The sequence below is a fragment of the Macaca mulatta genome, chromosome 1 (genome assembly GCF_049350105.2).
Source record: "Macaca mulatta isolate MMU2019108-1 chromosome 1, T2T-MMU8v2.0, whole genome shotgun sequence".
NCBI classification, from domain to species: domain Eukaryota; kingdom Metazoa; phylum Chordata; class Mammalia; order Primates; family Cercopithecidae; genus Macaca; species Macaca mulatta.
This window is the reverse complement of record NC_133406.1, coordinates 107,943,320-108,015,408: the sequence shown is the minus strand read 5'-3', so window position 1 is coordinate 108,015,408 and position 72,089 is coordinate 107,943,320. Positions and strand designations below refer to the sequence as shown.

General features: G+C 37.7%; 1 protein-coding gene across 5 annotated transcripts; it reads left to right on the top strand.

The window, feature by feature from the left end:
- Nucleotides 1–30,312: 30,312 nt before the first annotated feature.
- Nucleotides 30,313–69,345, top strand: PYHIN1 (pyrin and HIN domain family member 1). Of its 5 annotated transcripts, none has more exons than XM_015112717.3 (10): nt 30,313–30,523; nt 31,225–31,363; nt 35,699–35,983; nt 37,230–37,375; nt 37,920–38,087; nt 40,817–41,239; nt 42,642–42,830; nt 43,727–43,894; nt 65,926–66,050; nt 68,991–69,127. In XM_015112717.3, the coding sequence occupies exons 3-9, from the start codon at nt 35,719–35,721 to the stop codon at nt 66,043–66,045; spliced, it is 1,479 nt and encodes a 492-aa protein (XP_014968203.3). In that variant the 5' UTR covers nt 30,313–30,523; nt 31,225–31,363; nt 35,699–35,718; the 3' UTR covers nt 66,046–66,050; nt 68,991–69,127. The 5 variants fall into 5 exon arrangements, with proteins under 5 accessions (XP_014968203.3, XP_028683079.2, XP_014968205.3 ...); XM_028827246.2 differs by having other exon boundaries at nt 30,314–30,523; nt 37,257–37,375; XM_015112719.3 differs by lacking the exon at nt 30,313–30,523 and having other exon boundaries at nt 31,134–31,363; nt 37,257–37,375; nt 68,991–69,345.
- The last annotated feature ends 2,744 nt before the right edge of the window (nt 69,346–72,089 follow it).

Below are 72,089 nucleotides of genomic sequence, written 5' to 3'. Positions count from 1 at the left end.
GTTAAGTGACGACTATATATATATATATATATATACACACACATATATATATATATATGACTCAGTTAAGTTGGCATGAATTAATTTTGCCAACTTAGTATCCCATAATGAAGGATTCTATTCTAGCACTTAGGCATAGGAGATGTAGAAAAGTTTTTAATTTTACTATGCTTAAGACACTACTATTTCCTTCTCGAAGAATACAGGCCTTACTCACATATTTTTATTTTTAAATTTTGGGGCCTAATAGAGACATGAAAGGTCCTAAATGCTGTTTCTTGGAGAAATGTCTCTTTTACTTGCTCACATTCTTCTCCGAAAGAGACTCTGTCACTTTCCAGACTGATTTTATTAGGTTATCAACCTGGTGAGGACACTTCTCATGCGAAGTTCAATGACTCTGTGCATTAATACTTGGGATGATAGGAATTCATGTAGGTTATGAAGATACCTTTTCCCCATGAGGAACTCTTTCATTTCCCATCAGCTTTCTGTGTAATGTTTTGTTTTTGTTTTTGTTTTGTTTTTGGCCTTTATTTGGTTCATTTACTAAATATCCATCTGAGTGGTTTGGATTATTGAGCATTGATCTGAATTGCTGTTTTTTTAGGATAGTAATTTGTGTGTTATCTCTCAGAGTATCAAGAGAATACATCCTTCCTTATGAACTGATTACAGGAAAAAGAGACAGGACAACTTCCTGAATCATGTTTATTCCTACTGTGTATCCTCTACCTCCAATCTCTAGATTGTGGCTCTTTATGAACTTTCCTTATGTTGCTCTCTACCCTTCACCTAAAGACCAGCTCCATGAGTTCACATAAGCAGCAACCTAAAGCATATAAGTAATCCATGGACACCCATATCATCCTTGCTTTTCCCTAACTTACTTCTGCTTTGGTGGAACCACTCAGAGAGCTTCCAAATCCAGACTTCCACTATCTTCTCTATTGCCCAAGCTTGAATTAAAACTATTAGCATTCTTTCCTTTAAACAGCCTTTGATCATCCAGCAAAATTGGCTGTTTTGAAGGACCCGTTTTTCAGTCATAACCTCATCCTATTTGCAGATCACTTAATTACCACAATAATGTTATCACAATATTGAGTTGCCACAATAATATCTGCTGATTGGTTCAATTTATTTAATATCACAGGATTTACAATACTCTGAAGTATATCCACAATCCTTAACAAAAACAAAACAAAACAAAAAACAAGAAAACAAAGAATTATTCACAACTTCTTCCCCACCAGAAGTTCAGCGCTCTTCCAAATATTGCAAGCCTTCATTCAACACTCTCATGATACGAAACCAGAAACCACTTACATTTAATCTATGAGCAATGTGAAAATGCTTATGCAATCATGACTTCAGTCACCAAGATAACACAACTTAGTCATAGTTAAGAGGGCAGTTGATGACAAATTCCTTTCTCTACATTTGAGAAGGATCTCCATATTTGTAATGATGTTCTATCTCTGATAAGCTACGAGTTTATCAACTCTTAATAATTGGATGAATGATTCATATAGTATGTAAACGAAAGTTGATTTCATAGCAGACCCTCCCCCATCCAGGAGATGCAGTCAAATACCGGCAGTGATAGACACTTCTGCCACTGCCACTCTGTGAATAGTAGACAATGGACAAATGGCTAGGCATGTCACATCTTTCTCCTTTGATATTTTGGCTTTATTCAAGGGACATTTACATCTCCTGGATAATAAAGTGTTAATATCAAAATTTAAGTCCCCTGGAGAATAACCTTCTAATATCAGAATTTATTTCAGGTATGAATATATTACCAGAGAATTTAAAAAGAAAATTCTGCAGTCATTTTTATTTCATTTTGATAAATTATTTACAGGAAAGGAATAGTTTAGTATCTCTTGCTAAGGGTATAAAAATCTAAGAACATTGAAGGGAGGAGTTACACAATTGTTCCATAACTTTGCTGTCTTCCTGGGGCACAGTATGATGAAGCCAACACTAGTGAAGTTTTAAGTGACTCAAACCAATGCCATTTTTTATTGTTACCTTTCAAAATTCACTGTCTTAGCCTTTCACAAGATTATAATATCTTTCAGTTTGATTTTTTGGATAGTTTCAATGATTTATTATTCTATTAGTACAAAACAGTTATTTCTACATTTCTGGGGGGAAAAAAAATCAAAGTCTAGAATACTGCAAAAGAAGTTCCAGAGAGGTGACACCTGTGGAGATTTGAATAAAAATTTGGGAACTCCTTTGTTAACCACAAGATTACAGAGGAATTTTTTTTTTCTTTGAGACAGAGCCTTCACTCTGTTGCCCAGGACTCTACCTCCTGGGTTCATACCATTCTCTTGCCTCAGCCTCCCAAGTAGCTGGGACTACAGGCACCTGCCGCCACGCCCAGCTAATTTTTTTTTTTTTTTTAAGTAGAGATGGGGTTTCACTGTGTTAGCCAGGATGGTCTTGATCTCTTGACCTCGTGATCCACCCACCTCGGCCTCCCCAAGTGCTGGGATTACAGGCGTGAGCCACCACGTCTGGCCAGGTACTTTCTTTTTCTTCCTTTTTTCTTACATTTTTCTTTAATATAGCTTGTCGTGCTTAAACCCAAACAAAACACTTTATCTGTTCTACCTAAAAGTAACTCCACTAATTACTTAAATGAATATATTGAGAATTCACAAAAATTAAGCTTTTGGTTCCACAAGGGATACTTTATCAGTGTAACATTGTCATTGACCACTAAAATTTTCCTCGTGTTGTTCTGTGGAAGAGAGAAAGAATGTATTGGACGTAACAACAAGTGATTGGGTTCATTGTTTGCTGATCAAGACTCCTTTATATTTTTTACCCTAGTTCACTAAACTATTAACATTTCTTCCACATGTCATGCTCCTTTCTTAAAGATTTCTATCGTGATTCTTCCACCTGCTAACTTCCTATTGGTTAAAACTATCCTTGAATGCCAGTATTAATGTCTTTTCCTTCAGAAATACTTCCTTAGATCTCCTCCCAGGCTAGGAAAAAAATATTACCTAGTGTTTACATGTATATGATCTTATATTTTTTTCTGCCACTTATCACTGTAGTTAAGGATATCTGTCTTTTCGAGACAACAAGTCTCAACAGTAAGAGTTCCCTGACTGCTTTTTAAACCACTTTATCCCAGTGGCTATTTCAGTACTTGCTTCAGAGTAGCCTCTGAGTAAGTGTAATTACACCATGGCATAATGAATAATAAGGAACAAAATCAAGTACCAGTAATTGTTTCAATGAAAAAGAGGCCAGGCACAGTGGATAACACCTGTAATCCCAGCACTTTGGAGGCCAAGGTGGGTGGATCACCTGAGGTCAGGTGTTCGAGACCAGTCTAACCAACATGAAGAAACCCTGTCTCTACTAAAAATACAAAATTAGCTGGGCATAGTGGCACATGCCTGTAATCCCAGCGACTCGGGAGGCTGAGTCAGGATAATTGCTTGAACCTGGGAAGTGGAGGTTGCGGTGAGCCAAGATCACACCATTGCAGTGCAGCCTAGGCAACAAGAGCAAAAATTCCATCAAAAAAAAAAAAAAAGAGAGAGAGAGAGAGAAAGAGAGAGAGAGACAGATTCATAAGCTGCCTGACAAAAATTTCCAAATAACTGTTTAAAGACACACAGCATATTTCCAGGAATACAGAGAAAAAATTGAATGAAATAAGAAAAACAATAAACTACCAAGACCAAAAGAAGTAATATAGCACAGATACACAATCTCTGGAGCTGAGAAATATAATGAATGAATTGAAGAAAATGTAGTAGAAAATATCAACAGCAGTACTGATGAAGGAGGAGGAAGAAAGTGTGAAATTGAGCACAAGTTATTTGAAAATATATAAAAGAACTAAAAGAAAAAGTGGATTCAAAGGAATAAAGAATGCTTAAAGGATTCATGGAACAGCATCAATAGAGCAAATATCTAAATGATAATATAAGAAGAACAATGAGAAAAAAATGGAAAGGTTATTTTTTAAAATAATAGCAGAAAACTTTCTAAATCTGGAGAAAGTCGTAAAAACCCAAGTAGAAGGTCAAAGACTCCAATTAAATTAATTTCAATCAAGATGACACCAAGATAATTTATAATCAAACTTACAAAAGTTTGATGTGCCCATGTGTTCTCATTTAGCTCCCACTTATAAGAGAACATGTGGTATCTGGTTTTCTGTTCCTGCATTAGTTTGCTAAGGATAATGACCTCCAGTTCCATCCATGTCCCTGCAAAGAACATGATCTCATTCATTTTCATGACTGCGTAGTATTTCAAAGTGAATATGTACCACATTTTCTTTATCCATTCTATCACTGATGGGCATTTAACATGATTCCATATCTTTGGTATTGTGAATAATGCTGCAATGAACATACACATTCATTCTTCATTTTCAATAAGATATTTACACAAGGAAAACTGCAGTTTCCCTACCTAACAAAGTAGAAAACTATGAACATTTATGGAAGGAGTCTCAAAATTGCTTCTCTTCCCTGGGAGGAGACAGCAAATGGGTTTGAGAGTTATTTCATAGCACAGCATGAAATAGTTGGCACTAACCAACTTAAGTGACCCAAACTAGTGTTGTTGTTGTTGTTGTTGTTTATCTTTCAATATATTTTATTTTCTTAGCCTTTCACAAGTTTATAACATCCTGCAGTTTAGTCTCTGGAGAGTTTTATCAATTTATTTGTCTATTCTTATAAGACAAATAGTGATTCCTGTACTTCTGAAGAAAATATCAAGATATAGACTACTATGGAAGAAGTTCTAATGAGCTAAAAGCAGTGGGGATTTCTGTAGAGAAAGATCTGGGTACCTATTTAATAATCACAAAATCACAGAGGCATTTTGTTTTAACTAACATACTTTTCTCTTGTTCCTCTGTTGCTGTATTTTCTATAACGCATATTATGACTTAAACTTCAAAATAGCATCTCATTTCATCTTCTACCAAAAATAATTCTGATGATTATTTACTCACATGCATATATTGATAATTAACTATATTTTAATATTCTGTTTCTATATGAGATACATAGTGAATTGATATATTTTGGACCTCAAGAAGTTCTCTCTCACTTTTCATGGGGAAAATCAAAGACATGTAGCATCCTTAGTAACACATGTGAGTACAGCGGTGGGTTCATTGTCTACTACTGGAGTTTCTTTCACACTTTTCCCTTCACTTACTTATCCATTAAAGTTTCTTCAACATTCTTCTTCTACTTAGGATTTTTATAAACCATGTTTCTCTACTTGGAAATCTCCTAAATTGGTCAAATCATTTCTTCCTCAGGCTAGGAGAAGTCTTCCTGATGTTCATATGTGTAGGACCTTGGGATTTTTTCTACTATAATACTTATGACAACTGTAATTAGTGAATTAATGTCATTTCACTGTCACTATAAGTTTCAAGAGTAGGAGTACACTGTCAGCCTTTTAAAAACCCACTTCATCCAAGTGACTAGGACAATATCTACATCATATTATACTCTAAATAAACACAATGACCCATTAAAGCAATGAATACCAAGTACCAAAATAAGAACCTACAGGGTCTGTTGAGGCATATGTGAAGGTCATCTAATTCAGGAAAGGAAATAATGTATAAATTGAGGTCAAAAGAATGTCCAACTACAAACATAGAAGTGGAAGAAAAGGGAAGAGAGTTGAAAGGTTTGGGAAAATCCTGGAAGAAGGAAAAGAACATATTAACATCTAGAGATAATATAAAATGAGTTGCATTTGATAATTGAATTATTTTTATTAGTTTTTATTGAATTTTTCTGCTCTGAAATATGAATCTTCTAGTCTCTTATTGTGTCCCCCAGATATCAGAGATAGTCTAACAACTCAGTTAAATATCTCTGACCATCTGAAAAAGAAAATACTTTCTTTTTCTTTATACTTAAGAAAGGATTAAAATTTTGATGGGCTAGAGTAACAAAAAGTAGGCACTGAGATCCTGCAGAACAATTGGCAGCTATTCCAGGAGAACATATAGGGTTCCATTCAGGGTGGCCATATTCACTCTACCTATTTTGAGCCTAACTGAAATAGTGTTGCCACATACCCATCCCAACCAGGGCCACCAGCCCCAGCATCCCCTACAAATATTTGTTGGGAGCAATGAGTGGGTAGTGTGGGACACAATGGTGGAATCCCTTGCCTTGGTCTTGCCTCTGCCCCTTGCCCCTTGCCACTAGTTATTTAACCACCACTGATGAAGGTTGGCCTGACTCTCCCAACCTTCTAAGCCGTGGGAAATAAATTGGCATGTCTAGCCCTACCATTGCCTCACCTCAATCCCCTGTTGGGTGCTGTTCAGCCCCTCATACTGAGCAGCCCACAACGGCACTACCAGAGGTCCTACCAGGCTATTAAAGGGGAATGTTGTGCAATAAAAGCAATAATAATAAAGACTTACAAAGAAAGATCAAGCAGGAAGAAGTGAGCCTTCCATACCAGACTACAGAGCAAGCAATTTTTCCTAAAGAAAATGAGGAATTATTGAAGATTGTCAAGCATGGTAGAATCATGGATTTACAGAAAGATAATTGGTTTAAAGAACTGATTAGAGTAATTAAGCCTGGAAGGAGAAAAGCCAAACAAGTGTTAAAATAATCTCAGTCATTAAAGACTGTAATTCTGTACTAGGGAGCAGGTAGAAGTCCAGCAAGAGGACAGGAATATGGACATTTAGGACACAAATAACATGGTGCGGTGCCAAGTATGCACCCATCACAAGCAACAGTCTCACATTTGAAAGAGCAGAGGAGACTCCTAAATCTCAGGTAAAGTTGAAGAGGAGGAGCAGACTTCAAGTTTCACAGAAGAAATTGCTATGGCTCATCCATTCAATCTCTCCATCAGGCAGCTATTTCTTCATTAGTTTCCATCATGTTTTAGATTGACAAAATTGCCTAATAATTGATCATCTTCTTTCTGCAAGGCAATGAACTAAAAAAAATTAGGCAGGCATGGTGGCAGGTGCCTGCAATCCCAGCTACTCGGGAGGTTGAGGCAGGAGAACTGCTTGAACCCAGGAGGCAGAGGTTGCAGTGAGCAGAGATTGTGCCATTGCACTCCAGCCTGGGCAGCAAGAGTGAAACTCCATTTCAAAAATAAATAAATAAATAAATAAATAAGCACAGACGAAAATTAGTATAAAAAGGAAATAATATAGATCAGAGCAGAAATGAGTAAAATGGAGGCTAGAAAAATAATGCAAATGGTTAATAAAACTAAGAGTAGGTTTTTGGAAAAGAGAAAAAAAAGTTTACAAACCTTTAGGTACACTAAGAAAAAGACAGAGAAGACATATCAAATAAATCAAGATTTAAAAAGAAGTTACAATTGATACCATGAAAATAAAAAGGATCATGAAACCAATATAAACAATTAAACACCAATGAATTGGATAACTTAGAAGAAATCACTAATTTCCTGGATACACACAACTTGCCAAGATTGAATTGCAAAGAAACAGAAAATCTGAATAAAGCAATAACTACTAAAGAGATTGAATCAGTAAAAAAAAATTCCTAGTCAAAAGTGATGTTTACTAGGATGACCTGATGGCTTTATGACTTAATTCTACCAAACATTTAAAGAAAATCTAATACTAATTTGTCTGAAACTGTTCCAAAAATCTGGGAGGAGAAAATCCTTCCAACACATTTTATGAAGTCAGCATCCCCTTGATATTATTAACAAACCCAGACAAGGCATTACAAAACAGAAAACTACAGGCCAATATCCCTAATAGATGCAAAACTCCCTAAGAAAATGTTAGCAAACCAAGTTCAACAACACATTAAAAAGATTATTCACCATGATCAAGCAGGATTAATCCCAAGGATGCAAGGATGACCCAACAAATACATATCAATAAATGTGATAAATTACATGAACAAAATGAAAGACAAAATCCTTATGATCATTTCAAAAGACACAGAAAAAAATTTTGATGATACTTAACATTCTTTCATGATCAAAAATCTCAACAAATTAGGTATGGAAGTAACATATCAAATATAACAAAATCACAGCTAACATCATACTGAAAGTCAAAAGGTTAAAATCTTTTCCTTCTAGATATGGAACAAGAAAATGATGCCCCCTTTCTCCACTTTTATTCAACATAGTTTCATAGCCAGAATAATTAGGCAAGAGAAAAAATAATAGGCACCAAAAGTGGAAAGAAAGAAATTAAATTGCCTTTTATTTGCAGACAACACAATTTATATGCAAAAAGGGTATAAAGACTACACCAAAAAACTGTTTGATTTAAACAAATTCAGTAATGTTACAGAATACAAAATTAATGTACAAAAATCAATAGCGTTTTATACATTAATAGTCAACTACATGAAAAAGAAGTTGAGAAACAATAGCATTTACAATAGCTACAAAAACAAAATACTTAGGAATGAATTTAACCAACAAAGTGAAAGAGCTCTACACTGAAAACTATAAAACATTAACTAAGGAAAATGAAACAAACACAGTTAAAGGGAACGATATCCTGTGTTAATGGATTGGAAGAATTAATATTGTTCAAATGATCAGACTGCTCAAAATGATCTATAGATTAAATGCAACCGCCATCAAAATACTAATGATATTCTTCACAGAAATTAAAAAACAGTCCTAAAATTTATGTGGAACAATGAAAGACCATGAATAGCTAAAGCAATTTTGAGCAAAATGAATATGGCAGGAGGCATCACACTATCTGACTTCAAAATATACTATAAACCTATAGTAGCCAAAACAGAATTGTACAAGCATAAAAGAAAACACATAGACCAATGGAGCAGAATAAAAAGCTCACGAATGAATTCACACATTCACAGCCAACTGGTTTTTGAAAAAGATGCCAACAACATACGATGGGAGGAAAATGGTCTCTTCAATAAATGACTTTTGGAAAACCGGATATCTACATATAGAAGAATGAAATTAGACATTTATCTCTTGCCACATTAAAAAAAAAATCAAAGAAGTCTGACCAAGATGACTGAATAGCATCCTTACAGGAACACCAAATTGAATAACTATCTACATAAGAAAGTACCTTCAAAAAAAATAAATAAAACTCAGTGTGGACACCAGCTTGGCCACAGTGGAATAGAGCACCAAGCAGGCTCCTAGGATCCCTGATTCCATGCCTTGGCTCCTAGATGGCATTTCTTAACCTGCCCTGGGCCAGAGGGGAACCCACTGCTATGAAGGGAGAGACCCAGGCCTGGAAGCATTCACCACACGTTGACTGAAGAGCCCTTGGTCCTTGAGTGAACATCAGCAGTAGCCAAGCAGTAATTCCTGTGGACTGGGGTAGTGCTAGCCAAAGAAATACCTCTGCTTGTGGAAAGAGGAGGGAAGAGTGGGAAAGACTTTGTCTTATGACTTGGTTGTCAATTGAGCTACAGTAGAATAAAGCCCCAGATAAATTTCTAAGGTTCCTGACTCCAGGCCTGAATCCAGGCATTCTGGGACCTGTCCCTGGAAGAGGGAGAGTGAACCATGCTGAAGGGTAGGACACAAGTCTGGCTGGATTTGGTACCCTCTAAATGAAGAGCCCTTGGGCCTTGAGTGAACACTGGCAAAAGCTATGTAGGGGTTACCATGACCCTTGAGTGAGAACCAGTGCTGTGCTGGCTTTTGGTCTGACCCAGGGCTGTTCCAGTGGTTATAGTCACAGGGGTGCTTGTGTCACATCTCTCACATCTCCAGGTAGCTCAGCATGGAGAGAGAGACTCTGTTTGGAGAAAAAGAAAGGGAAGAGGAAAAGAGCCTCTTCCTGGAAATCCAGGGAATTCTCTTTGATATTACCCAAGACCACCAAGGTGGCACTTCTACGGGTTTGCAAGATTTACAGTATTACTGGGCTTGGGGTACCCCCTAATGCTAATATGGCTGCAGTGACTTAGAGCACAACATTCAATTTCCTTTGAATACTTGGAAAACCTTCCCAAGAAGAATGGGTATAAACAATCCCAGACTGCAAACATCACAATAAATATTTCGCTTTTCAATGTCCAGACATCAACAAACATTCATAAGCATAAAGACCATTCAGGAAAACACGGTCTCATGAAACAAACTAAATAAGTCACCAAGGACCAATCTTGGAGTGACAGAGATATGTAACCTTTCAGACAGAGAATTTAAAGTAGCTGTCTTAAAGAAGCTCAATAAAATTCAAGATAACACAGAGAAGGAATTCAAAATCCTATCAAATAAATTTAACAAAGAAATTGAAACAATTAAAAAGAACCAAGAGGAAATTCTGGAGCTGAAAAATTCAGTTAACATACTAAAAAATACATCAGAGACTCTCAACAGCAGATTTGATCAAGCAGAAGAAAGAGTTAGTGAGCTGGAAGATAAGCTATTGGAAAAAGCACAGTCAGAGGAGACAAAAGAAAAAAGAAAAAGAAAAAGAAGGAAGTATACCTACAAGATACAGGAAATAGCCAAAAAACGGAAAATCCAAGAGTTACTGGCATTAAAGAGAAGATAGAGACATCAGAGTAGAAAGTGATAAAAAACTAGAAATTCCACTACTGAGTGTATACTCTAAGAAATACAAATTGTCTTAGTATAAAGACACATGCGCATGTATGTTCATTGCAACACTATTCACAATTTCAAAGATTGGAATCAACCTAAATGCCAATCAATGATATGCTGGATAAAGAAAATGTGGTACATATACACCATAGAATACTATGCAGCCTTAAAAAGGAATGAGATCATGTCCCTTGCAGGTACATGGATGGAGCTGGAGGCCATTACCCTTCACAAACTAATGCAGGAACAGAAAACCAAATGCTGCATGTTTTCACTTATAAGTGAAAGCTAAATGATGAGAACACATGGACACACAGAGGGGATACACACATTGGTGGCTATCAGAGGGTGGAAAGTGGAGAGTAGAAGGAGGGCAGGGATCAGAAAAAATAACCAGAAGGTACTACGCTTAATACATGGTTGACAATATCTGTACAACAAACCCCAATGGGCACAAGTTTATCTATATAACAAACCTGCCCGTGTACTCCTGAAATTCAAATAAAAGTTAAATTTTAAAAAATAACATATAATGGAGCTCCAATATGTCTGGCAGCATATTTCTCAGTGAAACCTTACACACCAGGGGAGAATGGTATGACATATTCAAAGTACTGAAGGACAAACCTCCAAATTTTTTATCCTGGAATAATATGTCCAGTGAAAATACCCTTCAAACATGAAGGAGAAATAGCTTCCCAGACAATTAAAAGCTGAGGGATTTCACGAAAACCGGACCTGTCCTACAAGAAATGCTATAGGGAATTCTTCAGTGTGAGAAAAAGTGATGTTAGCAAGCAACAAAATATCATCTGAATGTATAAAATTCACTGGTAATGCTAAGTACACAGGCAAACACAGAATATTATAATTTACACTGTAATTATGGTGTGTAAACTACCCATATCTTAAGTAGAAAGACTAAAAGACAAACTTGTCAAAAATAATAACTACAATAACTTTTCAAGACATAGTATAATGAGATATAAATAGAAACACACAAAAAAGTAAAAACTCAGAGGGGATGAAGTTAAAGTGTAGAGTTTTTATTAGTTTTCTTGTTGCTTGTTTGTCTATGCAAACAGTGTTAAGCTGTTACCAGCTTAAAATAATGGGTTATGGTAACCTCGAACCAGGAAACATACAACAGATATGCAAAAAATAAAAAGCAAGAAACTAAATTATAATACCAGAGAAAATCACCTTCACTAGAGGAAGATAGGAAGGAAAGGAAGAAGGAAGAGAAGACCACTGAACGACCAATAAACAAATAACACAATGGCAGGAGTAAGTCCTTATTATCAATAATAACATTGCATGTAAATGAACTAAATTATCCAATCAAAAGACATAGAATGGCTGAATGGATAGCAAAACAAGACCCAATGATCTGTTGCTTACAAGAAACATACTTCAACTCTAAAGATTCAAACTGAAAATGAAGAGATGGAAAAAGATATTCCATTACAATGGAAACAAAAACAAGAGCAGAAGTCACTATACTCCTATCAGAGAAAAAAACAGATTTCAATTAAAAAAACATAAAAAGAGACAAGTTCTGCGGATAATATAGACCTTATATAAGGTCATATAATGATAAAGGGGTCAATTCAGCAAGAGGTTATAAAAATTGTAAATGTATATGTTTCCAACTTTGGAGCACCCAAGTATATAAAGCAAACTTTATTAGAAGTAAAGAGAGAGATAGACCTCAATGCAATAATAGCTGAAGACCTCAACACCCCACCTTCAGCATTGGACAGATCATCCATACAGAAAATTAACAAAGAAACATTGGACTTAATCTGCATTGTAGACAGAATGGACCTAATAGATATTGACAGAATGTTTCATCCAACTATTGCAGAATATATATCCTTCTCCTCAGATGTATTATCCTCATGAATAGATCATACGTCAGGCCACAAAAGAAGTCTTAAAAATTTCAAAAAAATGAAATCATATGAATTATTTTTTGACCATAATGGAATAAAACTAGAAATCAATAACAAAAGGAACTTTGACAACTATACAAACATATGGAAATTAAACAATATGTTCCTGAATGACCAGTGGGTCAATGAAGAAATTAAGAAGAAAATTTAAAATGTTCTTGAAGTAAATGAAAACGGAAGGAAACAAAACATACCAAAACTATGCGACATGGTAAAAACAACATTAAGTCCAAAGTTTATAGTGATAAGCACCTACTCCAAAAAAGTAGAAAATCTTCAAATAAACAACATAACTATGCATCTTAAAACCTAGAAAAGCAAGAGCAAACTAAACCCAAAATTAGCAGAGAAAATAAAGATCAGAGCAGAAATAAATGAAATTGAAATAAAAAAATTGAAAAGATCAACAAAACAAAAAGTTGTATTTTTGGAAAGTTAAGCAAAATCAACAAACCTTTAGCCAGACTAAGAATAAACAGAGAAAACTCAAATAAATAAAATCAGAGATGAAAAAGGGGACATTACAACTGATATTGTAAAAATTCAAAGGATCATTAGAGGCAACTATGAACAACTATATGCCAATAAATTGGAAAACATAGAAGAAATGGATACATTCCTGGATGCATACAAACTACCATGATTGAACCATAAAGAAACCCAAAACCTGAATGGAACAATAACAAGTAATGAGATCAAAGTCATAATATTAAAGTCTCTAGAGGTTCCTCAGAAAATGAAAAATAGAACTACCATGTGATCAAGGAATCCCACTACTAGATATGTATATCCAAGGGAAATAAAATCTATATGTCAAAGAAATATCTCCACTTCCATGTTTATTGCAGACTATTCACTATAGCCAAGCTATGGAATCAATCTAAGTGTTTATCAACAGATGAATGGATAAAGAAAATGTTTTATATATATATATATATGTATATATATATAAAATTTGTGTGTGTGTATATATAACATTTGTGTGCGTATATATATATATATGCAATTAAATGCAATTTAGCCTCAAAAAAGAGGGAAATCTTTTGATTTGTAACAACTTGGATGAACTTGGAGAAAATGATGTTAAGTCTTCCGAGATGAATGCCTCATGATTATACTTATATGTAGAATATAAAAAATTGATCATATAGAAGTCAAGAGTAGAATGGTGGTTACTAGATGATAGGGTGCCTAGGAGGGAGGTGGGAAGGGAACAGGATATACAATTACAGTTCAATAGAAGGAATAAGTACAAGACATCTATTGTATAGCATATTGACTATGCTATATGATGATATATTATAGCCCAATAAATACAGAAAGAATGGATCTTAAGTGTTCCCATCCCAAAAATAATACCTATGTGATGTAATTCATTTGTTAATTAGGTAGATTAAAACATTCCACAATATATACATGCTTCAAAACATCATACTGTACAGAAGAAGTATATACAATTTTATCTATCAATTTAAAAAAATAGCACTAATAATTAACTACTTAATCAAAAGTATATATTGAGAATTCACTACATTTTAATCTTTGGCTTCCCCAGAAACACTTGATGAACTTAACATAATCTCTGACTGCAGAAAGCCTTCTGTTCTGTGTTCCAGGGGAGGGCGAGAGAGGTATAGAGTCCAGAATACTATAAGTGAATATAGCTGTGGGCTTACTGTCTATTCCTCCAATCTCTTTAACACCTCTTTTCTTTGCTCACTAATCTGTTCAAGTTTCTTTGACACACAGCATGCTCCTTTCTTCTTCAGGATTTTCCCATGCCATATTTCTTTCACCTTGAAACTCTTACTTTGCCAACCCTATCCACTCTCGGAATACCAATATTGACATATCGTACTCAGGAAATCCTCACTTAGACCTCTGTAGTCTAGGTGAAATCTTCATGGCGCTCTCTTTGTGAGGAACTTCTTTGCTTTCTACTATTTATGACAATTGAAGTTAATATTTATTTTATTTCCCTCCTTCCTCTGAGTTCCAGTGTTAGGTCTACTTTCTCAGTCTGCGGACCACTGTATCCTAAAGGCTATTTCAGTGTCTGCCTCATCGGAAGTTCCCGATAAATATACTTACTCAATTAAAAAAAAATGAAAACTAAGTCCTAAGTTACGACTCAGTCCAACTAAGGAAAGGACAAATGAATATCATCTGACACAGCCAAGAAGTTGATACCTATTATGAGATCAACTCTAATGTATGCATGCATCTGGGACTAACAACTAATTGAAATTCCAATGAACTTTATTCCGAAAATAAGTGTTCTATATTTATTTGATAGATAAAGAAAGGGGATAGACTAACAGGCCACAAGCGATGAAAGCACAACACGAGCCACAATTTAAACATGCTCTGTTCCTCTTTTTCTTATATCAGATTTTGTCTCTTTCAGAAAGAGTAGGAAATGCAAAGAACCAATCAATCAAACTGAAAGTAATTAAATAATTAAATTTAAATTATCTGAAACTCCAGCATCCATATTATGCCCCTCTCAGATTTATTTTTAGGAAAATATATACTTTTTTTTCTGAAAATGATATTAAACAATATATTGTCCTATTATATATCTGTGAATAGTTGCATAATTTGCTTTATTTTCTGTATTCATCTTTTGGTTGCTTGTGAGGCTGAATATCACTGTTATTATTAATATTCTCATGGATGAATCTACTGTTACTGATTAACTTGCATTGGGAAAGGTATTAGGCTGAATGGGTCACATAGATGAGAAGTCAGATCCAGCTAAGTCCAATCAACTCCAGGTGATCACTGTGTATAGTATCCAAGGTCAGACCACTCCAGGAGCTGCCGGTTTGTGGGTGAGGCAAACCCATACCTCCAGCACTTTTTCTTATAAACAACCTTCCCTTCATTAATGTATAATGCTGCAGTTCACAGAGACCTAGATGTTACCGAAAAAGGATTTTAAAGATAATCCACTCTGACACTTGGTTTTCTGTCAACATGCTACCTCCTAGAGCCCTGACATTAGGAAATACTGCATTGCTGGCAAAAGGGATAGTGAGGGAGGGCTCTCTGAGAAGGTCTAGCCTAAGGTATATGTATATCTGTACAGTACTAGGAGTTGCTATCCTGCAGCTTGTTCATTTGCTCATTTTAGAGAGGAAGTCTCACTAAGTTCACTGGTTAGAGTGCAGTGGCTATCCACAGGCGTGATCATACTGCACTGCAGCCTGAAATTCCTGGGCTCAAAGGATTTTCCCACCCCACTGCTGAGAGTAGAGTCATGTGCCATCATGCCTGGCTACATCTTGTTTTTAATCTGTCACAGTCATTTTCTCATAGGTATGGTAGTTACTATGTTATCAGGACCTGAATATTTAGTTTTCATTAAATGATAATTCTATCTATAAAATTCAGGATACAGGAAATAACAATATCCTACGGAAAGGAAAATGTCACAATATCCCCTGCAAGAAAGGAGATAAATTTCAACCCTCCTTCCTTCGACTGAAAAAAAAAAAGAACCAGAGGTCAAAACTGACTTTTTAAATGCATAGTTTATCCAAGCGAGTCAGATGTGGTTATCCCTATATTGTGAATACATACCTTGTATTAGTTATATACATTACAGACATTTTCTTACAATGTTTGTTGTATATTTTCACTGTGTTTACATTGCCTTTCATCACCTTTCATGGCCTCTTTACAAAGAGGAAATTGATTTGCTTTAAGCTTTAGGAAAACCAGATTTTTGTTGTTTTATATTTAGATTATAGCAGAAGTCATAAGAAACCAAATGATGCCCTTGTACTCACATTTAAACAGAGAAACTTATTAAAATATATTAGTAGAATGACATTGATTATAGGTTTCTGAAAGATATAAAACTTGTACTAACTAATAAAATTCTTGAGGAAATTAAGAGGGCAGGAAACTAATTTAACGTCGTGCTCAAAAGCAAGGTCTCTGAGGTAAGATAGACTTCCTCTACCTGTGGCTCATTAGTTACATGAGATGGGAGAAATAGCTTAAATATTCCTCATGAGATTGGTTTAAAAGCCAGGAAGAAAAACTTGATTAAATTTGATTGCATGCAAATTCTAATTTGTTTATTTTAAAAAAAGGCAAAGTAAACACAGTGAAAATACACAGCAAACACTGTAAGAAAATGTCTGTAATGCATATAACTAACACAGGGTATGTATTCACAATATAGGGATAACTACATAGTAATTTATTTGAACAGCTCATTTGCAAAATGGGCAAAAGATATGAATAATCACTTTATTCAAATGTCAAATACACATGATCAGATGCTCAACATTACCAGCAATTAATGACTTCCAGAGCATCAATCTATATGGTACAAGATACAAGTCAAGAACAAGATAGGTGTTTATGAGCTAAAAATAATTTATTGTGACTTTTACAGGAGCTTGAATACCCTCATTGGTAGAGTCAACATTAATAAAATCTGAATTATTACCATTAATATGGCCATGCCATTTTTATAGGTAAGTGCTAGAAAAATGCTACTTATACATGTAGCATTTACAAGTAAAAATTTAAACAATTATCAGGAACATTTTGTCTATAAAAATGTAATCTTCCTTCAACCCTATTATCCACTTACATTTATATATTAAAACACATTATATATGACAAAATTAATACTCAGCTATTTCCTTGAAGTTTTGCTTTAATTATATAAATGTAATATTTGCCTTTCAGTCCCTAATATCTTATTACTTAAAAATGTCTTATAGTATTTGCTATAGGGTAAAATGTATACACAGAGAAAATTCATGCAAATGTATTTGGTGGCTTCATGACCTCAGGAGTGCACACCCTGTAGTTTGAGAAGTGTGTTGTTGTACCATGCATAATAGCTAACTACTAAATAGTATCTTACTGTTTACAAAATGCTTTCACATGGAGTCTCAAAAATGAAAAGAAAAAGCAAAACATTCAGGGACAGCTATTTATCTCTGGAATTAGATGATAATTACTTTAACTACTCAGTATGGAATGCCTGATACACTACACTTGCTATTTATTGTGATCTTCCAATGATCACATTTTAAATTAGGTAAATGACTTACCTGAGGCCACACAGCTAGTAAAAGGACTGAACTCAAGTTTTCTGAATGCAGGTGCTCTGTTCTTTCTTTTGCCAACTGCCTTCTTATAATACAGAGTGCAATGGTATATTGGTTTTTTTTATTTTAAAAAAAGAAATAAAGAAAAACAAGCTTGGTGTTATTGGCTGTGATTTGAAAGGCACCAACCCAAATATCAAATCCTATTATAATTGAAGTATTAGCAATTATTTTATTTTCCTAAGTCATTTATCTCTCTTCAGCTAGAATATCTGCACAGCTTGATCCCTCACTTTGTTTAGATTTCTGCTTAATTGACGCCTCCTAAGCTCGACCTTCAGTGAACAAAAGCTGCAAAATGGCACATGACACCATAACTCTCTATTACCTACATGACTTGCATTTCTTCATAGCAGTTATCTACTTGACATTACGGTATATATGCTATTTCCATTCATTTATTTTTTAATTGGCAGCCCGCTGAAATAGAACAGTTTGTGGGCAAGGACTTTGCTGTTCATTTCTGTACTCCTACCACCTAAAACAGTATTGCACATACTGTAGGTATTATATAAACATTTTAAAAAGAAATTCATGTTAAATCAACTGTCTAGACATGCCTGCCTAAGAATTCAACCCTGAGAATCTCCACTTTCTAGCCTTTATTGATACATTTGGCGTTAGTAATCTAGGACCAGAGTTAGTTGAACATGGATATACAAGTGTCTTCGTTGTACATTCTCCAAGAGGGATTTCCAAGCCAGAAATAGCATAGATGAAAAACAGAACAAACCACTGAAATCAAACCACATCTACTTCTGGAATAATTTCAAAAAGGGAAAGGTTGAGAAGGCTTTTCAAAATCTAAGATATTATGCCAAATACATAGCACTACACAGAATCAAGGCAGGAAGCTTAGAAACTTCTGTCTCCAGAAGGAGTAATACAACTTCCTATGGTTCCACTGTGCAAGCTACTCTAGATTCTAAGAAGGAAGTAAAACATGGTGTACTGCAGGGAAACTCAAAGTAATTGAGTTTGTTTGAATTTTCAGACTAAGCTGATAGAAAAGCGTGTGGTTTATTATAAAGGTTCTACTATCAGTTATTTTTTCATCATAATTTAACTGGTGAATCTGATATTTATTTAGGCTATGAGTATATTTGTATTCGGTATATGTGATATGATTTGACTGCGTCCTTACCTAAATCTCATCTTGAATTGTAGTTCCCATAGTCCCCACATGTCACGGGAGGGACAGGATAGGAGGTAATTGAATCGTAAGGGCTGTTGCCCCACACCATTCTTGTGATAGTAAGTTCTCATGAGATCTGATTGTTTTATAAGGGGCTTCCCTTTTCATCCACTCTCATTTCTCTCTCCAGCTGCCATGTGAAGAAGGATGTGTTTGCTTCCCTTTCCACCATGATTGTAAGTTGCCTGAGGCTTTCCCAGCCCTGTGGAACTATGAGTCAATCAAACCTCTTTCCTTTATAAATTGCCCAGTCTTGGGTATGTCCTTATAGCAGCATGAAAATGAACTAATACAGTACATTTGTACAGCAGAGAGTGGGGTGCTTCTATAAGGATATCTGAAAATGTGGAAGCAACTTTGGAACTGGATAACAGGCAGATGTTGGAACAGTTTGGAGGGCTCAGAAGTGGAAAATGTGGGAAAGTTTGGAAATTTCTAGAGACTTGTTGAATGCCTTTGACCAAACTGCTGATATAAACAATAAAGTCCAGGCTGAGGTGGTATCAGATGGAGATGAGGAATATTTTGGGAACTGGAATAAAAGTAATTCTTGCTATGCTTTACAAACACACTGGTGGCATTTGGCCTCTGCCCTAGAGATCTGTGGAGGTTTGAAATGGAGAGAGATGATTTAGGGAATCTGGTGGAAGAAATTTCTAAACAGCAAAGTTCAAAAGAAAGCAAGTTTAAAAAATCTGCAGCCTGACAATACGATACAAAAGAAAAACTCAATTTCTAGGAAGAAATTCAAGCCTGCTGCAAAAATTTGCATAATTAACGAGGAGCCAAATGTTAATTACCAAGACAATGGGAAAAATGTCTCCAGCGCCTGTCAGAGGCCTGCATGGAAGCCCATCCCATCACAGGCCCAGAAGCCTAGTAGTGAAAAATGGTTTTCTGGGGCCCCACGTCCCACTGCTCTATGCAGCCTTGGGACATGGTGTCCTGCATCCCAGCTGCTTCAGCTCTAGCCATGGCTGAAAGGGGCCAATGTACAGCTCAGACCATTGCTTCAGAAGGGGCAAGCCCCAAGCCTTGGCAGCTTCCACGTGGTGTTGGGCGTCTGGGTGCACAGAAGTCAATAATTGAGGTTTGGGAACTTCTGCCTACATTTCAGAGGATGTATGGCAAGGCCTGGATATCCAGGCAAAAGTCTGCTGCAGGGGCAGAGCCCTCATGAAGAACCTCTGCCAGGGCAGTGCAGAAGGGAAATGTGAGGTCAGAGCACCCACACATGGTCCCCACTGAGGTACTGACTAGTGGAGCTGTGAAAAGAGGGCTACTGTTCTCCAGACCCTGGAATGGTAGATCCACTGACAGCTTGCATTGTGGGCCTGGAAAAGCCACACTCAGTGCCAGCCCATTAAAGCAGCCGGGATTGGGGCCATACCCTTCAAAGCCACAGGAGCAGAGCTGCTCAAAACCATGGGAGCCCACTTCTTGCATCTGCATGACCTGAATGTGAGACATGTAGTCAAAAGAGATCATTTTGGAAATTTAAGGTTTGATGACTGCCCTATTAGATTTTGGACTTGCATGGGGCCTGTAGCCCCTTTGTTTTGGCCAGTTTTTCCCATTTGGAATGGGTTATTTACCCAATACCTGTATCCATATTGTATCCGGAAAGTAACTAAATTACGCCTGTAATCCCAGCACTTTGGGAGGCCGAGGCAGGCAGATCACGAGGTCAGGAGATCAAGACTGTCCTGGCTAACATGGTGAAACCCGTCTCTACTAAAAATACAAAAAATTAGCCAGGCGTGGTGGTGGGTGCCTACAGTCCCAGCTACTCAGGAGGCTGAGGCAGGAGAATGGCGTGAACCCAGGAGGCAGAGCTTGCAGTGAGCCGAGATAGCACCACTGCACTCCAGCCTGGGCAACAGAGCGAGACTCCATCTCAAAAAAAAAAAAAAAAGTAACTAAATTGATTTTGATTTTACAGGCTCATAGATGAAAGGGACTTGCTTTGTCTCAGATGAGACTTTGGACTTGGACTTTTGACTTAGTGCTGGAGTGAGTTAAAACTTTGGGCGACTGTTGGGAGGGCATGATTGTGTTTTGAAATGTAAGGACATGAGATTTAGGAAGGGCCAGGGCAGAAGGAGATGGTTTGGCTGTGTCCCCACCCAAATCTCATCTTGGATTGTAGTAACCATAATTTCCATGTGTCGTGGGACGGATCCAGTGGGATGTAATTGAATCATTGGTGCAGTTTGCCCCATTCTATTCTTGTGATAGTGACAGAGTTCTCACAAGATCTGATAGTTTTATAAAAGTCTTCCTTCTTCCCTCAGCTCTCATTTCTCTCTCTTGCTACCATGTGCAAAAGAACATATTTGCTTCCCCTTCTGCCATGATTGTAAGTTTTCTGAGGCCTCCCTAGACCTGCAGAACTATGAGCCAATTAAATCTTTCCTTTATACCCAGGCTCGAGTATTTCTTCAGAGCAGCATGAGAACAGACTAATACACTTCGTCATAATATTCTGCAATTACAAAGTCATAAACATTTAAATTACTGTCATAAAGCCAAGAAGAAATAACTTGCCATATTCAAAACTCCTGGAGGAGCTCAAGCTCCACTTTCTAAGTAATCCCTTCTCTGCTTTACTACTTGGTGATCACTAGACTAGAATCCCTAAGTGAGATGACTCAGTCACATTTTGGCTCTATCAGCAGCCACCTGGCACTGGCTAAGGGAAAAGGAAAGATCAAAAAAGTAGGCATTTGCACCGCTAATTTTCTGCCATCTTGTATTTTCATAATTTATTGTTTATTTCCCTTTCTGACACTCTTAAGCTAATATAGTAAACACTGAAGAATACAGGAACATTAACTGGGCACACAGGAGTCTTTTTCCTTGTACCAAATATTCTCAAGCACTAAATCCAAAACTTAAAATGCAATAAAATCCTTATACCACTTACCCATCACTCATAAATTATTTTTCTCATCTTCACATGTTAACACCCAAAATCAAGCAAAAGCTATTAATAAATCTCAGTTCTGATGAAATTTGCTCCTGTTGCTGAATAAATCTAAGTAAATTATAGATAGATATTAGTAACTTGAGGCAAGAATTCCCAAAACTATATGTATGGGGTGAGGAGTTAACTACTGACAACAGTAGAGAATCTCATTTCCAATTTAGGGGATAAATAATATCAGGGGAAATCCTGAGAGCCAAAAGTGGAAGTACAAAAGTAAAGATGAGAAAATAAATTATTAACTAATAAGATTCTGCAATGACTGCTTCCTAGAGTATGGTCAATTATAGATAAATTGAGCAAATAGAGGGTGGAGATAACAGAAATTAAAGGCACAGAGTGTGGTGCTATGGTTTAAATGCTTTTGTCCCCTTCAAAACCAATGCTTAAACTTAGCACGCAAAGCAACAGTGTTGGCAGGTGGGGCCTAATGGGAAGTGTTTAAATGATGAGGGCTCTGCTCTTATAAACATATTAATGCCACTATAAAAAGAGCTTGTGGGGGTGAATTAGCTTTTTTTGGCTCTCCTATCATGTGAGGACACAGCAAGAAAACCTTATCAGATACTGATACCTTGACCTTGGACTTCCAATCTTAAGAATTATGAGAAACAAATATCTGCACTGTATAATTACCCAGTCTATGGTATTCCACTACAACAGCACTAAGCAGAATAAGACAGTGGGAAAATATGCCTTGCTCATTGCAGAAAGCGTCAGAGAACAATGGTTTTCATGAACCAGAAATGTCATTCTCTCATATACTCTCCATGTACTACGCAATGAACATGAGATGAACGGTGCCAGTTCTGGCTATGTACAGTATATTAGAACTCATCCACATCATCTCTGAAGTTTCCATATAAATTCACTCTCCTCTCTGGCCCCAACACTAAATCTCTCCTTTATTCCACTACTTTCCGAACTAGAGAGATCAACCCTAGAACTACAGAAGCCCTTTCTGCCAACAGAATTTTCTGCAGTTTATGGTATTTGTTTGGGGCAAAAGGAAAAGCAGGCAAAACTACAATATAGACTACAAAATTGCAGAGAAGAACTAGGTCTGAGAAGCATTCAAGTTGGAGAGGAAGGAATGCCACAGCTGTGAAAATGTGTTCTGGGTAGGTGACTGCAAAGTGAATGGTAGAAATGTCTGATCCAACTGGAGAAAGCTTACTGATGCCAGGATAACTGCTGCTTCCCAGAACACCCACCCTCCCCTAGGAATGTGGAACAGACTGCAGAGAATCCAAACAATACCTTTGCGCAGGAAGTAAATAGACTACAGAGTGCAACCAGATGGCTTAATAGGCCATCAGTGACTGTTTTTCCCCTCTTTTCCCATTCCCTTTTCTTCTTACGGCTTAAAAGACCAGTCATGCATGTATTGCGAAGGCAGAGATCTTCCTCTTCTTGCTATTACCCAAGATGGCCTCACATGTATCCCCTGAATAAATCTTTGACTACCTACCAATTTGGCGTGGTCTGCTTTCTTTGGTCTGAGCTTGCCCTGTTCTTATGAAGGGTAGGTATTGGTCCAGCAAGGAGTTTTCCCAACAGTCACCTTGCTAGTTAACTGTATTCACTCAGTGTGCAAGTATCCCACCTCCATTATTCCAACTTGTGTACAGAATTCAACTCTCTTTAAAACCTGTTATATACATAAATTGCAACGTCTATGCATTAAGTAGAACACACTCTATGGAATACAGAATAACATGGAAAAATTGATAAAATGGGGAAAATAAAGCATAATAACAAGATTGAGGAAGGAGATAAGCTTCTACTACTAGTTTCAACAGTTCAATGAAACAAAGATCAAAGCTGATATCTGACTTTCACAGTTTCACTCAGATGGGAGTCGGATAGACAAGTATTAGCTTTTCAAAGGATAAAATAATTTACTTTAAGCTTTGGGAAAATCAGATTCCTGTGTTTTAACACAATTTTTTCAGTCCAAGCAGGAAGCATGAGAAACCAATCAATGCCCCTGTGCTAATATTGTAAGTGGCAAAGCTTTGGATAAGATAGACCTGATTTGAATCTGGCTCCAACCCTAACTAGTCACATAATTTTAGGAAAATAGCTTAAATGGTTGCTACAGACTGAATTGTGTCACTCAGATTCATATGATGAAGCCCTAACTCTCAGTGTGATGATATTTGAAAATATGAGGCCTTTGGGAGGTAATTCGTTTATGATGTCAGGGTCTTCATGATGTGATTGACTCCCTTTAAAGAAAAGGCATCAGATCTCTCTCTCTCTCTCTCTCTCTCTCTCTCTCTCTCTCTCTCTCAACCCCCACCAGGTAATGACCCAGTATGAATATGGCTATCTACAAGCCAGAAAGAGGGCCCACACCAGAAACTAAGTTGGCTGGCACCTTGATCTTGGAACCCCAGCCTCCAGAACTGGGGGAAATGCCTGTCATTTAAGCCACTCAGTCTATGTCATTTTGTTATAGTGTCCTGAGACTCAAGTCAACTAAGACAATAGTCTTCTCTAAGATGGGGAAACTCTGCCTCATAGGGTTGATTTGAAAATCTAGTGACATAAAGCATATACATTACTTTTTACAGTCTAGTGCATCATGAGAAATCAATATGCAGTAGGAATCATTGCTCTTAGCAAGGTAAAGACACTTAAAATATTGATACTATTGAGCATCAATAGTATCAATAGTATTGAGAACTATTTCACACTATTGAGTATTTAGGGTGTCAAGGTCTTCATGATGTGATTGGTCTCTTTTAAAGAAAAGGCATCAGATCTCTCTCTGTCTCTCAAAAGCGTGAAGTCACTTTTCACACTTCTCAAAATACTCAAAAGTGTGAAATAACACAATGGTTCCACACAACTGAAACTTTGGTATATGCATAAGCGTATGGAAAATGAGGTCAGAATGGTAAAATAGTAAGCTACCTTTTTTCATAAAGGGAGGAATGGAAGTTTCATTGTGAAAAAATAGGTACATAATTGGGAGATTTTATGCAGTGAGAGGATGAATTGAAGGCAGCATACTCATTTCTCAGCTAGAAATCAGAAAAAAGATGATGATGATGATGATATGACGATGATGATGATTATTATTATTATTTTGAGATGGAGTTTTGCTCTGTCACCCAGGCTGCAATGCAATCTTGACTCATTGCAAACTCCACCTCCCGGATTCAAGTGATTCTCTTGCCTCAGCCTCCTGAGTAGCTGGGACTATGGGCACCCGCTACCACACCCAGCTAATTTTTGCATTTTTAGTGGAGACGGGGTTTCACCATGTTGGCCAGGCTGATGTTGAACTCCTGACCTCATGATCCACCCACCTCAGCCTCCCAAAGTAGAAAAAACAGATTATTCACTATTGAGGAATTTTTCTGCTGGTTGTCAAGTATTTTGCATTATAAAGGCAGCAGAGGAGGTGATATTTATACCACAGGAAATGGCAATTACTACAAATCAGAGCTCTTCTGTAGTTGTTATAGTTAGATTAATATCTAGTTTTGCGACTGCATTCTATTTGTTGCATTTGTTCTTTGTTGTTTGCCCCTGTTTTTCTGCCTTTTTTGGTTTTAATTGAGCAATAATTTTTTTCTTTTCTTCTCTTAACATATGAATTATTCTTTTAAAAAATTTTTTTATTGTTTGGCTTGGAGTTTCAAAAATATAGCTTTAACTAACCTAAATCTATCTTTAAATATTACTGTATTGCTTTATGTATACAACAGATACCATATAACAGAAAATCCCCTATTCCTCCATTTTTTTCCCTGGCTCATTTCTTGTATTTATATACTATAATGACTGAATACATTATTACTATTATTACTTTTAAAAAAGTTATCTTTTAAATAAATTAAGAATCAAAATTTTCAAAATTTAATTGACTTGCATTTATGCCTTCTCTGATGGTCTTCTTTTCTTCATGTACATCTGATCTCCTTCACTTTTGAACAATAATTTTGCCAGATATAGAATTCTAGATTGCCATGTTTTTTCTTTCAATACATTTAAGCATTTCATTTTATATTCTTCTTTCTCTTGTTGCCTCCAATGTTCCTGACAAAAAACTCTACAGTGATTCTTGGAATTGCTTCGCTATATATAATACAATATTTTACTTTCCTCTGACTTTGATCAAGATTTTTCTTTGACTTTTCTGCAGTTGGAATATAAAATGCCCAGATATGATTTGTTTTTCAGCATTTATTGCAGTGGAAAATATCTGACCTTCCTGCATCTGAGGTTTTGGCTCTGGTTAGTTTTAAATATTTCTTGGCAATTATTTCTCCAAATACTGATACAGGAGATGGAAATAAATTATCTTAGGCAGATAGTGAGGGCAAAAGAGTCCTCGGCAGAATTGCCTTCTAACAAAAAGCAGCCCAAAAATCACTTATTTTCTAATAAAGAGCAGCCTGAAAGATCAAACTGCAAACATAGAGAAGGTAGCTAGGAGCTTCCACAGGGGGATGCTGGCAGTGCCAATAGAAAGGGCTACCTGGTGCGAGGCATATTCACCACGGGGCTCCACCTTCCCTTTTTTGTTAGCATGTGTACGGTAAGAAAGAAATAAGCAACGTGGAGTAGCTATCCACCTGCATAATAAAAGACTGGAGTAAGGGCAGCCAGAGATTCAGGCCCTATGCAGATGGCACAGCTGGTCCTCACCAGTTTTACACAACCTATGTAGGTCAGACACCATCTCCCCTATCTCATCTATAAAAATCTCTGCATTTCACAGCAGATCTGCAACCCATTTTTCCAGGATGCTTCTCTGTAGCAGAGAACTATTCTCTTTCTTTTGCCTGTTAAAATTCAGCTCTAAACCTCACCCTTTGTGTGTGTCTGCATCCTTGATCTCTGTGGCCATGAGACCAAGAACCTCAGGTGTCATGCCAGACAAAGAGACCAGTTCAGTACTTTTTATGCTTCCTTCTTTCTTTCCTTCTGGCTTTTCAATCCCACCACAGTTATTAGATATTCTGAGGGCTGGAGGGCTTAATACTTTTTTCCTTTGCATTTAGTTTGGGAAATTTCTATTGATCTATCTTCAAGGTAACATTCTTTTCTAGATTGTGTCTGGCCTATTGATTATTTTCTATTTCTATTGCGATTATTTCACTTCATACATTTTTGTTTGATTTGTCTCTTAGTGTTTTCTTCTCTCTGCTTATCTTACTCATCTGTTATTGCATGCAGTCTACTTTTTCCATCAGAGCTCTTAATACATTAATCACAGTAACTTTAGATTCCCTGTCAGCAAATTTCCACATCACAGTCATATCTGAGTCTGCTTCTAATGCTTCTTTTGACTCTTCAGACTCTATTTTTCCTTGTCTTTAGCATACCTGGCTTTTTCTTTTTGTTGTTGTTGTTGTTGTCAAAAGGAAGATATATATGATCAGGTAATAGGAACTGAAATAAATAGACCTTTAGTATGAGATTTTTTGTTAGTCTGGCTAGGTGCTAAAATGTTATTTACCTTTTGTCCTAGATGTAGGTTCCAAACACTTCAGAATCCTTTACTGTCCTTTTTGTCACTCCTCTTGCCTTTACTGTCCTTTTTGTCACTCCTCTTGACTTTGAACTTCCCTGAGCATCCTCCTCAGAGAGTCAGTCTACCAGGAATAAGCAAGAAAAATAGTGGAGGATAATATAAATGACCAGTATCAGGAAAGTAAAGGGATAACACTGCAGATATTAAAATGGTAATAAAATAATATTATGAACAATATTATGCAAATAAGTTTGTTTACTTACTTGTGTAATTCCTGTAAAACACAAATTTGTTACAGAAAAAATTCCCATGAAACACAACTTACCAAAACTGTCTTGTAAGGAAATAAAACAACTAAATATTTTTATATCTATTAGAGAAAGAGAAGTTGTAACAAAAATCTTTCCATAGTGAAAGTTTTAGGAATAGACACTTTATGAATTCTATCAGACATTTGAGGATAAAAGTTTACCATGTCTATACAATCTGTTTTAGAAATGCCAGTTTGCTGTCACACCCAATTAAAGATATTACACAGAAACTAAAACAAAAACCAATTCTCACATGAAAATAAATGTAAAAACACTTTTGAAATATTGAAAAATTATACTTACCAATATACTTATCAATATGATAAATTATAATGCATCATTAAAAGTGTTTTATCTCGGGGATGTAAGATTGATTCAACATTTAAAACTCAATCACCCTTCCCTCTTCCCTGAGAAACAGAAAACTATTTACTTGAGAGACAAAAGGAGAAGGCACCTGTTTCAGGTGGCCGATGGTCATGAATGCATAAAGCAATCTTGCTAACGGAGGCTCCCATACAAATGGGTTTTGTTCTGACTCTTAGGGATAGAGAAAGGCTTTAACACTCTGCATTTCCATTTTCCTCTCTGAGATCACAAAAATTTTCACAAGCCTTTATCCTTGGGTTTACAATGGACTTTAAAAGTCCCAAATGTGGTTTGTTGGTGTGATTGCTGTTAAGAGAAAAGCTTCAGCTGAATTAAATTTAAAAGAGTTTAATTGAGCAACGAACGATTTGTTATTCAGGCAGCCTCCCAAGCCAGAGTAGGCTCAGAGACTCCAGCACAGCCACATAGTGAAAGATTTATGAAGAGAAAAAGAAAAGTGAGATACAGAAAATGGACATGAGATAGAGAGCTGGATTGCTTATAGCTCGGAGTTTGCCTTATTTGAATGCGGTTTGAACAAGTGGGCCACATTTGATTGGCCAGAACTTGGTGATTGACCCAAGAGTATACTACAGTCCATTTACACTTCCATTTAGGCCATCATTCGCGCTGCATGAAAAACCTTTAGGCTGAACTTAGAATATGTAAGAAGCCAGCTTTAGGCTAACCTTGATTTAACATTGCTCTTCTACTTACTTTTGCTTTTCTCTTTAGAGGCTTTCTGCTGTCTCCTAGACTGATGACTGGGTACAGACTGACAAACATTTTCTGTAATAAGCCATGCAGCAAAATCTTTACACTCTGCAGCCAGATGTACTCTGTTGCTTGTCAACTCTTCATTGCACCATGAAGTAGACATTGACAATGCATAAGTGAATAATCACAGCTGTGTTTCAATAAAATTTTACTTACAAAAGTGGATGGTGTGTTAGTATTGTCCCATAGGCAGTAATTTACTAACATCTTGGTTAGCATATTAATCTGGTGGGAACTTTTCCTGAGGACTTTGAATGAGCATGGGAATTAGTACTTCAGATGATAAAGTCATGCAGGTTCATCCAGACTTTTTCTCCCTTATCAGGATCTCTTGTATGTTCTATTAATGTGCTTTCTGTGTGATGGCACAAATAGCAAATTATTGCCCACTGCTTCAGAATCAGTACAAATGCACATTTTTAAAGCATTTCTTTGCTTCATCTATTACAATTTTATCTGCACAGTATGGATTACGGAGCAATGTTCTGAATTGTCTTTGGTGACAGTAATTTGTGTGTTGTATGCTGGAGTCCTAACCAAAGGCATTACTCTGCATGAAATTATTACCACAAAGGGGAGAGAAAAATGTCCTGAAACACGATAATTTCTACCAAGTTTCCTCTACTCTCTGACCTTTGAATTGGGGTAACCTGACCTTCCTAATATCCTTCTCTACCTATTATCTTAAAACCAACTCAGTGTCTCCACATTAACAGCACGTAAACCTATAAAACCATGAACACTCAAAGGTATTTTTATGGCCACCCTTCCAGATCCTCCTTGCTTTTTCTTAACTTACTTTTGCTTTGATAAAGTTATCATATGTTTCCAAATCCAGACTTCAACTATCCTCTCCGTGACCCCAGTTTGTACTAAGATGATCAGCTTTCTTCTGCTCCAAGATGGCCTCAGATCATTTGCATTATTTGTGAAGGAAACCAAAAATACTTCTCAAAATACTTAGGACTATTAAGTTAAACACACAGAAAATGCAGGGGAATATGCTGCCTCAGGCACTATTTGCCTGATGGCAGGACATAAATCCTTATTTACTGGAGAAAGCACTTGCTTTTCAGCCCAGAGAAGGCACCACCAGAAACCTGAGGAATCTGGGAACATCCCACATTTTTCCACCTTTAAATGACTGGGACTGCTTTCTCCTTTGCTTTTCACTGTAAAGGATTTATGGCTCTTTATTGAAACACTATTTAAACAAGGTTTCTAAGCCACAGCCTGGAGAGAGAAATACTTTTGAACTGAGGCCTATCCCTTATGATAGGTAGAGCACACATTAATAAACTGCTTGTTTTTCTCGTTAATTTGGCGTTTTCAGGAGAGTGTCAGCTAAGAACCTAAAAAGGGAAATTTAAAAAATATATGTTTTCTCCCCTACAGCTATATTTGGGGCCCCACTTTCCACTCACAGCCACATCCTGCTTGCAGATCTGCTGCTGGGTTAACACAACATCATCTGCCAGTTGGTGTCATTTATTTGACATCTTGGGGCTACAGTACTCTGAAGGACACCCACTGCCCTTAACAGAAAAAATACTGCTGAGAAAATGGTTTAACAGGACTCTCACCCTACCAGAAGTTCAGTGCATTTTCCAGGATTTTCAAGGCTTCGATGTTGTCATGTTGCAAGCCCACTATCCACTTGTGTTTTTCCATGAATAATGAAGAAAACGTGAGTAGTCATGAATCTAATCATTGAGGTTAAGTAACCTAGTCATAGTCAAGAGGACAGCTAGTGTTAAACTCCTTCATATATATTTGAGAAAGGATTTATATATTGGTAATAACTTTCTGATATGGAAAGCCCTAGGTTTGTCAACTATTAATAACTGGGTGAATGCTTCAGGTAGTATTTAAACCAATTGCCATTTCATAGCAGACATTCTCCCATGTGGGAGATGCAGTAAAGTACTGGTAGCAATAGATGCTCCTACCAAGATCTCCTCCTGCAACTGCCACTCTGTGCACAGGAAAGGAGGGAGAAGAAGCCACCTTGCTTCCTCTTATATTTGACAATCATTCATCGGAATAGAGGTCCCTAATGACCCACATGTAAATCTGCTGGCTAAGAAAGTTTTAAGGTTGGAACTCCATTCAGATATCAACATTTGTAAGAAAAAAAAAATTTTAAATATAACTTTGATATAAATTTTACTTTGATAAGATACCTACAGGAAAGAAACTGTTCATTTTCTCTAACAGGATGGAAAGCAAAAAACACTGGTGGGAGGTGGGAGGAGTCTGCACATTGTTTCACAACTCCTCTCTCCCTAGGGCAAAGCAGAGTGTGAGGAAGCCAGTACTAGTCAAGTGAAGCGACTCTAAGGACGGCCATTTTCCCTTACTGTCTTTGAAAATACTTCATTTTCTTAGCATTTCAGGAGATTATAACATCTGGTATTTCAGTTTCTGAGAGCTTTACTGATTGATTTTCCTACTCAAAACAATCCTCATTTCCTACATTTCTGAAGATCTCAAGATCTGGACTACTGTTGAAGAAATTTCCAGTAAGGTGAGTACTGTGGGTATTTTTGTAGAAAAGATCTAGATGTTTCCTTGAAATCCACAAAATCACAAGGGAAAAATTAATATTGGCTCTTCAGAGCAGTGGGGTGAAGGGAGTAGAGCTGGTATCAACTATATTCAGAAAAGTGAAAACTGCAGTTACTACTTCCAATTCTTTACTTACTTCAGAGATAGTAGATATCCTTTATTCTACAACTGGGGCACAAATGAAGGAATATGCATTTTGATCATTGCAGATTTTAAAACAAATTCTCTGAGTATATATTCTCTGAGGTTAGAAAGCTTGGTGGCCTCAGGGGTCTAGGCAAAAGACAAGAAAATGATTTCATTCTTTTTTATGGTTGCATAGTATTCCACACTGTATATGCACAACATGGATATAGCTGGAGAATATTATCTTAAGTGAACTAACACAGGAATACCAAATACTGCATATTCTCACAAGTGGAAGCTAAACATTGAATCCATATGGACACAAGATGGGGACATTAGACACTGGGGACTACTTGAGAGGGAAAGGTGGGAGCAGTATGTGTATTAGAAGGCTATCTATCCGGTACTATGCTCACTACCTTGGTGATGGGATCTTTGTACAACAAGCCTCGGCGACACACAGTTTACTCATTTAACAAGCCTGCACATGTACTCCCTGAACCTAAAATGAAAGTAGAAGATAAAATAAGACAAGATAATGTGGTGCACAAAGTATCAGGAAATAATATTAAGTAAAAAAGACATCTAGATGTAGAGCTGTGTTTTATGGTATTATCTCAATTTTACAAAACATATTCTCACACACAAACGTATGTGAGAACGTTTTGTAAGTAATATTCTACAAATGAAAACACAGTAGAAAATTTATCCATTTTGCAAACACAATTATTCAAATAATTTGTGTCAATATTTTCATAAGTATGTTTAACTTTTATATAAGCATCGTTCTACACCAGGTGTAAAAGGCAGTTTTTCAGTCATTTTAAGATTACTTCCTGCCCTCCTGAAAGTTAATGATTTTTTATTTTTCTAGTGGCAATGTATAGGGGAGAGGCAGGGAAGTCAATTTGAAATAGATTTATATTGCAAAGTTTAGAATTTTTCGAAGTCTTTCTGTATAGCCTCGTGCAGTATTTCAGTGTACTTGACTAGAATATGAGATTTTAAATGTTGATTTCAGAATTTATGTATGTTAGATAAATACTGCTATCAATTATGTTGCTCAAATTTGTAAAAATGTTATTTTTTTACTTTTTTCATTTAGTATTGGAAGATATAAAAACTCCTATTATAAGACGGTATTTTCCTGTACTTCTCTCAAATTTATATATATAATATATAGATATGCTCATATGCATATATATAATGTATATTACGTGTGGTATGTGATCATGCATACGTTTCTAAACATAAACATACACATATAAATATATATATTTGTGGCAATGTGTGTACATATGTGTGTATATGAAGATAAATATATATCAATATATTATCATGAAAGACTATACAATAATGAAAAATAATATACATTTATTATTATTAGATAAATCTATAATTTAAATTATTGTATCTTCCCAGGAATTCACCCTTTTACCATGTGGTATCTGATAATACTCTTTGTCTTAAGATCTTTTTAAAAATGATTCTAACATAGATAAGCTGGCTTTCTTCTAGTTTCTCTTTGCACGATAACTTAAATTTCTTTTTCACTTTTCAGTGATCTTTCACTGACAACATACATACAGAAATTTTAAATCAAATTTGATAAAAATTTTCATTTAATTAGTTAAGCTCTTTATGTATAGGCTAATAATTAACATATTTTGGCCTGTTTCTGCTATCTTCACTTCAATTTATAACTCTTCTATATTCTCCTACTTGCCTTTTTTTTTAAACTTACATTTCCATCTCACCCTCTAAGACAATTACATTAGTAAACTGTCACATTCTTTTTCTTCCCTCCCTCCACCATGTTGGTATACTTTCTGTTTCTCTTTTCTTTGATCAGGGCTTTCTTTTTAAGACATAGGCATACATAATCAAGTTCGTTTTTCATTCTTACTCGTCTTTTGGCCTGCAGCTTTTTAAAAATTTTTTTTTAATTTTCTATTGAAAAGTTCTTCCAAAAATGTTTCTGTGTGCATCTTTGTCTGGAAAAACTACTAAGGCCTTGAGGTTCAGAGAATAGTTTTCGGGGACCTTTTGTTTAAATATCATTTTGTTTAGATTGAAATTCTAGTTTTAAAAATTATTTTTTCCTTCAAGACAAGATGAGAGCATTTCTTTCGTACCTGGGAGGCTCGATATGTTTTGAAAATCAGAACTTGGAGGTTTAAAAGATTATTTAATGCACATTTTTCTAGAAACCCCAATGTTATCAGTGTCATTACTGCAAAAACAAAAGCACTAATATTTCAGCATCAAAATATATGAATATTTGTGTTTAAGTGGAATAAATAAAAATCATACATAGCCTCCTGTAATCTCACATCTGGTTTCATTTTGCAAGTTAATTGTGTTGTCATACTCACAAAACAAATCAAAACTTCCCATTTCTAAACTTTTTGTTTAGCAATTTATATGGGATTTTGGACCAGCATTATATAAAAATGATTCCATTCTCTTGTTTCAAGTAGATTTGTTGTTGAGAATCAGTTTCAATCTAATTTTTGGATCTTTGCAGGTGATATATTCTTCATTCTCAGAGGCGTATGGAGTATGTATTTGTTTTTTATATGCTTCAGTTTCACTATATGTCTTTGTATAGATTTTTTCCTTCATTCTATGCTTTTCAATCTGAGGACACTCATGTTCTCTCAAGAAGAAAGCAATTAACAGCCCCAGGAATTTAAATATCTTAATTACATAAGAGGTACACAAATACATGCTTTCTATAATTAAAATATTTGTTTTGGTATTTGTTTTTATTGAGATGGAGTTTTGCTTTTGTCACTCAGGCTGGAGTGCAGTGGCATGATCTCTGCTCACTGCAGACTCCACCTCCCAGGTTCGGGTGATTCTGTTGCCTCAGCCTTCCAAGTGGCTTGGATTACAGGCACCCACCACCATGCCTGGCTAACTTTTGTACTTTTAATAGAGACAGGGATTCACCATGATGGCCAGGCTGGTCTTGAATTCTTGACCTCAGGTGAACTGCCTCCCTCGGCCTCACAAAGTGCTGTGATAATTTAAAAAGGAATTAGGAATCCATAGCATGCTTTGTGTGTCATCATGTGCTAAAGTGCACTGGTGCTAAAGAGGTCCAGAGGAGTAATACTGTGTCCTTAAGGGGACTCTGAAAATTTCTAGAAGGCAAACTCTCAGTTGAGTCTTAAAGGTTGTAGGAGAGGTAGTTAGAGAGAGGAATGTGGGCATAGCTTTCCAGGCAATGAGAAGAGAACTAGCAAAGTCATGAAGCATGAAAATGTTTTATACTTCTGAATCGTAAGATATAAGGAACACACAAGTGCCAGAAGTTTAAAAAAGAAAAAAGAATGCAGATTATTCAAAGTTTTCTGAAACCAATACAAGAAGCAAGGAATGTATTGAAAAGAAAATGAGCAAATATTGAAACATTTCAGTGGGATAAAAATGTGTTTTATAGAGATAAATGTGGATCTGTTAAATGAAAATGAAATAGACAAATCGAGCCTAAAAGAAAAATCAAGCAACTATCAAAATATTCCAGCCAATAAATCCTGTGTTCTGCAATAGAGAAAATGTAGATGTCCAGGAAAGTGATAGTTTTATGGGCACAGAGGACAAATACGGCAGGGTCCAACACCAAGGAAGAGGATACTAATGATAGCTGACAAGAGAAGAGTTAAGGAGAATAGGGTCTGTGTCCCAGCATGAAACTGTAGTGCTGTAGCAGAAAGTTATTCATATAAGATGGGAGGCTGCAGCCCATTTACACCTAGGCCACTCCAGTCATAGTGGTGGGTGTGGGAAGATTTAAGAAACAACAGGCAGGTTTTGGGGGATAGGCCCCAGCCCCAATAAAGGATGGGAAGAGGAACCAAGGACTTTGACACTGCACAGCCCATACTCTAAACACTGAGACAATTGCTTGTTCACAGACCTCCTCCTAACACCTGGACCCAATTCAACTATCCTCATTCAATGGGAAGAATTACTTGGACATTCCTAAAGAAACAGTTCTTCACTCAATTTCTACAGTAACACATTTGGTCATTAAGTCCTTCTTTATCACACATATTCATGAACAACTCTTTCTTATGGGCCACTCATTCACAGAGGCATACATCTTCTTTTAAATTGTCTGTATATGTGTGTAACACTGTCTACCATTTTTCTCTTGTAGGCTTACTTATATCTTTAGAGATGGCAAATAACTACAAGAAAATTGTTCTACTAAAAGGATTGGAGGTCATCAATGATTATCATTTTAGAATTGTTAAGTCCTTACTGAGCAATGATTTAAAACTTAATCCAAAAATGAAAGAAGAGTATGACAAAATTCAGATTGCTGACTTGATGGAAGAAAAGTTCCCAGGTGATGCTGGTTTGGGCAAACTAATAGAATTCTTCAAAGAAATACCAACACTGGGAGACCTTGCTGAAACTCTTAAAAGAGAAAAGTTAAAAGGTAATTGGGAAGAGGGAACACCCACCTGCTGCAACCATCCCCACCCTTCCCAACCTTGATTAGAATGCCACCTTGGTCATAGCTGATACATCCTTTTCCCAATTTGCGACTCACTGGCCGTGACATTGTTGGCACTCCAGATGCCAACAAGTTGACAACTTATGGCATTCCGTTACTAATGTGGATTGACGTATATCAGAATATCGGAGTTGAGGTGCAGTAAAAGAACAAAAAGAAGAGGGAGTTGAAGACAGACTGAGACTTCTAGTACATTTGACAGATTACATAATGACAAAATAAAATTATAAAAAATTGTTGTTTATATCTGAGATATGTACATTTAGCCAATTAATGTGTCCATTCTATTGAGAATATTCAACACATCATCATTCTTTATAATACAAAAGATAACATAGTATTTAAATGTAAGCATTGCTCCTGGTAGTATGAAGACCTCCTCTCTTGTCATATCATTGAGTTAAAATAATTAAAACAAAGTCGACCGGGCGTGGTAGCTCAGGCCTGTAACCCCAGCACTTTGGGAGGCCAAGGCAGTTGGATCACGAGGTCAGAAGATCGAGACCATCCTGGCTAACAAGGTGAAACCCCGTCTCTACTAAAAAATACAAAAAATATTAGCCAGGCGTGGTGGCAGGTGCCTGTAGTCCCAGCTACTTGGGAGGCTGAGGCAGGAGAACGGCGGCGTGAACCTGTGGGGCGGAGCTTGCAGGGAGCCGAGATCGCGCCACTGCACTCCAGCCTGGGTGACAGAGTGAGACTCTGTCTCAAAAAAATAAAATAAAAAATAAAAAAGTCAAAAGTCACAATATCTCACCTCACAAACCTATATAACCTCTCCTTTCACTGGTTTCTGTAATTTGAATAGATTATCTGGAGAATGTGACTAAGCAGTCAGCATTATGAGAACCTTACATTTTAAAAGGAAATGATAGAAGAATAGGATTGGGAATGGGTTTGACTGAGGCCCATAGAGTTCAGAGGACAGGAAGGATGTCCTCACTGCACAGAGGAGGAGTGATGAAAGCACTGAAGAGTATGAGTCAGTGTTTGTGCCTTTGTTTCTCCTGCTGGCCTCCTGGAAGCCAGACTAGGCTAATGCAACAGAGGTAGACTAAAACACACCTGAACTCTCAAGCAGGCGCTAAGAGCAAACAGTATTGAAACTGCTTCAGCTGTCTGCGATCATCTGCTCTGGGTTTATACATCTTCCTTTTTTCTGCATTAGTTGTGAATAAAATTGAATCCATTCCAGTCAAAGGAACAACCCCATCTAAAATGAGGAAACACAAAGATGTGGATCCTGCTACACCTGCATCCACCGCAAGCAACACACTCACAGCTAAAGGAGCAGAGGAGACTCTTGGACCTCAGGTAAGCTTCAGGAAGAGGAGCAGGCTTCAAGTCTCACAGTGGAAGCTCCGCTATGGCTCTTCCACTCAATCTCTCCAGCAGACAGTTATTTCTTCCAATGGTTCCCATCAAGTTTCAGATTTATCAAATTACATAATAATTGATCATCTTCTTTCTGCGAGGCAACAAGTTAAATGCTTTAGTAAACATAATGTAAATATGTATAAAATAAGTATATTTTCATCCCCAATAGAGAAGGATTTAACTTGAGAGTCAGATAAAAAAATGTTTCCTGTGTTTACAAAAGCCTAGTTTTTAAACTAGAAGTCAGCATATCCCAAAATACAAGTAATTAAGGAGTGATGTGTGTTACTTTCTCCGCTCCCCTTTTTAAAATGAAACCATCTATGCCCTGTTCTTTCAATTGGCCTGGGGATGTACAACACCCACTTAAGTTTTCAAGAAAAATAATTTATATATAATAAACATCCTGCCTTGTAATGAAAATGTGTTCTGCTTCACTTGACACTGAAAATAATTAACAAGAAAAATAAACTACTTGTAGAAAAGAAGAAAACCATCTGAAGAAGAGACTGGAACCAAAAGGAGTAAGATGTCCAAAGAGCAGACTCAGCCTTCCTGCTCTGCAGAAGCCAGCATGTCCACAGCCATGGGCTGTTCCCCACCTCCCCAGACCTCATCATCAGCTCCACCCAACACTTCCTCAACTGAGGTACACTCTTCCTGGTCCCCTTGTGATTCATTTTCTTAACCCAAAATGTAGGAATCTGATTTCATCCTCTACTGAAAAATTACATCAATAATCAGCCAGTAAATCAAATGTATAGATTGAGAATTCACTGCATTTTAATCTTTTGCTTCCAAAGGGATACTTGATGAACTTGACATTATCTCTGACTGCAGAAAGTTCTCTGTCCTGTGTTGTCTGGGGAAGAGAGAGAGAGCTGTGGAATCTGGAACTTTCAGCAATGGACTCACTGTCTACTGCCCCCATCTGTTTCACACCCCTTCCCTATGCTCACTAATTTGTTCAAGTTTCTTTGACATACACCATGCTCCTTTTTCCTTTAGGATTTTCGCACACCTTATTTCTTTCACCTTAAAACTTACTGGTCAACTTTATCCACCCTCTGGATCCCAATACTGAGACCTTATCCTCAGGGAATCCTCACTTAGACTCCTGTAACTTAGGCTAAATCTTCATGGTGTTCTGTTTCCTAGGAATTTCTTTCTATTCTACTGTTTATGACAACTCAAGTTAAGAAGTGTTTATATTTCCCACCTACTCAACGTAGTTCCAAGATTAGGGTTAGTTTGTAATTCTGTGGACCACCGTAAACCAGGGCCTACTTCAGTGTCTGCCTCATGGGAAACTTCCAATAAATACCTTTACTCAATGAAAAAATGAAAAACCAGTGGCTCACGCCTGTATTCCCAGGACTTTGGGAGGCTGAAGCAGGTGGATTGCCTGAGGTCAGGAGTCCGAGACCAGTCTGGCTAACATGATGAAACACCGTCTCTACTAAAAAATAGAAAAAAATTAGCTGGATGCGGTGGCATGCACCTGTAATCCCAACCACTTGAGAGGCTGAGGCATGGGAATCGCTTGAACCAGGGAGGTGGAGGTTGCAGTGAGCTGAGATCGCACCACTGCACTCCAGCCTGGGCAACAGAGTGAGACTCCGTCTCAAAATAAAAAAGTAAAAAAAAAAAAAAGAACCATATTCTAAGATATGAACCACTGCAGCTAAGCAAATGACAAATAAAGGTCATCTGACTCAGTCAAAGATACCTATTGTGAGGCCAAAAGTTGTAAAAACAAAGAGAAGTGATGGAATAGGGAAGAGAGCTCAGGAGTTTGGGAAAATGTAGGCAGACAGAAGATGATACACCAAGACTTACAAATGAAAGAAAGTAAACTACAATTAATAATTGCATGATTCTGATAATCCTTATAATGTTGTACTCGTCTCAAATTTGGACAGGTCAGCCTTACTGTATGCATGTATCAGCAATAGTCTAAAAACTAATTGAAACTCTAATGAGCTTTATTATAAAAAAGAATGTTCTGTATTTCTGGTACACAATAGAGGAGATCAACTATGATAGGCAACAAGTGATGAAACCACACCACCAACCTTAATTGGAACATGCTCTATTCCCTTTTTTCTTACATTAGATTTTGTATTAATATAAGACTACTTCAGAAAAAAAAAGAATAAATGCAGACAAACCGGATCAAACTTAATTAAATTTACATGAAATTCCAGCATCCATAATTTGCCACATTTCTCTATATACCCTCTCATATTTACTCCTATGTATACACATATTTTTTCTGAAAATACCGTAATACAATGTAATGTCCTATTATGTCTCTCTGAGCAGTTATTATGATCCCCTTCATGCAGGTCCTGTATTCATGTGGCTCCTTGTGAGGTTGCATATTGGTTACTATTAATATTCGCATGGATGAGTCTACGGTTACTCATTAACTTGCATTGGGAAAGGACTTCTCTGTGTTAGGCTGAATGGGTCGCATGGATGAAAAGTCAGATCAAATAAAGTCCAATCACTCACAGATGATCACTGTATATGGTATTCCAGATCAGACCACTCAGGAGCTGCTGGTTTGCGAATGAGGCCTACCTATTCCTCCAGTGCTTTTTCTTGAAATTGAACAACTTTTCCTTCATTAATGTGTTCTGCTGCAATTTAAGGAAACCTGGATGTTATAGAGAAAGGGTATTAAAGACAATCCACTCTGATCCTTGGTTTTCTGCCCACATGCTACCTCCTGGAGCCCTGACATTGAGAAAGGCTGCAATGGTGGAAATGACACTCTGTAGAGAGTGTCTGTAGCCTGAACCTACTGAGATGAGGGCATTCTGAGGGGTTTAGCCCACAGGTATTCTCACCTGCTTTAACAGTATTTATCTTAGGCAGGAAAAGTATGAGTTGTATGCTAAAAATTGCCCTGTCTACATTGGTAATAACTAAACACTACTGATGTATGTGGTTTGTGGTGGATACCCTTTACCATTTTCAGTGCTATTCAATTGTATTTTGTCTATTTTTATGCTCTGGCATTTTAAGCTGGTAAGAGTAAAACTACAATTCATTATTTTATCCTAAATTTATTTTAAGTTACTTCATGATAATCAGCTCAGCATCCACTTGTCTTATGTTGCTATTATATCTTACATTTTAAGGATTATTCTGTTTAGAGAAGAGTCTTCCTTTACCATGTGGTCTCCTATATTACTGCATCTGGCTATGAGACTACTTCAGGATATCCTCTCCTTCCCTGTATCCTGGCCCTAGCTCTACACATCTATAACCGTTTTGGGGCCCAATGCTGTGACTTGAGGTCATTGAAGAGCAATTCTGTATTCCTCACTCAACAATTTCTTTTTTGTATTCCTTTTTTATCATGCACAGAGCCTAAAACCATTGGCCAACCGTCAGGCAACTCCCAGTAAAAATATTTTCCCAAAAGACCCAATGATCGTGATGGTACTAAGTGCAACAAAGATATTTAAATATGAATTCTCAGAAAATGAGCAAAGAGGAATGTTTCATGCTACAGTGGCTACGCAGACACAGTTCTTTCATGTGAAGGTTTTAAACATCAACTTGAAGGGGAAATTCATTAAAAAAAGGATCATCATTATATCAAATTATTCTAAACATAATAGTCTCCTAGAGGTGAATGAAACCTCTTCTGTATCTGAAGCTGGTCCTGACCAAATGTTTGAGGTTCCAAAGGACATCATCATAAGAGCAAAGAAAACTCCAAAGATCAATATTCTTCACAAACAAACTTCAGGATATATTGTATATGGATTATATATGCTACATACGGTAAGGCATCAAAGCTGTTTTGTTGCATTTTCTACAATAACATGTGAAGTTAAAACCCCTGATGTGCTAAATGGAAGTTTGCATATTTACTTAACATTAGAACTCAGGACTCTCTCAAAACTACTGACAAGTAAATAAAGTCTTCTTCAAGGTTAAGACCAGGATTAGGAGAACTATTAATGTTCTCATTCCCATGTTTTTCTTTCCAAAATATCACCCTGAAGTTCTTTAGTAAAACATTCACTGAGAAACCTTGAGACTTCATCAGCTGTGACTACCTATTATGAGTCATAATGATCAAGGATAGTGAGGGATCTAGATCCATACAAACATAATAGTAAACTTATTTCTTTGATTATAATCTCAATTGTAGCAAAAATCACATTATTTTCATTTTGAATAAAGTATTGTCCTTTGAGGCTTGAGTTCCAGTTTTGACAATCAGGGCAAGAAATGAATTGACTGATTATACCTGGAAATCAACTGCAGAAAACAGGTAGGACAATGTTCTGACCAAATGAAGCCTATTCATCAAAAAGTATTGAACAACTGAGAAATATAAATTTGGATGATACTTGGAAAGTCAAGTAATCTGTACTCGTATATTAGATATGTCACCAAAAAAAGAGCAGAATAATTTTTCTGATATGTTACTGTCAAAATTTATGAAACTAGTTAGCATGAGACATTCCAACTCAGAAAACCAGTCTATACCTGGCTATTGATTCCAGTAATTTCTTACATGATCAACAGCTCTCAATCTGTTACATTTATTTTCTAGAATGACCTCTTATTTTAGCAGCGTTGCTTTCTGTACACACTCTTAAAGAAATGATCCTTAGAAATATACATCCAGAACGATGAGTAATAGCCTTGATGAGCAAGAAATTGGAATGTTTGAACTTAAGGACCTGATTTCGGAATGGGAGATGTTGAAAGAGATTCAGTAAATGGAGAAAGTCAAAAAAGTAATTAGATAGTTACTAAAAGCTTGTTTTTTATTACGGATTCCTCATAACATAGCAAACAATTAGTTGTAACAGATGCCCATTCTTTTTGCATGGGGCAGAGGCCAAATAAGCCTACCAGGGACTTCAGGTTCCTTTGTATCAAGGTGCTTTGGGAAGCATAGCTGTCTTGGAGGTGAAAGAAGTTGAAACTGGGAAGATAACTCATTGCTCTAGAACTGTAATAGAAATACTTAGAACGTTAAGGACTTAAACAAAAAGAATATTGAGGGAGAGCTCTGTGAGACGGTCTAGACTAAGGTATATGTATTGTATGTTGATACAGTACTAGGAGTTGCTGTCTTGCATCTTGTTTTTAATCTGTCACAAGAGACTTTCCCTTATGTACAGTAGTTACTATGTTCTCACAACATGATATTAATTTTTTGTTGTAGAAAATTGTAAATAGGAAGACAACAATCTATGAAATTCAGGATAAAACAGGAAGTATGACTGTAATAGGAAAAGGAGAATGCCACGATATCCCCTGTGAAAAAGGAGATAAGCTTCAACTCTTCTGCTTTCGACTGAGAAAGAGGGAAAATATGTCAAAACTGATGTCAGAAATGCATAGTTTCATCCAGGTGAGAAATAAACAAATATTAGTTTTCCAAAGATGAAAATCATTTGCTTTAAGTTTTAGGAAACCATACTTCTGTTGTTTTACACTTAAAATTCTACAAGTTTATGAGAAACCAAATGATGCCCTTGCACTTATACTTAGAGAAAATTATTAAAATATATTAAAAGAATGACATTAATTATCTTCTTCAAAAAGACATGAAACTTGTGCTAACTACTAAAATATTTGAAGAAATTCAGAGGGCACAGGACTAAGTTATCAAAGTTAGTTATCAAAACCAAGTTCTTTGCAGTAAGATAGGCTTGGTATATATTTTGCTCATTTAGGTGCATGATATTAGAGAAATAGCTTACATGTTCCTCATAAGATTGGCTTGAAAATTAAATGAGATCATGGATATACATTTTGTATCCCATTGCCTTCCTTGTACATTATGACAAACCAGTATGCGCTAGATACTACTGCTCTTAACAAGGTAAAGACAGACATTGGAAAGACTTCAGGCAGATAAAATGTTGCATACAAATATTAAAAGTGAGAAACAGCATAGTGAGTTCTGTACAACTTTGGCATATGTGGAAAGGTAAGAAAAACTCATGCAAGACAGGTAACAAGTAGTCCTTTTCTCATCTGTCTTATGCCATAAAGACAAAAATGGAGTTCATTTTAAAAAATAAGTAAATAAAGATGTTATTTGACTAAGAATGTTAGATCATTTTACATTTTAGCAAAAAAATATATTGGCAGTTGCCTGGAGGAATACATTAGATAGAGGCAATTTTTAAAGGTAATGACATCTATTAGAATTTAATAAAGGATGATAGTCTCACATATTTAAAGATGTTGTGCTTTCCCTAATATTAAAAAACATTAAACAAAAAAAATGAATACTTTCAGATACACAAAAATACAAGCCAGAGAAGCCATGACTCCAGGAGCATGGCACTACCCCAGGAACGGAGTCAGCATCCAAAACCTTCAGAGGCTGGCACAACCCTACCTGAAAGCCATCCCAAGACTCCTCAGATGCCGCCAACAACCCCATCCAGCAGTTCCTTCACCAAGGTACAATTTCCTGGGTCCCATGCCTCATATCTCCCAAACATAAATTACAGGGATCATTAGACTGTTAAAAGAGTTTCTCTTCCACAATCTCTTGATAAAATTAAATCACCCATGTGTTTACTGAATGCATGCAGTGAGATACTACCACATCACAGTCTTTGCTATCTAAAATATATCTGTGCAATGATTGCTGACCTCAAGAGGGCTAATATCTTGTGTTGCTCCACCTACTGAGAGGGGGAGGGGTAATGGCCAGACAAACAGAGATGAAGACAAAGAGTGCGTTATGACCCACATTCCAATTTCTTTCACAACTTCCCCCTTTGCTTATTGGTACTATTTCTGAATTTATTTTCAGCATTCCAAGTTGAAATAAATATTCCAAGTATATATTTGGAAACATGCTATTTCATTGTTGGGAATCCATTTCTCCCATCTCATCGCTGGCAAGAATTTCCTTAAATTTCAGATGCCAGCTTAAATATTTTCCTCTGGCAAGTCCTCAATGATACAAGATAGCAGAACTGATGAGTGCTTCTACCCTTTACTTTTACAGGGCCTCCTGTCAATGAGAGTAAATTACTAATTTCACAGAAGTGAAGAGAGAGGCTTATTATATAAGATGTTTTCCATACTTCTTGATCTGGGATTTCCCTTAATAGGGTCAGTGTAGCACATGATATATTTGTAGAACAGAAAAAAACTACAAGTCCCAGCATAGAACATGTAACAACGACAATAATTATATTTCTATGATTTGAGCACTTAATTAGGTGTTGGATCTTAAATGTTGTTCCTGATGTACATTATCTCATTCCTTCTTCATAACCATCAAGAGGATGCTACTTTCTGTCCCAATTCACATAGAAGAAAATAGACATATGCAGACATAAATCTTCAAGTTCTCAAAGACAGTGTTAGAGTCAGGATTCATATCCAGACCTACTGAAATGTAAAACTTGAGCAATTTATGATTATATGTGGCTTTAAAGTTGAGACATACTAATGTCAGCAACTTATTTTAAAAATTTCAGAATTGACAGTGTCATGTAATGGGTTTGTTTGCATAGCCCAGGCTCTGCAGGGCTTCTCAAAAATAAGGTACCCAGAATGAACAAAGTCATACAGAAGCCACTCTCCAGAATTAGAGTCCTCTCATTCTTCTCTATAACAGAGTGCTTTTTACATAGTAGGTAACTGAATTCTAGAAGTGGTAGAACAATGGAAATTAATGTATTATTAATGAATGGTAAAAATCAGTGAAAACAGAGAAAATTATATGATTGAGGAGACCTATGTCCTTGCTTCTGGAAAAAAATGTTTAAAAAATTACTTCAAACGCTCAAGTAGATTGTTAAGTATTTCTAAATATGATTGATAGCCCTGAGGATTCTGGTTAACTGATGCAGACTACAAAACAGCAGAATTCTGCATCTGGAATTGTGGATTTGAAAGAATCCTTCTAGCACAGTGATTAGATAGATAGATAGATAGATAGATAGATAGATAGATAGATAGATAGATACATAGATAGATACATAGATAGATAGAAACATAGAGCTGGATTTCCTACAATCTAAAGAACAAACAGGTGCCCATTTGTGTATTTCCTTGACTAGAAAGACTTAGTTAATAAACACCCATCGGACATTTTCAGAGCTAAGTTTGTAATTCTGGTTTCTGTATATGCAGAAGAGGAGATTTAGGGAAATTACACTTATATAGATATTCCAGAGAACATTCACAAAGAGAGGGTCCTGTTAAAACGGATAAAATATTTAGCATGTTGTGGCTCATATTGAAAATTATTAACCAGAAAAAAATAATCTATTTTCCTCCCAACAACTAAGGACACAACCACTCAAACTCCTGACCTCAATCTCCTAATTCAGCCCCAGAGCAGAGTCTGCAGTGAACTGCAGTGAAGAACTCATTTCCATATGGGTTCCAGCATCAGGTTTCTCAGTTATGCCCAAAAACCACATAATACAGTTTCTTACACAAGATACTATCTTGCATTTCCCATTCCTGTGCTTCACAACATCATAATTACTAGGGTGATTGGATCAGGACAGGCACCTCATTGATCCAGACTGAATACAATCTCTTTAATAAAATTTATCATTATTAGTGAAGTATATTCTTTGAGACCCTATTAGATTTTTGTCTTTTGGTGTTTACAAAATACGTATTCATGAAATCATTCCTGACTCAAGAGAATTACTGTCTTTTGTTGATCCAGGTGTAGAGAGAGATTGTGGGGATGTAGCCAGATAAAGGAAGATGAATACAAGAATATGTTCATTATCTATATTCCAGTTACCTTTCATCCTTTCACTTTGTTTATGACCACACCTCAGGTTTTATTTTAAACTATCCATGGTCTTTTCCAAATCAGAAGCTTTGACATAGATTGCTTCCTTTGCTGGGATCATTTTCTCCAGTCTCTTCTCTAACCCACCTCTCCACAGGTGCCAGCTTAAATCCCTTCCTAGGACAAGTCCTCACTGGTACCTGTGGGGGTTTGTCCCACAGACCTTGACCCAACAACAGATGAATAATGTATACTGACACAGATATTCTGCCTGTCAGTTTGGCTAAGGGTCCAGGCCCATCACAGACACCAAGGAAGGTGCTATAAAGAGTAGTAGCCACAGCCTCCACTCTGCAGGCATTTATTTAGCACAGATTTAATTGACAAAGGCTCTGAGTCAATACACCTGTAGGTAATTAATCCGATCGCCGACCCCCAAGTAGAGAGCAATTATGCACCCACGATTGATCAAAGGTTGATCTTACGATCACGTGAGTAAACACGCTATTTAGATAAACTACCTTCCTTTGAAACCACTTTAAGCTATTTACTTAAGGTAAGAATTAAGCTGCTCTCAGCCATAGCCTTATCTTGAGACTTTTACAAAACCTTCCAGCCTTCCAAGAAGATTTGTGTCTATGTCCTATGACTTCATCTTAAAATATTTCTGCCAGCCTAACTGAACTCCCACATGTCCCCCTTTTCTGTTTTCTGCATCAGGTTCTCTGGACTGAAGCATACAGATATGTGCAACAACAAGTCTGTTGGGCAGGGCGGTCATTGCTCTTATTCTGGCTTTGCATCCCAGAATTAGCAAATAACATAAGACAACCATGAGTATAATTAGCAGCATTCTTTTCCAGTCAGAGTGACCCCCAGGAGCAGGACTCTAACCAGGAGAGATGATCTTGCACACCCTTCCATATGGCTGTTTGTTGGGTGTGTGGATCTATAGGGTGAAAGGATTCCAAAATTTTAGTTTTAGGTTGCTTTATGTCTTAAATTTTATGCTTTAAAATTTTATTCTAAAATTTTAGTTTTAAGTTGCTAAATTGTCATGAAAGTTTTCCCAGAGATGTTGTTTCACCTCATCCCAACCATGTACTGATTGATTCCGTGGTAGAGAAATGATACAGATGTGTTTATGCCCCCCAGTGGCAGTTTCATTGCTGTCGGAATGCCAGTGCATCTTGTTGCTCCCCCACATATTCTAAGGCAGCCTTGAGGGCTCGCAGTAGTGCAAGAATCTTTTGATTTATACCTTGCTGTAAGAGAAGTTTACTAGACACATTTCTGGCCATATTACCTACAAAAGCAGCTGTTTGTACTGATTCAGTAATAGATGCAACAGCCACACTAGCAGTTGCCAGGATGACTATGGCTGAGACCATAAAGGCTATAAGTGTGCCTATGAATCTTTTAAGTCTGACCTGGGACAGGGGACATTCTTAGGTGGCAAGGACAGAAGAACCTTGCCAATCACGTGTCAAATTGACTGGTAGGAAAGCCTCGGATTGTCTCCTTAATATCATAACACTAGCAATATTTAAGTTAGATATATTGTAATTAGTGACACATGAGGCAAACCAAACCTGTCCCTGCACCCGGATCACAAACGCGGAGTTTTGGGGTATAATGGAAATATCAGTTCCCATAAGGAAAACATATGGATGGGGAGTGCAAATTAGGCACTGATCAGTGTGATTACGAGTGAAGCCTATAGTAAAATTGTTACTGGAATTACGATATGTCCCATGCCAGGTGTCAAAGGAGGTGCTAAGATGTCCCAGGTACCATAAAGTGTCATGGGGTGGAAAGGACTTTACTTGGGGTCTGGGATAACCCATCTCCCCATCAGCTCAAATCATAGGGGAACGGGATGAGGTTACAAAATGGTGATTGATGCCATGATGGATGAGGACATCAGTAAGACTGCCCTGCAAATAGCTGTGTGGGCTCCAGTCTAAGATGTTATAATAGCCTAGTTGGAGGCTATGGGCTTGTTCCCCATGACAGACCTCCCAGCTAAAGTGGAATTCATTACTTTCCCAGCTTTGTTCTTTAGCACAGGAAGGAATGTTTGGGAAAGCGGCATTAATTGCATTACCCAATTTGAGGCTACCTGCAGCTAAGACTGTTAAGGCATTTCTTTTGCCATGATGTAGCCACAGTTGGGTTTGGGCAGGTACACATTAAGGGTTAGAACCTTTATAACTTACTCACAGTGGAAGGATAGTGGAGTGATACGTAGTGTTATCTGGCACCTTAGTCCAATGTGTGCCATTTTTGAGAGACCCCACTGGGTGTAAATCTAACCCTCCTAGCCAAGCAATCACATTATTAAAGGCTGAGAAGGGAGTGTCTGCCCAGGTGACAGGGCGAAAGAAAGGCAGATCTAAGATATGAGCCCAGTAGAGTTTAGCAGGTACAGGTTGCAGACAAAGTGAGAGCATAAAAAAGGAACCATACCCTATGTGAGTTGCAATGTACAACAGAAAGCATAGCAAGAAGCAAATTATCTGAACTGAATGGTGTCTGTGTCCAGAGCAGGATTCGTTCAGCCTCCTGAGTTGTCCTCTTCAGCATCCCCCAGGTAACGTCTGAGGCTTGTGTTGTCTGAGGAAGCCACATTGTCCAGGGCTGCGGGTCCTGTAGGGTTAGTTCCTTCATTTCTGGTACCAGGTTGGGTCCTAGCCATGCCATGATATGGTTTGATGTGTCATGCTGGAATCCAAGGAGGACCTGAGGGTGTGTGGACACAAGCATACCCTCTTCCCCATGTTAATAATTCACTTGGACCACACCATACATTACTGTTCACATCTTTCCATAAAACTGAAGGTTTTATGCCTAGAGAGGTTTTAGCAAAGTGCTTTTCTACAGCTTGTGCCAATAGTGTGGCAGGGTATTTACCCATACTCCCCCTTTTTTGTTTCTTGAATATATTTTTAAGTGTGGAGTCGGCATGTTCTACTATGGTTTGTCCTTGAGGGTTATATGGGATGCCTGTGGAATGTTAGATATTCTACGTGTGACAAAATTGTTGAAATTGTGAGCTGGCATAAGCTGGACCATTATCAGTTTTAATTTTTGTGGACCGTCCCATAAATGCAAAAGTTAATGACATATCCAGTGGATTTTCCAGGAAGAACATGTGCACTAATTAGATGAGTGTTAGTATCAACAGATACATGCACATATTTTAGTTTTCCAAATTCAGGGATATGTGTAATGTCTGTTTGCCATAACTGATTAGGTTCTAGTCCTCTAGGGTTAACACCTGTTGAAGGAGGGTATGTGCCTGTGAGCTGGCAATCTGGGAATTGTAGGATAATCTGTTTAGCCAGTCTCTGGGTAAATTGAAATTGCTTAGATAAGTTTCTCCAATTTTGGTGGAAAAACTGATGCGATTAGGTGGCTTGGTCAAGCAGTGATGTCATAACCTGAAGGTCTGCTTGATCATGGCCATAAGCCAATGGGCTAGGCAGTGAGTTGTGGGCTCGAATGTACGTAATAAAAATAAGATGTGTACATTGATCTAGCAATTGCTGAAGTCAGAGAAAAAAAGCACACAGGGCAGGCTCCAGAGTGGACTTAATTAGGGCTGTCTGAAGGTTCTGCAATAAATAGAGTAAGCAGAATCGCTAACGATATTGACGGGCTGAGTGGAAAAAGTTTCCAAGGCCAACATCAGAGCCCCAATCTCAGCTCTCTGAGTGCTGGTAAACCGAGTTTGAGTGATTGAATTATGTGGTCTCCACCAGACTGGCGCTTTTCCATGTTTACTCAAACCATCAGTAAACAGTATTGAAGCACTAGGTATGGGGGAGTGAACTACTTTTGTAGGTAAAACATTTACTAGACATTTTGGGAATGATGAAAAATGGGTGCATCCCAAGGGCTGTTGGTAGAATATCATCCATAAAATGAATAACCTTGCAATCAGGAAATTTTTCTTTCGACTGGGGAGCAGTTTGCTTTTAATTGCTCCTTAATTAACTCATGGGCCTCTTGTAATTTCTCTCCCTTTAGAGGTTACTGTTTTACTTAAATTGGATTTGGAGAAAGTCACGTTAGGGGTAAGAGAGAGATAACAGTGGCCATTATTAGAAAGAGGTTTTTTAAATTTCTAAATTTTACTTAAATCTTAGCATAGAATTATAATCTGGGGTGTCGCTAGTATACAAGGAGCACATGAAATGTTGCGGTGGACCGCCTGCAGAGCTGGAGAGCTAAGCATGCGGGCCCCAGGGTGGTGGCTGCCCTGCGCTTGCCTAGGCGCCGCTGTTGCCTGTGTGGCTTTTCTTTTCTGTTTTCTGTGCCGCTCCCTCCCGCTGCTGCAGGGCGGCTGCTGCCTGCTGGGTGGACCTTCCCACATGTGCCACCTGCTCCTCCCCAGCAGGCTACCTCTTGCGGCTGGGCCTGGCTTCCTGTAGCGGCAGCTGCCCAGGCTGAGTTCCTGGGAGCATTGGCTGGCTCCGGATTTGTGAGCTTCCCCACTGCCGAGCCTTTCTTTCTACCTACTGCTTGCTTGGTGGCACAACTTTGGCCTCTAATGCTTTTTAAAATCTTTTTATAAGCGTTAAAAGAAATGGGTTTATGATTGCCTTGTTGATCTTGCATTACTCTGCAGGCGAAGGGCTCCCTTCTAATGCCGCTTGCTTAAGACAGGGTTCCATACCTGGAGCATATCCTGCCTTTTTTCCCATCTATTGGAGGAAGGGAGCTCAGGCAAAACCTCCGTTCCCGTTTGTTATTTTGGCCTGATGATACTGGGGCTGAGGAAAGAGGAAGTGGTAAGGCAGGTGACGGTTCCTCCTCCTTCCCCCTTTTAGGCTCTTCTGGTTGTAACTAACCAGAGCCCCTCTAACTAAAGCCCATAGCGTTAGGGCTGTTACTGGGACCCATTGCCCTTGTGCATAATGTTGTTTAGGATTTCTCCCTACTTACTCCCAGAGCTCTACATCTAGCATGCCTTCTTTTAAGAACCATTGATTATGGGTTACAACCATTTGCATTAGGTCCCTTAATTGAGCCTGTGAAACTGAGGCTCTGCTAGCCTTAAGCAGCTGTTTCAATACTTTTATATACTGTTTCTGTTGAGCTGATAACTGTTATCCCATGATGAAACCTAGCCTGAACAAGGCCCACCGGCGCTGAACTTGGAAATCCCAAGTGGACACTAATGACTTACTGACTCACTGACCGTGCAGTTCTTTTTCACCTTCGTTTTTGGGAGGTCCGTTGCACTGCCTTTGCAGTGTTCCTCACACGGGGTACCAGCTGCAGGGGTCCATCCTGCAGACCCTGACCCAACGACAGATGAATAATGTACACTGAGACAGATATTCTGCCTGTCACCTCAGCTAAGGGTCCAGGCCCCTCACAGACACCAAGGAAGGCGCTGTAAAGAGTAGCAGCTGCGGCCTCGACTGGCTGGCCCTGTGGGCATTTATTTAGCACAGATTTAATTGACAAAGGCTTTTGAGTCAACAAACCTGTGGGTAATTTGGTTGCCGAACCCGCCGCAGTAGAGAGTGATTATGCACCTGCAGTTGATCAGAAGTTGGCCTTAAGACCACATGAGTAAACAAGCTATTTAGATAAATTACTCTACCTTCCTTTGTACCCACTTTAAGCTATTTACTCAAGGTAAGAATTAGGCTGCTTTCAGCCATAACCCTATCTTGTGACTTTTACAAAACCTTCCAGCCTCCCAAGAAGATTTGTGTCTATGTCCTATAACTTCATCTTAAAATTTTTCCCACCAGCCTGACTGAACTCCCACAGATACCCACATTTCAGATTAGATGAGGTCCTCCCATTGTTGGTTCTCTCCGGTCCTTCATTTATGAGCTTTCCTAGCTCCCTTTACTTTTCATGATAACCTTAGAACAACTAGAGTGAAGGAGTGATTTTCCCCCTTTCTATACCATAAGCTCAGATGGTAGGTAGAGTTTACCCCAGAGGAACAAAATACAAGAGGGAAAAGGTCAGTTCATGCTATGTGCATCAATTCTTATTCCAGATTACCTTTTCCTCTGACATGATGGGGTAGTTACCTGCACTCAGGGTTCAGAAGCCTGTATTTATGGTGAAAGGGCAGGAAACTTGGAGGAAAAGCAAAATAATTAAATCACTAGTTTTACAATCGTTTCTCACTCCAGCCCTAAGCCCAGCAACAGACACCTCCACCACCTTGTATACACTCTGGAAGACAGGCTTCCTATGTACAAGCTCTCTGTTTTGTTTCTGTCGTTATCATTGTAGTTCTTAGTTCTAACTCACTATATTGCCTCAGTAGTTTATTCAAGTATTATTTGAGCTAGCAGCCTGTGTCTTTCTGCCAACTTGGCACAAGTGGCTATGAATGGAGCCCTTGCTCAATCATTGCAGCCTCAGATCCATATTCTCTTGGCCACTTCAATGTCCACTTAAATGAACATCTCCAGACAACAATGCCTTTCTCACTTACATTGATTGAATGGGATTATGTAGGAATTTCTAAATCTTACCTGCCAAAATCTTAATCACAAACCTTGCTAAAGCTGTACAGATTATTCTGCTGTACGTGAACATCTCTAGAGCACAGGAATCCCAGGAGAATATTATGCCTTTGTGGCCTCAAATACCTAAACACATCATGCAGCCATTTATTCTTGGGTGTCCAACTACCACCTGTAAAAAAAAGAGTATCCAACTACTTACTTATGACTCACTAGGTGAGCAGGAAAGTCTCGTTCCACTCATCGTGGGTTTGCCAGAAGATTTTGTCTGATATAGTTTGTATATGGATTGGGATTTAAAACAAGAAGCAGCCTATTCTTATCGTTAATTTCTTACGTTATGTTAACCTAAAGCCAAAAACACAAATTGACATGAATCAGGACCAGGAATGGTAAAGAAAAGCATTACTCTGAGAACATTTTTTTAATAATTTAAAATACTAGTCAACCAGAGTATATATGTTCTCATCCAAATTCCACCATTGTGATGGACTGTTTTATTTGACTATTTTTGAGAAGATAATAACTCAAGATGTTTTTGTCAATAAGTGGTAGAAACGAATAAAAAGTTTTTTTAATAAAATACTTTCTATACCACTTTGATCTAGGGTTTCCATAAGAAAGGTAAACAGGGAGTACAAGACACAAGTGATCAGAGTAGACATCCAAATCCCTGTAGAATGAGTATAATACCAAACATAAATGACATTCTACTTTCTGAGTATTTACAGGGTACTGGTTTTAAAACCTGCATTCTATATGTATATGTATATTATCACATCCCTTTTTCATAACACAGTCATGAGAATGCTACTCTTAGCCTTATACATAAGAGAAAACTGAAATACATAGGATTTAAAAATATTCCCCAAGTTTACAAAGATAGTGAGTGTGCTAAATGTAAATTATATGTACTTTATGTATCTTTTCTTATTTGTTCTGCGTTACACTGCCTTGATGATGTCATTATTAGTCGTCACATTTCATATTTCTAAATACTGAGGAAATGAGAGGTTAAATCTTCATTTAAGATACTGCTTTTGAGGGACAAGATAACTAACTAGAAACAGCTAGTGTGCACCACTCTTGTAGAGAGAAGAGAGTAGCAAGTAAATGCTAGATCTTCAACTGGAACATCCAGGTGGACCATTGAGAACCACCAAGAAAACAGCTTTACCCATGGAGAATAGAGAAGAGTAAGACAAGACAATTGCTCACCTGGGAATGGCGTGAAGCCAGAGGAGGCTTCTCCACTGTAGGGAGATGGTGGGTGAGTGAGAGTCTCTGTGGACCCATACCTTTGCCACCCTGGGCTCAGGAGGTATTCCCATGTGACTACCCCACTGGAGCCTTCAGACTGAGGGGGGAGCTAAGTGGAGCCTGGGCAGAGCCGCCACTCAGGCATACAGGGAACACTTGGAGCCTTGGATCCAAGTATCCTGGAATTAGCGGCTGCAGCTCTGGCAATAGGGGAGGCCAGGCTGCGCCACAGGCCTTCAGGAAAGGAGCTAAATCCAGGGGACTAAGCAGCACTGGACTGCAAGCCTCGCCTCCACTGCACCTCACAGGATAAAGTCCACTAGCCTAGTACTCCAGGCACCCCCCTGCCTGGGCTCCTCGGCCGGTAGCAGATCTGCACTTCCCTGGCATGGAGCCCCCAGAGGGAGAGGCAGCCCGCCACTTTTGCTGTTTCACAGCCATTGTCACGGCTGCCTTCAGGCCCTGGAGCGTGTGTGGTGATTAGGGACTGGCCGGATCCCCAGCACAGCACAGATGCCTCATGAAAGAGTGGCCAGACTGTTTTATACGTGGATTCCGGATGCCAGTTCTCCTCACTGGGCAGGACCTCCTGACTTCAGACTCCAGCTACTCCCTGCCTGGGCTATGGTGACTATAGCATCTCTATACTTCCCTGGGATGGAACTCCTAGCGGGAAAGTTAGGCTGACATTTTTCCTGTCTTGCAGCCCTCACATCAATTGCCTTCAGGTTCTGAAGGAAGGGCAGTGATTGGTGATGGGTGGATCCCCAGCACATTGGAGCCACCCCACGGAGAAGTGGCTGGAGTGTTGTAAACATAGGTCCCTGTTCACATTTCTCCTCACTGGGTGGGGCCCTCAGGCCTAGGGCTCGAACACAACTACCCTGCCCCCTCCTGAACACTTCAGTGGAAAGCAGCTTTGCATTTGTCTCAGGAGAAAATCTCAGAGACTACCCACAACTCCTCCACCATTGCAGCTGCAGTGGCACTGCCCTAACTGTGCTTGGGCCATGAAAGAAACAAAGGATCTGGTCACTATGCTGGCACCTCCAGCGCACAACAGCGAGCACTGGAGAGGAGTCCAGTCTCTCTTCCCTATGAGCTCCCAGCCCCACTCTTCACCAGACAGGGCTCCTGGCTTTGAACTACAGAACAGCTGCCTCACCCATGGCTAAGCATAATGTCTGCTAGTGACTCTGTGTTTCCCTGGGGGGTCCCAGAGGCAACTGACTGCCCCACTGCAATGGCCAAAGCAGTGGTTCTGCCCCGATCCCCTTAGTCCAAGGAAGAAACAAAGACCCCGAGAGTTTCACCTGCGCTTCTAGCGTACTACAGTCACCATACAGGCAGTGAGGCACAGTCTCTTCTCCCTATGAATCCTCAGTGCCCGACTCTTCAATGAGCTGAGCCCCTAGTTGTGGCCAGCAATGTAACTGCCCATTTCCTAGCTGAGCATTCCCTGTAGCAGTGGCTCTGCATTTCTCTGAGGTGCAGCTCCCAGAGGCAACCAAAAGGCCCTCTGCCACTGCTGCTGCAGTGGTACTGCCCTGCTGCCTTCAGACTGAGGAGGAGCTGCAGTTGCCCTTAGGAGAAGAACTCAGTCTATCTCTCTTGTGATCCACCCGTAGCCCTGCTCTTCACCAAACAAGGACCCTCTGGCTTGGACCCCCAGCACAGCTGCCCCATCTTAGGCCAATTGCACTGGCTGATAGCAGCTCTTCATTTCCCTGGGGTGGGCCACCAAGAGGCAAGTGAAAGGCCCTCTACCATACCACTGCTAAGGTTTCTTCTGCTGCAGCCTCCAAGCTGGGGAGGGAACATAAAGTCTGAGCTCACCCCAGAGCTGCAGTGTGCCAAACCAAGATCTGCAGCCAGTACTCAAGTGGGAAAGGAGCCCACACTTTCAGAGCACAGAGAGGGAGCATGCCTTGCCTATGGCAGAGCAAGAGTCTACCTACTGACCAGTACACTTAAATGCCACCTACTGGATCACAGCCCAAAACTTCAACACCAAAAATATTTTGCTAATATAGACCCCTGTGTAACCATGGACAAGAATTTAGCTAGAAATTAAAATCCTGCACAAAGCCTCAGCTCTCTAAAAACATCCAGGAAAGAAGGTTTCTAACTACTCAAAAGAAAGAAACAGTGCAAGAACTCTGGCAATTCAGAAAGCCAGAGTGTCTTGTTTCCTCCAAATGATTGCACTAGTTCCCCAGCAAAGGTTCTTAGCCAGGCTGCAATGGCTGAAATGACAGAAATAGAATTCAGATTATGGGTAGGAATTAAGATAATTGACATTCAAGAGAAAGTTAAAACTCAGCCCAAGAAATCTAAGGGTTTCAATAAAATGATACAGGAGCTGATAGAAAAAAATGGCCATCATAAAAAAGAACTAAATTGATCTGATAAAGCTGAAAAATACACTACAAGAATTTCATAATGCAATTGCATGTATTAACACCAGAATGAAATAACCTAAGGAAAAAACCTCAGAGTTCAAAGACTGGCTTTCTGAAATAACTCAATCAGAAACAAAATAAAGAAAAAAGGAACTAAAAAGAATGAAAAAAACCTCTGAGAAATATGGGATTATGTGAAGAGACAAAGTCTAGAACTCATTGGTGTCCCTGAAAGAGACAAGGAGAAAGCAAACACCTTTAAAACACATTTCAGGATATCAACCATGAAAACTTCCCCAACCTTGTTAGAGAGGCAAACTTTCAAATTCAGAGTACATAGAGAACTCCTGTGAGATACTACACAAAAAGACCATCCCCAAGACACATAATCATAAGCTTCTCCAAGGTTGAAATGAATTTTAAAATGTTAAAGACAGCTAGAAAGAAAGGGCAGGTCATCTACAAAACGAACCCTATCGGGCTAACAGCAGAACTTTCAACAGGAGCCTGACAAGCCAGAAGAGCTTTGGGCCTATATCCAGCATTCTTAAAAAAAATAATTTTCAGTCAATAATTTCATATACAGTCAAACAAATCTTCATAAATGAAAAAAGAAATGAGGTCCCTTTTAGACAAACAGATGCTGAGGGAATTTGTTACCACCAGACCTGCCTTATAAGAGATACTGAAAATTATGGAAAGGAAAGAACATTACCAGACACTACAAAAACACAATTAAGTACACAGAATAGTGACACTATAAAGCAACCACACAAACAAGTCTGCATAATAATCGGCTAACAACACAATGACAGTATCAAATCTGCAGATGTCAATATTAACCTTTAATGTAAACAGACTACACACTCCACTTAAAAGGCACAGAGTGGCAAGCTGGATAAAGAAGCAAGACCCAATGGTATACTGTCTTCAAGAGACCTATCTCACATGCAATGACACCCATTAGCTCAAAATAAAGAGACAAAGAAAAATCTACCAAACAAACAGAAAGCAGAAATAAAAAACAGAGGGTGCCATCCTAATTTCAGACAAAACAGACTTTAAACCAACAAAGAGTTAAAAAGACAAAGAAGGGCATTTCATAATGGTAAAGGCTTTGATTTAACAAGAAGACCTAAATATCTTGAATATATACACACACAACACAGGTGCACCTACACTCATAAAACAAGTTCTCAGAGACCCACAAAGAGACTTAGATTCACATACAATAATAGCGGGAGACTTCAACACCACACTGGCAGTATTAGATTGATCATTGAGGCAAAAGAAATAGCAAAGATATTCAGGACCTGCACTCAATACTTGACCAGATGGACCTAATGAACATTTACAGAACTCTCCACCTAAAACCACGGAACACACATTCTTCTTATTGCCACATAGCACACACTCTAAAATTGACCACACGATCAGATATAAAACAATCCTCAGCAAATTCAAGAAAACAGAATCATACTAGCCACCTTCTCAGAACATAGTGCAATAAAAGTATAAATCTATAGTAAGAAAATGGCTCCAACCATACAGTTACATGGAAATTAAACAATCCTCTCCTGAATGACTTTTGGGTGAATAATGAAGGCAGAAATAAAGAAATTCTTTGAAACTAATGAGAACAAAGATAAAATACATCAGAATCTCTGGGACATTGCTAAGTCAGTCTTAAGAGAGAGGTTTGTAGCACTAAGCACTCATATCAAAAAATTTAAAAGATCTCACATTAACAACCTAACATCACAACTAGAACTAGAAAAACAAGAACAATCAATCCACAAGTTAGCAGGACACAAGAAATAACCAATATCAGAGCTAAACTAAAAGAAATTGAGATGTAAAAAAAAAAACAGACAAAAGGTCAACAAAGCCAGGAGTTCACCTATTGAAAAAATTAATAAGAGAGATTGCTAGATAGACTAAAAAAAGAGACAAGATCTAAATAAACACAATTAGAAATGACAAAGGGAAATTACCACTGACCCCACAGAAATACAACAATCCTTCAGAGACTACTATAATCAACTCTATGCACACAAGCTATAAAACCTAGAAGAAGTGGATAAATTCCTAGAAACATATAACCTCTGAAGACTAACCCAGGAGGAAATTGAGTATCTAAATAGACCAATAACAAGTTCTGAAATTGAATCGGTAAGGAAAAGTCTACCAACTAAAAGTAGCCCATGACCAGATGGATTCACAGCCAAATGCTATCAGATGCATAAAGAAGGGTTGGTACCATTCCTACTGAAACTATTCCAAAATTTGAGGAGGAGGGACTCCTCTCCAATTCATTCTATGAGGTTAGCATCATCCTGATACCAAAAGGCAGAGACACAACAAAAAAAGAAAACTTCAGGTGGTTATTCTTGATGAACACAGATGCAAAAATCCTCAACAAAATACAAGTAAACAAAATCCAGCAGTACATCAAAAACCTAATTCAACACAGTCAAGTAGGCTTTATCTCTGGAATACAAGATTACATACACAAAGCAATAAATGTGATTCATCACATAAACAGAACTAAAATCAAATGCTACATAATCATCTCAATCGATGCAGAAACAGCTTCCAATAAAATGCAACATCCCTTCATGTTAAAAACGCTAAATACGCTAGACATTGAATGAACACACTTCAAAATAATAAGAACCATCTCCAGTAAACCCACAGCCAATATCATACCTTATGGACAAAAGCTAGAAGCACTCCCCTTGAAAACTGAAACAAGGAAAGGATGGCCTCTCTCACCATTGCTATTCAACAGAGTACTAGAAATCCTGGCCAGAGGAATCAGGCAAGATAAAGAAATAAAAGGCATCCAAGTAGGAAAAGAGAAAGTCAAAATATCCCTTTTTGCAGATGCCAAAATCCTATACTTAGAAAAACCCATAGTCTCTACAGAAAAGCTCTTTGATCTCATAAACAGCTTCAGCAAAGTTTCAGGATACAAAATCAATATACAAAAATCAGTACACATTCCTATAAACCAACAACATCCAAGCTGAGAGTCAAAACAGGAATGTAACTCCATTCACAATTGCCACAGAAATTGACAAAAAGATTTCTTGTATTCATCAAGGTTGGAAATCACCATACAACATTTTTTTCTAGAGCAGACTCTTTGTGGGATGAGAGGGTTTTCTTAGAATGTAGTATGTTTTGTATATTGTCTCTTATGTGACAGGCACTGTGTACATCACTTTGGATCCATTTTTCTCATAATCTTCAAATCAAAATAGTGAGGCAATCATTTCATTTTTTAGATGAGGAAACTGAAGTTTGGAGAGGTTAGGCAATCACAAAGAGGCTAACCAAGGAGGTAGTTATTGTAGATAATTCCTATCTACAATAAGAATTACAAAACACTGCTCAAAGAAATGAGGGAACACAAACAAATAGAAAAAGTTCCATGCTCGTGGATAGGAAAAATCAATATTATTAAAAATGGCCATATTTCTCAAAGCAATGTACAGATTCAATGCTATTCCTATCAAACCACCAATGACATTCTTCACAGAATTAGAAAACACTATTTTAAAATTTATATAAAACCAAAAATGAACTTGAATAGTCAAAGCATTCCTAAGCAAAAAGAACAATGCTGGAGGTATCACTTTGCCCAACTTCAAACTATACTACAAGGTTACAGTAACCAAAACAGCATAGTACTGGTACAAAAACAGACACATCGACCAATGGAACAGAATAGAGAGCTCAGAAATAAGGCCACCCAACTACAATCACTGGATCTTTGACAAAGTTGACAATAACAAGCAATGGGGTAAGGATGCTTTTTTCAATAAATGGTGCTGGGATAACTGGCTAGCCATATGCAGAAGATTAAAACTGGACCCCTTCCTTACACCATATAGAAAAGTCAACTCAAGATGAATTGAAGACTTCAGTGTAAAACCTAAAACTATAAAATCCCTGGAAGATGACCTAGAAAATACCATTCTGGATACAGGACCTGGCAAAGACTTCATTTTGAAGATGCCATAAACAATTAAAACATAGAGGAAAAAATGACAAATAGGACTTCATTAAACTAATGAGCTTCTGCACAGCAAAAGAAACTACCAACAAAGTAATCAAACAATCTACAGAATGAGAAAAAAAAATTGCAAACTCTGCACCCAACAAAGATCTGTTATCCAGAATCTATAAGGAATGTAAACAAATTTACAAGAAAAAAAAGGGCCACCCCATTCAAAAGTGGGTAAAGGACATGAACAAACATTTCTCAATAGAAAACATACACATGGCCAACAAACATATGAAAAAAAGTTCAACATCACTAATTATTAGAGAAATGCAAATCAAAACCACAATGAGATAACATCTCACACCAATCAGAGTGACTGTTACTGAAAAGTCAAAAAATAACAGATGCTGGTGAGCTTGCACAGAAAAGGGAACACTTATATACTGCCAGTGGGAGTGTTAATTAGTTCAGCCATTGTGGAAAGCAGTGTGACATTTCCTCAAAGAACTTAAAACAGAACTCCCATTTAACCCAGCAATTCTAGTACTGGGCATATACCCAAAGGAATATAAATTATTCTACCACAAAGACACATGCATGCATACGTTCATTGCACCACTATTCACAATAGCAAAGACATGGAATCACCCTAAATGTCCACCGACGTTAGACTGGATAAAGAAAGTGTGGCACATGTACACAATGGAATACTACACAGCCACAAAAAACAAACAGATCATGTCCTTTGCACCAACATGAATGGAGTTGGATGCCATTATCCTAAGCAACTTAATTCAAGAATAGAAAACCCAATGCCACATGTTGTTACTTATAAATGGAGCTAAACAATGAGAACACATGGACCCAAAGAGGAGAACAACAGACACTGGGGCCTACTTGAAGAAAGAGGATGGGAAGAGGGAGAGGATTAAAAAACAAGTCTTAGTGGGTATCAGGCTTAATACTTGGGTGATGAAATAATCTGTCCACCAAACCCCTGTGACATGCAGTTTACCTATATAACAAACCTGCACATGTACCTCTGAACCTTACAGTCAATATTCAAATCCAGGCTTAATGAACTCTAAAACTTAAGTATTTCATGGTCATATATTGCTTCCGGAATCAGAATGTAGATGTCAAAATTTCTGAAATATTTTTCTATATATTTAAAGTTAGACATTGTTATGGCTTGAGTTTGTTTCCATAATTCAGGTTCTGCAAGGCTTCTCTTGAGAAATTAGATAACTGTGACTCACTATCTCATTCTTTGTCTTTAACTGCCATGTTAAGGCCTATGGATCAGATGCCTATATCTTCAGTGAATGGGCAGGCAACTTGAAGCTAAGGTAAAAGGAAAACTGAATCACTATCCTCCAATCTAGTATATTACCCATTACCAAACGGCACTCAGACCAACCTTCTTTCTGCATCCCTAATACATGCGTACCAGTTGAAGACAGGACTCCTATGTAAGGAGTTCTCATTTTTTCATTTTGTTTTGTTACTGCTTTTGTTCTTACTGACTGGTCCATTCCAATAATTCATATTTCTCTGTACACTTTCTAAAATTGCTATTTGTGGATGGTGATATCAATCTAGCCTCTTTGCCATCTTACTTCAGGTGGTTAGATGAATCCCATTCCTAGTCATTATCAGCTCCGATCCATTTGTTCTCTGCTACAACATTTAAAGACAATCCGTTTTCTGACGCATAATGGCTTAGACATAATGGAGCGACAGTTTCTAAGTTATCTTGTCTAAATACATAATACAGCCATTTCTACATTCATAGGAATTATTCTGCTATACATAAAATCCCTTAGATACAATAATTTTAGAAAGAGGCACGTATCTCCATGGCCACCTACACCTAAATGCACCATGGACCTCTTCTGCTTTGGTGACCCACTCAAAGGTTGTCTCACCACTCAATCTATGATTCACCAGCTGAGCAGGAAAGACTTGCCCTTTTACTCGTTTTGTGTATGAAATAGGTTCATTATGCTTTGGGATCTAAACTCCGAAGACGACAGAAGCATGACCATCTGTCATGACTCATCTAAAGCATAGATAACAGAATGGCATGAGTCATGATCAGGGATGGTAGTAGGGAGAAATTACTATGAGGAAAATAATCAACAACTATTTAAATTAGTATCCAACCAAAGCTAAGATCTTAGGCATCCAAATTCTGCTACTGTAATGAAAATGTTTTTATTTGTATTTTATTTTGTATATTTAATTTTTAATGATTTAGGGGGTACAAGTGCAGCTGTGTTACATGGCTAAATAGCACAGCGATGAAGTTGGGACTTTTAGTGTATCCATCACCTGGATAGTGTATGTTGTACCCATTAGATAATCTCTCATCCCTCACCCTACTCCCACACTTCCATCTTTCTGAGTCTCCAGTGTCGATTATCACACCGCCTCTATGTCCAATATCACTTCTTGGCCTTTCCACTGAGATAACTGTAATATCTGATCTTATCAGTTTTGACTTATTTTGAAGAGATACTTGTTCAATCCACTTTTATCAATGAGATTAGACTACTAACTTTGGTAGAAGGGAATAGAGACTAGCTTATTTAATATTCTTCCCATACCTCCTCAGTGAGATTTTCTACAACTGGGTCAACATAAAGCATAAAATATCTGTGAATAGAGCAAACACACAAACCCTGCATATACTATAACAATGAAAATAATAATGATATTTCTTTTTATTGAGCATTTACTGGATTCTAAAGTAAAGCTATGTTTATTACAAAATTTATAGCATATATTCTTTATTGTATATCCATGAAGATGCAACATATATCCCATTTCACATATGAGAATCATGAGGTTCAAAGCAGTTAGAAATCTCTCCGAAGTTAATAAAGATAATTAGTGTTAGATGCACGATTCATATTCAACTTAGTCAATTAAAAAGTTTTTGTAGTTTAGGGAGTATGTTTCTTCCAGTGTGAAAGTAAATATTAAAATATCTGTAATGTATCAGTAAGCATTTCAAATAGTGTTGAATTTTACATTTGGTTTTATAATACAGACTCTTGAAGCTTCTAAAACAGGATGAGGTACACAAGATGACTAGGGTTTGTTGTCCTCACTAGGAAACCACCATAAGCAAACAGATATTTCAGCACTTTTCTTCCATCTCCTTAAGGACAAAAGAAAAATGCTATGGAAATCTACAAGTAGAAATAAATGAGAGCGATTTGATATTGGAAGTAGAATGTCCTTAAGTGCTTCCCTTAGTGACATTAGAGAGAGTCACGTATGATTTTCTGGACACCCACTATCCTTACATTAACAAGGTATAAAAAAAGACAGTTATTGGGAATGCCCTAGTGAAATCTGGAATGGTTCTGATTACTGTTGGGAATCCTGAAGGATTTTGGATACCTGATGCACATCACTGGATAACCAGAACCCTGACTGGAACTGTGCTTTCAGAGAGTGCTGATAGCAAAATGAAGATCAGTATGCCCAAACAACTGACAGCTGAGTTTTCTGGGTCCTGAAGTGCAAATTACGGGAATCCTTTGCGTATTTGCTTGATGAAAATGGCTTCCATCCATTTGGCTAACATTGTTCTGAAACTTCTACCCTTATAACCTAGAAGGTTGTTTAACAAAAATAACTCCAGCAGAGGTGCTTGACCAAGTTAGCCTAGACGAGTTTTCACCAGAAACAGAGCCAAGGCCCAATCACACACCTATAGAATTTCAGTCAATAAAATGAAGGATGAATGCCATTTGTGAATGTGCAGGTGAAGAGGTTAGGATATCTAAAGTTATGCTGTTTTCCAGAGAAAATGCAAGAGGGATGACAATGTAAAAAGAAGAAAAGAAAAAATAAATTTAAAAAAGCAAAACAGATAGATGATGATATAGATATAGATATAGATGATATAGATAGATACAGATATAGAGGCACATACATAATCAGGCTTTATCTCATAGTGAAACCATTAATCAGAAAAGTCAATCTTTTCCTCAGAACACAGATGCCAGAATCACCCGAACATATGACTCCAATAAGTTAATATCCTCTCAAAAGTGGATAGTCTGCATAGGTAAGCTTCAGGCGTCAGAGAACCTCCAACTCTGAACCATCCTCAGATGTCACAGAAAATGTCACAAACCCCACCTGGTAGTTCTTTAACCAAAGTACCAGCTTCTTGTTGCCATTCTTTGTGCCTCCCTTTGTTATAATTAAAGGGATAATCAGTATCTTGACAGAGCTTTTCAGTCAATATCTGACTAAATACAGTTTTTTATTTTACTGTATTTCTCATTCATCTATTAAGTATGTAATCAGAGATGCTACTAGATTCTCAGATTTTTATGATTTATAAGGGATACATTAATAAAATCATTCCTGACCTAAAGACATTATTGTGATTTATGGTCCAGATATAGAGAAAGAGTGGAGGAGAGTATACAAAGATGAAGAAATACAAGAATGTGTTCCTCTCTTACATTGTATTGTTCATTCACAGCTTTCCCCCTTTGCTTCAGAACCATAACTCACAGTTTATTTTCAACGTTCTTACTCTTTCCTATATGCGTTGTTTCATATACGGTACCCCCTTTGTGTGGAATCTTTTTCTCCTATTCCTTCCCTGGCCCTTATATATTTCTGGGCCAGCCTAAAACTGTCCTCAAGCAAGACCTCCTGATAACCCCATCCAAACGTAAGACAGATCATCTCTTTGTGTCCTTCACGTGTCCATTTATTTCCTTTATAATACTTGTCACCACAGTAATTAGAGTATATTTTCAACCCTGTAAGTAATTGAAATTACATATACTACCTGCTCAGGTAAGTAAAAACAAGGGTCCATGAATGAGTTTATATCTGTGTGTATCAAATCCTATTCCACACTACATTTTACTTACCAGTAAGTTGGACTGTGTAATCACCTGCCTCTGTGCCACAGCACCCTCTATCAGCAGTGAACAAGAAGTCAACTTACAGAAAAAAAAAGGGGAGTATTAAGTCATTATTCTCTCATTTACTTTTTCGCCCAGGCCCCAAGATCCACACTGACACAGCCTACAGCCTCAATGACTCCCCCACATCTATGAGTTGATGACAGACTTATTCTTTACAGGAGTTTGCTATATGTGATTGGATTTTTCTTTATTATTTTGTTATCGTTACCCAAAGTTCATATTTTCCTGAAGAGTGTCTACAGATTTTATCTGGTGGATCAGTAAGCAGGCAGTGTGTTTTTGTCATCTTGGCAGAAGTAGCCTCAAACAGACCCCATGCCTAATCATTGCCAGCTCAGATCCATTTTCTCTTATACTATAATGCTGGTTTCTGTGTATGCTGAAATGTGGGTTAAGAAAACTAAATGTATGCCAGCATCCAGAGAGATTAGCAGAGAGAAGATGCTATAAAAAGGGATTCTGACACACACACACACACACATCCAACTTATATAGGAAACTATTAAGCAGAAAAAACAGTTCTTTCTGTCATAAAGTGAAAGACTAAAGTACCCAAATTTATGACTCCAGAAGGATGAAGCCCGCCCAGGAGCACAGTCACCGCCTGCAAACTTTAGAATCATCTCACCAACTGCAGCCCCTCCTGTTTCTTCTGATACTTTCACCAACCGCCATCCAGCAGTTCCTTAAATAAGGTACCACCTTTCTATTTCCATTCCTGTACCTCTAAAATATAATTGTAGGGGTAATCAGAGTCTTCAGAGGGATTCTCATTTAAACTCTGACTATATATTATTTCATTATTTTACTACATTTCTCATTCATTTATCAGTATATAATTGGACATGCCACTGGATTCTAAGTCTTTCAATACTCACAAAACATGCATTCATGAAATCAATTCTGTCTTCAAGAAGATTACTGTTTTTCATTGGTGCAAACATAGTGTATGTGGGGAGGTATCCAGACAAGGAGAAATGAATACAACAGTGTGTTCGTAACTTCCATTCCAGTCTCCTTTCACAATTTTCCACTATGACTAATGACCAGAACTTAGGATTGATATTCAAAATCCCTATTTCTTTACATAGCTAGTGTCTTGACATATGCTGCTTCCTTTGTTTAGAATCCCTTACTCTCATCTCTTCATTTGCCCCAATATATTTCTGGGCCAACCAAAATCCCCCTTCCTCAGAAAAACACTGCACTGATACCCTCCTCCTGCCATAGAACACATCATGCCAAGGTGTCCTGAATATTTCTCTTTATTTTATTTAGAACATTTATTAAAATTCTAATAATAGAGTGTTCTTCAACCGTACTTGATATAAGTACAGCTCGTAGATTTCTTGTCCAGGAGAACATCAGACAAAGGTGAACTAATGAATTTATATCTAAGTGTTCCAATGAAATCCCAGCCTGCTTTTGGCCATGATAGGACCAGTGGAGTCACCTCCACCTAGGGAACAGAAGACTGTGATCTACAGTGAGAAGGAAGGTGATGAAAGAGAAAGGCAAGAGGAGAATCACATCACCACTCTTTTAGTTGAAGACATGTCACCATACAGACTAGTTGAAGACAGATAACCTATATACAGGGGTTCTCAATTTGTGGTAGTTTTTTGTTTGTTTATGTTTTTGTTGTTTTTGATAAGCCCAAGAATCATATTTTCCTCAATAAATTATACATAATTTATTTGAGAGTCAAAGCTAGCATGTCCTCTTTAGCCATCTTGGCTTAGGTGACCATGGATGGAACTCATATGTAGTTCTTACCAGCTCAGACCCACTTTTCTGTTACTTCATAGACATAATTGGACATCCCAGGACAACATTCTGGAAAAGAACTTATTTCTCCTACATTTTGGCTTTGAAGGGACTACGCAAAGTTTGCCTACGTTCTACCATTTTAAATATGCATTATGGTCTGTTTCTATAGCCATTAGATTTATTTGACTGTATCTAAACCTCCCGTAGCCCAGGAATCCCAGCTAGGGTCCTATGTCTCCTACACCTAACCACCCATCTAGCCATTTCTTCTTTGATATCTAGCACTTCCACAGGAGGCCTGGAAAATACATCTGATTACTTCCTCTGTGTTTCACTAGTTCTGAAAGAAGTCCTTGCTTTTATATATCATAAGTCACCCCAAAGTGATTGTTTGCATTATTAATTAATTACTAATGATTCATTTGTATAAATTTTTCTATGCTTTTGGATTTAAAGTCAAAAGCAGACCATTCTTATTTTTCATCTTTTGTCATGAGTCTCCTAAATCAAAGAATCCAAAATGGTTGGGAAAACAAATGGAGATATTACTGGCTCAGAATTACTATATGGGAAAAAAAAGACGCTTTTAGTTTTATCCCGAATCACTACAACTTTATCTGGGGTTTCCACAAGAGGGTCAACATAAATCATAATTCATTTCTGGATCAGACTGACACACAAACCTTGCATAGTCTTTGAAATAGCAATGAAAATAAGATTTTTCTAACTGGGCATCTACTGGGTAAAGCTGGAAGTGAAAGTTATGTTTTTATGTATATGATTGCATTTATTCTTCAATACACCTCTATGAGCACAGTAGGAAGCCCATGTTCCAGGGAAAAAATGTGTTCTGCTCTAGACAAGTTAAGTTTGAGATTCCCACAGGACATCTAAGAATTATCCATCTTATATATAGAGCTTGAACTTGGATAATTTTGGCTGGGCCTTTTATGAATTACGTCAGTATTGACATAGTTGTTAAAACAGTGGATGTGACTGAAAGTACCTAATAGAATAGAAATAATGATGCCTCTCATTTACTGAGTATGCTGAATGACTCAGACTATTCTAAGGGTTTTTCAATAATTATCTTCATTAATCCTTTATAATCCAATTGTTTCATGTATTAACTCATTTAATTCTTTGTGGTACACAATGAACAGAAGAGGGAGTTAAATTTGAGGGTAGTCAACATAGCTCATAACAGTCCTAAATTACCAAGGATGTCCCTGAGCAAATCAGAACACAAAGCTAGCTGTCTTTAGTGAGAAACATCTCTGTGTAGACGGAGATGGTTGGATCTACATGACAAAGTTTATGCTGTTTGTCACATATAATCATGTGGGATTCCTGGAAAAAATAAAGGCTAATATTGGAATGCAAAAAGATCAGAACAAAGGCTAACACATTCAGACACACAAAAACGCAAAGGCTTTCTGATTGTTCCAGTTCTCAGGGCCATTTGTCAAAAGTCCCAAGCCTTCCTTGACACAGTTGCACCAGGAATACATTTTGTACGCTCCTTCTACCTTTCTGCCCAATGAGAAGTTTTCCTTTAGCCCTTGTCATTGGACACACCAGCTCCTTTCTCTATCCTGTTGTTCCCTGACATCTTCTGCCCTTTCACTTGGGCTCATGCTGGGTAGGAGTGAATATTGCATTTCATGGCCCCAACAGAGGGGGAAGATGTGACTCCAAGGACAGGAATTCATTAAAGGAGATAGGTGAGAATGAGAAAAGAGTCCTTCAGATGGAAATAGAAGAAGAGATGTGGCTCACAGGGAGGAGAGGCAGTGTGATTGAAGAAAGAAATGTATGACCACCTGCATCTCAACTGGTTTATTTTTGTCTCTTTATGCTTCAAGGTCACCAAGGACAAGGATATCAAACAAATACCGTTCAATCTTTATTCCAGTGTGGAAATTTTGCCTGAAGTCCTCCACCTAAAAACCTGATGCCACTGGTAATGATGTTTATGAAGATAAGATCGAAGCACAGAAAATAATATATATATATATATATATATATATATATATATCTGGTTGAAATACTATATATATATATATATATATATACACCAGCTATTAATTCTAGGAAATGGAGTATTAAGGGTGCATTTTATTTCATTAGTTTTACTTTTATGCATTTTCTTCATATCATATTTTGCATTCAGAGTTTTCATAATTTGAAAAAAAATAAATTTTTTCTTTATAAAAGAATGCTTCCATAGGAGTTCTTTAATCTGTCTGTGAGTTATTTAAAAGCAAATAATCTGTGGCCTGCAAGTCAAGGTGGGGCACACAGATTTATAGTTTGGATGGGATCTTTAAGGAATAGGCCCTGGTCAAGACTGAACTGACTGTGCCCTGCCCAGAGAAACCAGACCAAGGGGGCAGGTAAGGGTGAAATCCAGCCTATGATTCTGTTGCAAGCACTGTGTCCTGGGAAGGAGTTGCTCTAGCCAAAACTAGAGATATCTTTTCAGAATTGGACTCTTGGAGGGGGAATAATTGGGTAATTTGCTTGCCAAACCAGGCACCTTCTGGTGATGTGCATGAAGGCACTTGCCTATGTTAAAGGAAATCCTGGCCCTGTTTGATGTAAATTACCTGGTTCTGTACATTTCCTTCAGCACCAACAGCTCCTCAGGAGCTCTCCAACCATATTTCCTCTTCTCACGTTGCATTGTATGAATCCATCAGAAAGTTGCCCCAGGCAGACAGTTAACTCGGGCAAACTGAAGAATAATTAATTTATTTTAGAGTAGAATGGCAGAAAGTCGGTATCTAAAACTTACAATGTATTTATAGATCATATATTTGGTACCTGCTACAATTATTTTGTGTCACTTAATCTTCACAGTAGCTCTAGACGGTTGACAGTTTTCTCCTTTTTACTCTCCATATATAAAGAAAAAAGAGCACAGAAAGCAAATTTACTTTCCAAGTGACATTTAGGTGGTCTTATATAGTCCTGATTTGACATCCAGGCCTGTTGTTCTGGCTTGGATTAGGTGTGCTAACGTTAGGAGAACAGGGATAAGGTGCAAATTAAACAATGAATAAGACGGATTCCACCTAAGATGGAGAAACCTGAAAAGAGCCTCACTCTCACCCTTATAATTATGAAAAAGTAGATAATTGCAAAATCACAGTCTTCTGTACTCATCAGAGAACTGTGGTGATCTGAAGCTATATATGCCCAGTTAATCTAAGGAAAAGAGGCATTAAAGTTCTGCCTTTATGGTTTGGGCCAACAATCCAAGGAATAAATATAGTTGTTTTTTTTTCCCCTCTTGCCCTGCACCTTTCTGATTATGTCTTTTATGAGACACAAAGGTAAGAAGGTATGATAGATTCAGATACCATGAATAAGTTCTTTTAGACATTCTTTGTTGCCAAATATCATTGCGAATATTCACATATGTGTGTGTGTGTATGAGATAATTTGATTCATTTGGGAAAATCAAATTTTGAAGGATGTTTTGAAGCCACTGAATTGTTTCCTCATGTGCAGTGAAAAAACTGAAATTCAGAGATTGAATGAAGTGGTCAAAATCACATCATTCAGCTAGTTAGGAAACAGATTTCATCTTGAGAAGATGTCACAAACTGCTAAAACATCCTCCAAATTCAAATTTGACTTATGGACACTGAACAAATAACTGCTTTATATACAAATGATATTGGTATTCTGAGCTACTCAAATACATAATATTCATATTACTTTATGTAAACTAGGTATAATTGACCACTCTTGAGTATGTAGATGATGGTAATTAAGAGTTAGAGAATGAGTCATTTGGGTGCTTTGTCTAATGTGTTTGCTGATTTCTCCCTGAAATTGTAACTTCTAAGGACAGTCATGTCTGTAAATAAGATAAGAAAGGAATTATCTTCCACCCAAAAGAATTAGCCTGTTCACTGTGTTTTAATTTAAACAACTTCAACCTCTAATGCCTTGACCCCACTCTATCTTATATTTTTATATCTTACCACACATCAGAGCTCCTACTTGGGACCACAAGTAAGTGAGAATCTGGGGCTTCCCCTAACTTTGAAATTTGTGAACCAAAGAGAAAGACAGAACAGCTCACAGAGATCTAATCTACCCTCATAGACAGTTTAGAGATCAGTTTGTACCAAGTGGTTCTCTGCAAGAGGCAGAGAAATAGCTCTGAGAGGATCTCTAGTGTATTATTAGCAAATGATTGTGACTGGAAGAGGCAAACCCAACACTGTCTGCAATATTATTTCTCTAAAACCACATAGTGAGGTATGTATTAGAATTTTATTATGATAAGAACACCTGAGATCAACCACTTAACAAATTTCAAGTTTACAATACAGGGTTAGCAACTACAAGCACAGTGTTGTGCAGCAGATCTGCAGAGCTTATTCATCTGGCATATCTGAAATTGTATGTCCATCGAATAGCAGCTTCCATTTCCCCCTTCCTCTAGCCCCAGCCAACCACCATTTTATTTTCTGCTCCTATAAGTTCGGCTATTATAGATACTTTACATAAGGGGACTCATGCAGTATTTATTCTCTTATGACTGGCTTATTACACTTAGCATAATGCCCTCAAGGTTCATTCATGCTGTAACTATGCAGAATTTCTTTCTTTAAGAAAAAATAACATTCCTTATCTATATACCTTATACCACATTTCTTATCTATTCACTCAAAACTGGGACATTTAGGTAGTTTTCACAGCTTGTCTATTTTGAATAATACTGTGATATACATGGGAGCACTGGTAATATCTCTTCAACTTCCTATTTTAATTATTTTGCATAAATACCAAGAAGTGGAAATCTTGGGTCATACGGTATTCATATTTTTTCTTCCAACTTTTATTTTAGATTCAAGGGCTACACGTGCAGGTTTGTTACATCAATAAGTTGCATGTCGGCTGGGATTGGCATACAAATGATTTTGTCACCCAGATAGTGAGCACAG

Excerpts from the sequence above, each read along its gene's own strand:
- PYHIN1 (XM_028827240.2), top strand. The coding sequence starts at position 35,719 with ATGGCAAATAACTACAAGAAAATTGTTCTACTAAAAGGATTGGAGGTC. Across the intron at positions 38,088-40,816 it reads CCAACACTTCCTCAACTGAG|AGCCTAAAACCATTGGCCAA; the intron begins GTACACTCTTCC and ends TATCATGCACAG. Across the intron at positions 41,240-42,641 it reads GATTATATATGCTACATACG|AAAATTGTAAATAGGAAGAC; the intron begins GTAAGGCATCAA and ends TTTTTGTTGTAG.